Source organism: Pollicipes pollicipes, unplaced genomic scaffold, assembly GCF_011947565.3.
Source record: "Pollicipes pollicipes isolate AB1234 unplaced genomic scaffold, Ppol_2.1 Scaffold_4881;HRSCAF=5763_pilon_pilon_pilon, whole genome shotgun sequence".
NCBI lineage: Eukaryota > Metazoa > Arthropoda > Thecostraca > Pollicipedomorpha > Pollicipedidae > Pollicipes > Pollicipes pollicipes.
This window is the reverse complement of record NW_023596576.1, coordinates 53,430,158-53,501,559: the sequence shown is the minus strand read 5'-3', so window position 1 is coordinate 53,501,559 and position 71,402 is coordinate 53,430,158. Positions and strand designations below refer to the sequence as shown.

Genomic DNA, 71,402 nt, shown 5'->3' with positions numbered 1-71,402 from the left:
TCGATTCGTTGCGTTGTTGTGGGTCGAGCTGTGTTGTGCAATCTTAGTGTTTTGTATGGGTACATTCGCTTACATCGCACGGCGGGCTTCCCATGCTCATTTTCTCTGGTCGTCAATATCTGCTAGTCAGGCCTGCGTATGTCCTATACATAGATCAGCAATGCAACCATCCCATACCTATATGCAAGGAGTCGTCCAGTAGTAACTTCAGGGATTGGAGGGCGCTCCCCGATTTGAAGAGCATGTTCGATACGTGTGGAGTTCGTGGAAGTGCACTTTGCGGCTGTACATATATATATATATATATATATATATATATATATATATATATATATATATATATATATATATATATATATATGGTATGGGTATGGTATGACCTGTGGCCACTGGCAGCGGTCGTGCTGAGGATCAGGCGACGTCAGAGAGCAGAACTGATAGTGACAGGTATTATGGCACAATAAACTGCCGCCATAAACTTTCTGCCGTTTACCTGAAACTGTCCGATCGGATGGCGGGGCTCAGGGCTCACACTAGAAGCCATGCTTAGAGCTTTTGTTCCAAAATTCATCCAACCAAAAAGTCCGGAGAGAATTTTTCAATGATGCACGAATCTTCCTTTTCACCGTGTACGACCTACATCTATCTGTTTATCTATCTATCTGTCCACCTGTATATTTGCATGTATATATATATATATATATATATATATATATATATATATATATATACATGCGTGCATGCGTAAGTGAGTGCGTGTGTGCGTGCGTGCATGCGCGTGTGCATGCGCGTGTGCGTGTGTCTCAGTAACAAAGAGAGATCTTGAAGGGAATGGTTGATATTCACGTCGTTTACGTCTTATTTCGTATTTAGAATGCGATCAAACTTGAAAGATGGTAGACGCTTTGGTGTTCTGAAGAGGACATTTTTTATAACCTGGCTGAGTCAAGCAACCGGGCGCCCAGTTTGCGGCAAATTGCACCCTTAAGCCTCGGTAAGAAGTGTGAGGAGGACAAAATTATTACACATATATCAAAAATACGAGCTTAAACACTAACATTCACGTTATACATCACCGGATTGGTTATCGCTGAATATGGCAGCATTCTGATTAGTATCAACGGTGACTCAAATAAAACAGTAGTTCGCTTTTCGCGTCGATTTATGCGTCAAACCAGATGCAAGTCGCCTATTAACAACCTTGTCTTCTTACGACTAGTATCCCTCGTACCTGATTCCATTGCGACGAAATGTTACAGGCTATTTTGAGCTGTTTCTGTTCTGTGGGTGATTTCCTGCACAAGAAAATTGCGGATCTACTCTTGTTGCGACAGACTAAAGCCTCTAGACAGTGGGCAGGACAAACAGCTGCATCGCTAGAATTCAATGCCTCTTCTCAGAAGCAGTCGTTTAAAATATAGATATTTACATCAGCAAGTGTTTTGTGGAGGTCTAAGAAACAGCGTGCCGGCAGAAGTGCGAATCGTTTGTCCCAAAGCTACTGGCCATAGCCACTTATTTATTATTCTCATAGGCTGGCACGACAACTGTCTGTTATTTAATAAAACCAACAAGAAAACTTAGTTAAAAACGCGCCATGCGCTACAGGTGAAACTTCCACCGACAGAGGAAAAATACAGCCAGTGAAGTTTGTTAAAAGATAAGGCGTGTGACAATCGTTTCATAAAAAATGTTTCAAATATGAATGCGTCATAGACGAAATAAAACCCAGGCCCCCAAACGGCGCCTTGCTTTTAGGAACCTTGAACTGCAGCAACTTTGAGTGGGAATATCGATTTGTCAATTATCAATCAATAACTTTGAGTACATGAATCAAAGTTTGCTGACAACTGGTTTCAATACAGCGCTACAACATAGCCACTTTATAAGTGCGAGTGTGATCAGGAAGAGATCTAAATGTTGGAAAGTGCCAATGAAGAAGGAAATTCAGAATGGTCTTGCACATTGAAGTTCATATGAAAATCACGTTTTGAAATTCGGTTTGCTATCTCTGACAGCCGTCACATACAGGGCGGACGACAGAACGGTGGCTAGCCCGGGCTGCATCAGGGGGGGGGGGGGGCGGGAAGATTTCAAGATGAGCAGGTCGGAGCAGAGCCTGTGCTCTCGTCGTCCGGGAGGGCGGGGCTCTATCTAGGATGCCATGAATGCCATCGCCTCGGGGGCCGCGTGGGCGGCGGGGTCACGGCCTCATCGCCCAGCGGTGTGGCCAGAGCAGCGTACAGAGCGAGATATGCAGCTGGCGTCGCCGGCCGAAGAGCGCTGATCACAGCAGACAAGCGTGAGCGGGCATCCCAGCAGCCACCATCAGCTGATCACAGCAGACAAGCGTGAGCGGGCATCCCAGCAGCCACCATCAGCTGATCACAGTAGACAAACGTGAGCGGCCATCCCAGCAGCCACCATCAGCTGATCACAGCAGACAAGCGTGAGCGGGCATCCCAGCAGCCACCATCAGCCTTGCCGTCCAGCAGGGAGCACACCGCCATTCAAAAGCATTACCGTCGACAAATCCAGCCCCTCTGTACAATGGATACCTGACGCTGATGAAGCATCCATTGACATCACCATTCACTCTGATGGTGCCTTAAAAGGTTGCCTGATCTGTGACGGTGCAAAGGTACGTGTGATGAACTTCAGACTGAGGCGATTCAATGGATGTAACGACTGCAACGCCAAAACAAGACATCACATCATGATCTGCGACTGGTATGAGACTACAACTACAACTGGTGGCAACCACACTTGTTGATGAATTTAGGCAAATATGTTGCTGACTGAGGGCTGTGAAATACGGTAGGCACGTTTGTATGTCTATAGCGTTTTCCAAAGACCATTATGTTTTGTTTGATCAGCTAAATTAATCGGGGAGCACAAGTAATCCGATCACAAATGACGTAGTGGCACACTTTGCGTGCAGGGTAGAGTTCTAATGTATCAATGTATTCGGGTGAGCTAACAAGGTTATTTCACTTCTGCGCTGTCAAGTTGCAGAGCTTAAAGTAACACGTATACATATGCGTCAATTGGTATATACATATGGACATATCGATGCATTGCATCACAATCAGTGTGTCATTAGATGCCTTGCGCAGCTGATCTGACGTCTCAAACTCCGTGGTTGTAATTTAGGTATCATGCTTGACGGCAGATAACCACACCGCGACCAGTCTCTAAGATATATAAGTTACACCGTAAGGAACCAGAAGTTGCATGATGGTTCTTACCGGTGAGCCGAATCCTAAATGACGTCAGAACGGCAAATACCATGTACAAAAGTGATGCAAACTATTGAGTGAGCGCTAGGTATACCCATAAAGGCTAATGCTATCCTCAGAAAAACAGCTAGTGATCGAAGCGACCAGAAACAACTGCTTTCTTAACACGCGTGTGGATGGCCAGTTAAATACCCTTCGCTCCGGTGGGGGTTAAATTTGACCCCTGATATCTCAGAAACTAAGATAGCTGAAAACACAAAAGTTATAGTGTGTATTGACCTGTACGTGAACTTACTCGTGTCCCAATTTAAGGTTCCTAGGTCATAGCCCTGGGGTCAGTTAATGTCAAACAAGGTCAAACTCCAGATTAGTGTCCCAGTGTCCCAGACCTCCTTATGCGACCGCCGTGAAGCTAGATGCCTGTTTTGAGAAAAATGTAAATGTCTTCATTAGGGTCGAAGACCTTGTCTGACCTTGACAAGGTCAAGGTAACCAAATGCCTTCGAGATTATTCTTGTTTTGCTATTCGAATAAGAGTCGGGGATTACGCCAGGGGGCATATTCCTCAAAACAAAATTTGACCCGATTCATTTTAGGTGAGTGACGTATTATGGCCTGTAATAGTCCATGAAGAATGCCCGTTGCGGTTCCTGCCATTAAAAAACAATGAAAAGAGCACCAGCAACTACCCTGTAAACAAAGCTCTCGAGTGAGAAAGCAGGTTAGTTTTGACTTCGGTATGGCCTACATACCAGACCCTGGGTCCATATAATTAGTTGTAACTCTAAATTCAATTGGTCTGTTGCCTAAGAAATTATCTTTGATATGTATGGCTTCGTCTAACACTCCATTATTACATTACATTAAGCGATTCCCTAGAAATACCCTTCGCTGACAACCATGATCTGAGTGTGACCTGCCATAATGTAATGACTCATGTGACTTGCCACCACCTGAGTGTAACTGATATAGGTCAGCGACCTTACAAAGTACGTCTAATTTTTACGTCAAGCGATCCGCTATTCAGTTCTCTACAGTTAAGCAAAGTTCAGCACGGTTACGCCGTGCCGTTCGGGGACTATTGTGGTAAACCTTTGGAGGGGATCAGTTTGACCCGAGCGCACCTAAGTAACGCAATGTACATATTACATTCCACGGGCATTTTTAAAAAATGATTTACATTGTGAAGGCCTGATATATATATATATATATATATATATATATATATATATATATATATGACACTGTTAAATTTTGCAACTTTTGATTCCGTTGAGAAACGGGGTGCATAATGTGAATTGTAAGCGTTTATAGAAATAACGGTACCCACGCGTGTTAAGATTCGTTTTTGTCAGAGTTTCAGAAGATTTAGGCTGTGGCGCAATAGCGACACATCTGGAATACATGTAAGTCTGTCCTGCCAAGCTGCACAAACTTTGCTGCTAGCTTGCCCACGCGTGACATCAAAGGGAATAAACGTGTTAGCGGCGCTAGTCATCAAAATGGGTTGTATATTCTCACAGTGTTGGGCTTGAGTAAACATAATCTCACGCCAGCCTGTAAAAACGTAGTGAAACGATGCCACACACGCCTCCCACGCAGCGCAAGCAATTACGGATTGTTGACATGTTCAAACACGTCAACCATGTGTAGCTTGATTTGATATTCCAAGGCTGATATGAACAAGACAGAACAATATTGTTCATTATTCCAATGCCGGTAAGACCGAGACGTAATACAACATCCCGTCAGGTAGCGAGCGCAGCTTCAATCTCAGAGCACACTCACTCACGACCGGCCCGACCCGCTGTACCTGTTGTGAGATTCTGGTGCGACGCTGCTGCTCGCTGGCGCCCGTCCCACCAGAGGAGTACCCTCGTCAAGAGCTCCGCGCCGTGCCGCCGGCCGCCGTCCAGCGGCCGCCGACCGCCGACCACCGCCGCCGCCGACGGCAGAGTAGTCGACGGCGGTCTCTACGAGCCGGGAGGACGCTGGGGACGCACGCGCCGTCCTCCCCCTCCTCCCCCCTGCCCGCCCCGCCCCACTTCAGAGGGTCGCGCGGCCGATCGACGCCAGGTGGGGGAGGAGGAGCGCACCTGGACGCCAATGTACCGGCTGGCGCGCCTTGCAAGAGGGCAATCAGTCCTCGCGGGTTAGCCGCCGGCGGCCGGACGTGTTCAGACATAATTTAACCCCGCCGGCGAGGCCGCGGTACAGCGGCAGGCGGGAGCATGGACGCCGGACCCGTCACCAGGCCGCGCCACGTGACACCACGTGACGCGCCTCCGACCCATCGCCGCTGCAGACGGCAGCCATCGAAATGGTCAGACCACTTCCCAACAGTACTTTTATGGCGGGATATGAGATTTTCCGGTCCTGAAATGATGGGTTTCAAACAGTTGCAGGCTGAAAAGAAGCGTCCCATGAGCGTGACTTGAGCAATCTCATCCAGTGACAACTGAGAGGGCGGCACTGGTTTTCGTCGCCTGCATCCGCTTACGCCATCCCGGTGCCACCCCACTCCAATTCGATCAATCCCGCTGGTATTCCAGATGGAGCGGTATCATGTAGGACACCCTCAGACCCTAAATGTGTTGGGTAGACGTCTACTGGTTGCGAACTCTCATTTGGTATACCAAAGTGCACAGCCCCCATATTAACTGCACAAATGGGAAACAAAATATGCGGGCAAAAGAGCTTTAGTAAGCTCGGGTGTTGAGAGAATTTAAACATGTTGCATAACAGGATGGGCAAATGCATGAATGCAGATACATGCCATGGCCATACTCAGTGTACGATCCCGTTTGCGATCTGTTTATGCACGTAGTATGTACGTAATCCGTTGTTTGTGACCGTGACTGCATGAACAGGTGGTTAAGGGCTGGGGTATTTCAGTGTCTTATTTGAATTGTTTTGTTCCCCATGGTAATATGCAAGAGAACCCTTATTTCTTGGCATCATAACATTTCGTGCTGAAAATAGCTAGCCTTCACTACACTAGGAGAAGTTGGCTAAGCGAAGATCATCAAGCGATCACTGTCACATACCTATGTCAGAAAGACAGAGTTTGTAGAAACAAATGGCTCGCGAGACTCATGGCCATGGACACTGTCTTTAAACTTCTAGTTTTCTGATCATGTACAGGAGAAAATGCTGAATATCGTCACACACAGCAACATCGCTTATTTTGCAGAAGCTGACGTAATGCAAAGTTCACATGTCCAGCACAATTCTCAACAGTTTTGTAACAATTGGTCGTAACCTATGACCCATTTGTGAAGGCCGTGTCAGTTAATTTTATCACCGAAATCGACAATACTTTTCATATGTTGACAATAGGATGTGCTAGTTGTTTCTTTTATACATGCGATCGATTTCTATGTCAGTGGTGTCAGCCTTGATTGTGCATGAGGGTGAGATGTCATGTCATAATATATCAAATAAGGTCAAACATGTTCATTGTTCTTGTACGCAGATTAGTGGCACCTGCGCTTGGCATCACGTTTTGCTTCTGTCTCGCATACTACCACATCATTTAGTGTTGAAAAACATGATATCATTTGCGGTGAAATTTTAGGGCAAAGGTCACACTGGGTGAGAAAAGGGTAAAACGGGGAAGGTGCACTAAGTTGCTTTCACGGTGGTTCTTACAGAGGTTATTTATTACTGATTATTTGTTTTCCAACTAGCAATGTCAATACCTTCTCGTTTGCAAACGAAATGCATCTTTACGGACAAACAAGGTCATGACCTCGACCTGACGGAGCATTTTTGGTGAGTGGAACAAAGCTAAAAAAATCTCAGGAAACGGCATTAAGCGCACCGAAGTGCCCACAATTGATTGCTCATCGTAAAGAACAACGAATCCTCGCGACTTCTCGGTTGTATTACCCCCGCACTACGTGTCATTTGTCGACAATGCTGCCACCATACTTACCGCGTCACGAGTGGGCACCTGAATACGATGCACTCGGGTAACGATGGCGAGGGGGGGGGGTGACAGGTAGACCCACTGAGAGCTCAAAATCTAATAAAGGAACTAGAGACACCGATTGCAAAGAGCGGATTGACCTGCATGTAAATCCAATTATGTCAACATTTAAGGTTCCTAGACCAAAGCATCTTTGGATCAAATGCGGTCAAACCAGGTCAAAATTTCAAGCTTGTGTCTCAATTGCCCCAAAACCTCCTCATGCAACACGAACCTAGATGCCTGCTTTAAGAAAAAGCGCACTGGTATTAGTTCAGATCAGTGACATTTGATCTTCAATAGGCCATATTGACTAAAAACCTGAAAGATAATTCAAACTTTTTAATTCGAACAAGTGGCATGGATTACGCTTGGTGTTATATTCCTATATAGGGACTGGTCTGGCTCATTTTAGGTCAATGACCTCTTCTGACTTTTAAAAAGTCCCAGGAAGATGTGTTTTGACGTCACTGTTGTCAAGAAGTTGGAAATAAGCATCAGAAACGACCCCAGAAAATAAGCTTTCTAGAAAAAAGCAGGGTATGTGTTAGCATAGGTAGGACGTTCATAGCTGACCCAGGGTCAATACAGTTTGTCGCAATCCTATTTTTTATTCAATTATCTGATTACCTGAGAAACTGCCAACAAAAATATATGGTCTCGTCTGACACTTCTTTGCAGCATCAGATTGAACGATTTCCGAGGAGCTGCCTGCGCTGATGGTCACGACCTGACTTTGACCTGGCATAGGTCAGTGACCTTACAAGGTATCTCTAATTGTTTAGTTCAAAAGATCTTGCCATTTGCTTGTTTATTGCTATGCAAAGTTTGGTTGGAAAGTTTTGGTTACACCGTACCGTTGGAAAGTTATTTTCGAAAAGCCTTCGGGAGGTGGGGCACATTCCCCCCCCCCCCTATCGATTGCGTGTTGCAGGTAACAAAGCGAATTACATCACTAATTCAAAGTTATCACTTGGGTTTATGATTCCGAGCCAACCACGCATCTAGTTTAACTAAAAGCCGTACTCACCATCACTCAACAGTTTTGAATTTCATACCCGAAGTGGAGATTAACAAACGGCGAGATGAGATGCCTTGAAGCCGTTCATGATGAATCAATTAAATCTACTGGCCATATCAATTACATTTACAACGATGTTGCCGGAAATATCGGGGTAGTAGGTGGTAGTTAAGTATTTTATTGTTGGATATGTAGTCTACCTCTTGGAAAGTAAATTGCTTTTACCTGACCTCAAGTACTACTGTTTTAGATGGAACGGGATTTATGTCATCAACATAATGGATCGTTGATTTTGTAAAACAGAGCAGCGCAACTTCCTGAACACATTTGTAATCCAAATAGATTCAGATTTATCTTCAGTAGCTCAAGGTTATTATAATATGAAGATCTTTCAACATCTCAGATGCTTGTTAGCATGCCTACATCTCCTATTGTTCAGAATTTCGATTCTAAGTGGCCGCTGCAACAGGAAAATCTCATTGGGCCCCTTGGTCACCACTTTGAATGTGCCGCCTTTGATTTGGCCTGTTTTTTTCTCAGCTTGTGTGTTCTATGTTTGCAATACACTAATTCGTCAAAAAGGCTTGTGTAATGAATGCTACGAAAGCTTGCAAAACTTTGCTTAAGGAAAATGTGCGCAAGCTTCAGGTTGTCATCATGCAAGTTCAACGAAACGCTTTGCTTTGGCTTTGATGTCCTCTTTACGCTCCCCTGCCGTGACGTTTAGCACGGCGGCTGGTTATGTTTTCATGGTGGCGCGGTGGCTGGTCATTTTTCGCGATTATTGTCACAACAATGAACTAGTTCATACCTGACCCCTCATTGCACTTGAGCTGCTATAAGCATTCTGTTGCTGAGGCGTATGAAATAAACATGTTTTAGAAGGGTCAATACAAAGGCCCCTTTTCCTTCCCTCGACGGGCCTAGAGTCACCTCAGAGTGGGAGAAATCACTTCCGGTTTAAAGCCAGGCAAGGATTACATTAAAACGGCTCATGCTTTTGGACGCAAAGCAAGGGAGAGTGCATTTTGACAACACTTTACGTTAAGCTGCTTAATTTTTCGTCCAGAGAAATCACAGCGAGCAAAGAAAATCACAGCAAAAGATAAGTTCATGTCACCACGACGCAGCACGAATTCCATACGCTTGCGCAAGTGAGCCTTCTCACCGGCACTTTCGTCAGACTCTTCGGGTGCAGTTAGTCCTGTGTGGAATGCAATCTGTCTTTGAAGTTTGTTTGCTGTCTAAACGCCAGCCGTCCTGATAAGACAGTCCACACAGCACGCCTGATGTGACGGCATCGCATGGCTCCACGCAGAGCTCTGACGTTGAGACTTCAGAACCAGACTGCAGCCAGCCACGCACATACACGCACACTGCATGCACACACACACACACACACACACATATATATATATATATATATATATATATATATATATATATATATATATGTATATATATGTGTGTGTGTGTGTGTGTGTGTGTGTGTGTGTGTGTGTGTGTGTGTGTGTGTGTGTGTGTGTGTGTTTGTGAGTGAGACATATGGCTCGCGAGCCATAAAGCAATTCACCAGAACTTAATTGGATTATGGATTTTGCAAGCTGCGTTAGTCATGGGCCAACTGATTCAACGCCAGCGAAGATTCTGATGAACTGAGCTGAATAAAAACAATTAAAACGGCTTTGAGTCATGAGCTGTATTGGATCCAAAGATGTGTGAGCCGTTCCTGAGCCGGCTCAAACAATGTGCGTCGAACGCAAGTCTGCCAACAATAGGGTGAGCGTGCTATGTTGTCTGAGCTGCAGGCCATGTTGAGTGCCACAAACTGCTAGTGTTTTTACTGCGTCTTCCCACACGCTCACTCCGCATCAATATGCAAATGATGCACGGGGGCTTTGGACAGCGCTGTCGCAGTGGGATGCCTAGCTTTGCCGCAAAAGCGTCGCTCAGAGCGGTCGCACGCGCCTGACACTCGGCCACGTCATGGCCAGCATCGTCGCACGGCAAGTGAGGCCCATGGCTTCCTAGTAGCATTTAGCTAACTACTAGTGCCGTCTCTGGCTAGTTGTAAAATCATCAGTTGGGTTCGCAGATGCTGAACGTTGCATCCGAACGACCCGCGCCGTTTGGGAATCCCCTGCTCCTCTGCAGGTCACGTTGCTGCGCGTAGGCTGCGGAGCTGCGGACACTGCAGAGCACAAAAAAGGAGGAACAAGATTCAACGACCAATTTAGATCTTGTCTCATTTCGGTAAGAGTGGCCCTGTTTGCAGCAACAGGGCCGGTCGCATGCGACGACACACTCCCAATCAGCCGGAGTGACGTCAACCGACCGGCGGAGAGCCGCCCGCGAACCTCCCACTCATGTGAAATGGACTCGTCCACGCGATCTTGACGTCAGCGGTCGACACCAGCAGCCAATAAGCGAGCTCGTGCTGCTTCCTAATGCTGCGAGAAATACTGACGCTGGCGGCATGCACGTGTATGGTTATATTGGACAGGACATTGTTACGCCCCTTGCACTTGGGGCACAATAATTAAACGGTGATGCATGGGACTCTGCTATTTGGATAATGGTGTTCGTCGCCTGTCAGTTGCCATTCTTGGCACTGGGAAATATCCCCCGGTATCACCAAACATGTGTTTAATGAAACCAGTTTTGCAGCGTTATCACTTCTTGGGAGTGCCCATAGACATCGCAACACTTTAGTTAGTAATGTTTGTATTTTTGCCGGGTGCTGTGTGCCACAGTGAACATGGCTGGACACTGGTGATAACCTGTTCGTGGGTGACGGGTCATCATGAAAATACAATATATGATGTTTTCAGAAATGTATGTGTTTTGACGTCGGAGGACCCAACTGACAGCCCTTGGGACTCAGCCATGCATTGAGAAAAGCCCATTGGTGGGTGCTGTCTGTGACGTGTGAAATGTGGTTGCACGGGCGAGGCCTTGTGTGATTAGACCCGAACCCACTGTCTCGATAACTTTTCATGGCTTGTTCTCGAAGTGAACTATGCTAAATAGTTCCCGGCAAACGGCCTCGGACACCGTTTTATGACATGAAGTATGTTCAACCAGGCTGCTACCTCCTGAAGTTAGCGAGGCGCTCTGTGTGATTGAATAGATGGCGGCTCACATCGTAGAGGACCAGCCTGTGCATGTTTGGCCTAATTCAATGTTGGCCGGATCTGTGCTCTGTGTGATTGAATAGATGGCGGCTCACATCGCAGAGGACCAGTCTGTGCATGTTTGGCCCTAGTTCAATGTTGGCCGGAGCTGTGCTCTGCGTGAGATCGGCCCCTTTCTCGACATGAAAATTATCACATCTTTATTGCGAGAGCGTGGTAACGCGCGCTGTTAACGAGGATCCGACAGGGGCAGCATTCAACATTGACATGATAACAATCGGAGATGGCTCGACTAGAATAACACTTCGCCGCAGTGTTGCGCCCTGTGCCAGTTGCCACAGTGTTGCGCCCCACGTCAGCTGCCACAGCGCTGCGCCCTGCGTCGGCTGCCACAGCGTTGCGCCCTGCGCCAGCTGCCACAGCGTTGCGCCCCGCGTCAGCTGCCACAGCGTTGCGCTCCGCTTCGGCTGCCGCGGTGTCAAAAAGAACAGACCGCTCGCGACTGAGTCGATACCACTAGCTCGAGGGAAGCGACCGCCAGCAAGCCAAACGTCCCAGCGCTAAGCTCGAGGCCTTGTTCGTTTTGGCTCGACTGCCATTGCCTTGTGCGAAGGCTCGCAGCCCGCTGCAGGTGCTGCCACTGGGCGACAGCGGCGTCAACAGCTTCCGCTCTCTCGCAAAAGATGGCGCTGCAAACGTGCGTGCCTACGAATAGCTTGGAGCCGGCAGCGAATACGAAGGGGGCGAATAAGAGGGGGCCGGATATGCAGGGGGCGAGTAGGAGGGAGGCGAGTACCCCTTGTCATCTCCCTTGCCATAGCCTCCGTCGTCTGACTTGCCGTACCCCTTGTCTTGGCCCTTTCCATGGCCCTTCCCCTGGCCCTTTCCATAGCCCTTCGGTGCGTGATTGTATTCCCAGTAGTGCTCGCCGGATCCGCCCTTCGTATCCGCCCACTTCACCTGTAACGGAGCACGCAATGAATGCACGTGAACACAACTGTACAGACAAACATGGTCACAGGCGCCAAGGGAAGAAAGATCGTTCCCAGCTAGTGCAGTGAACCACTTTTTCAAGCTGTCGTCTTTCAGCGCATTACTGGATGGAAACTACCGAGCCATCAGCACATCACCCAACACCAATATCGTTATGTGAGCACTGCCTCAGCTAAGAGCGCAGTTTATCAATATATATTGTGGCCAAGCCGTGAAAGATTATGAAATCGGCCCCAAAATACGCGAAAAAGTTTTCCCCAGATTTGGCCTGCTTTTTTAACAAAGCTGGAGACTGAAGCTCCCCCTCCCTCAACTGAATTGCAAACTTCACCCCTGGCCTTATCTGTTCAGCTCCTAGTACGTAGCATCATACTATGATATACCCAGATTGGCAACCTGACCATGTAAAGACGGTGGCCAATATATATGGCGAGTATATCCTCGTTTAATAGCCCATTTCTTGCGGCGAAAATGCTTGGACCATGTCATGATAATACGACAGTCGCGTGCAATATCGTGGACGCGTTACACACTCAACCGTTACTTTTAAGAAGAGACCAATCTTGGGCAACGTGAGGACCGACTCAGAGCCCCGGCGAGGCTTCCGGCGGGCCGGCGGGGTGCCATTGACTCAGAGCACAGGCCCGGCGAGACTTCCGGCGGGCCGGCGGGGTGCCACCGACTCAGAGCACAGGCCTCGGCGAGGCTTCCGGCGGGCCGGCGGGGTGCCATTGACTCAGAGCACAGGCCTCGGCGAGGCTTCCGGCGGGCCGGCGGGGTGCCATTGACTCAGAGCACAGGCCCAGCGAGACTTCCGACGGGCCGGCGGGGTGCCACTGACGTCACAACATACCCGGGTACGGAACCGGTGGTCCTTGGCCTGCTCGTAGCGGCTGATGTAGTGGTGCGGGTTGCCACGGTTCCAGCCGAACTCGTATTCCTTGTGACCGGGCACGTTGACGTACTGGAAGTAGCCGTCGGGCTGTTTGCCGTAGCCGCCGTCGCCTGCACCGCGTCCGCCCTGGGCCGAGACGACAGCCACCAGGGCCAAGAGAGCCACCACCGCCAGCTGGAGAAACACGACACAGCTTCCTGAACTGCCTTGCTGTGAGACCAGCACGCCAGACGGATTTACGACCACGGGCTGATGCAAATGCCAGAGGGTGGTCTCTACTGGCACCGAATGATCGGTGGACTTCCGACCAGCAGGTGAAACAAACGACAAAAAAACTACCAGCTATGGTACAAACGTGAGCTTGGTCTAAAAACTACCAGCTTGGTCTATGGTACAAACGTGACAATGACCGGACCTATCACGGTGCTGCAAGACACGAACTGGCATGGCCTGGCGTTGATCCGCGGCTGGATCTGTTCTTCCACCACTAACCACGAGATCGGCCGCCTCTCACAGGCACACTGACAGCTCGAGCAGCGGCGCGGGCCGGCGGCCGGACCTACCGTGCTGCGGTGGGCCATGTTGAGCGTCTGATGCCGTTGCTGGCAGCTCGCGGCGTTAAATAGCATGCATTTCCCGGTGAGCGCGGTTTCACCAATAAATCAGAGAATCAGGCTGGCTCGCGCCAGTGAGCGCCGCGCCAAGGGAACCGGGTCGGCCGCGACAGTGAGGCAGCAGTGGGGAACAGACAGCCGGCACAGTCGCCCAGCCTGTCACGCCACCACCCGAGCCGCACACGGCGCGGAGAGTTCGCGCCCTGCAGCCGGCGTCAACCTTTGGCTAATTTCACACATGTCTCATTCGTTGAAGAGATTGGCTGTGACCAGTTTCGCAAAGCTAAATTACAACTGATGAACTGTCTTGCGCGGCGTGATGACTAGCCCATGTTATGTGTCTTCAATATATATATATATATATATATATATATATATATATATATATATGTACGTACATACATAACAGTGAGTATGAAAAACCCCGGTTATTCGCTCAAGGCCCTTGCGGAAACCTTAGGTAGTTTGCAAACTAACTAGATAGCTTGCGAAATCCCTCGGGCATGTAAAAAAAAGATTAGTTTAATTTCACTTGCTACTGAAATGACACTAAACAATGACGCATTCAACGAGGAGGGGGGGGGGGGGGGGGGCACAAGCGGCACCTGCTTCCTATGATTCAAGTGTTCTACTTGGTAGCCTGGAACCTTTTGAGCATTATGTCAGCCCAGCATTTCGGAAAACGTTCAGAGTGATAACAATACATATTTTGTGGCTGACCAACATCACCATCGTCCACGCATGAAAGAACATTGAAAGTCAAGGGCATAGAGGTAAGAGATAATTTTGAGATGGACTGAAATGGCATTATGCTGCTCCTTGGAACTAAAGGTTGGCCCGCTCTCACTTATACCAATTGAGGTCCGCCGGATCGTGACAGTGTTTATGTATAACAATGGTAGCGTGACTGCGTTCGAACCAATCCGACGGTTCAGTCATGCATTACAATTATCCCATTGCAACAGTTGCAGAAGAGTAGGGTTTATAGATCATGCTTGCTAAAGCCAAACTTGTAGGCACAGATAACCGACGACTTTGGCTGCGGAGTGGGCACACTTATGATAAGTCCATATGCGCAGGGACTTAGCTGCCGTTCGGTAGACATTGAGGCACATGAGCTCACCATCCGGCTGATGCTCGTCGTGCTGTTTGCTGCTGCACAAATGCAGAGATTCCGCTCTCCGTTAGAAGGAAGGCTTCAGAGGATTCCTGAGTCCGATGTTTACCCCAGTGACGGGACCATCCTAAACCTCGATAGATGACCGAGCAATCAAGAGTGCCCACCGGTGTCGTAGCGACCGGCAGAACACTACGTCAACACCAAACGAATCAGCAAATTGCGAGGCTTCTTCCCGCAGGATTAAAAGAAAAATCATGCATACAAAAACACAAAAGAAAAGTCTAGGTTTATCTGCCTTGACTATTTAGCTATAGTAAAAGGCTTCTGCTATTGTTTGGATAAAGGCATGTTGCAGAAATATCAACCCAACTATATCTCCGTTCTCCTGGTTTTTCTCCAAGGAATAAGGCGATTACTACTGTCTTACTAATGTATGACTTCTTACATTATGTAACACAAAACGTATATTTACAATTAATCCGTCCCTCCTATCCTCTATCTTGCTTTATCCTGCATCCTCGCGACACCCCACTTGTCCGAGGCAGGTTGTATGTGCCAACCACGAGTGGAGCGAGAGCCCCGTGGGAAGGGGAACCCCGACTGGGTACTCAGCGCACATGCGTGGGTTAAAGCTCAGGGGTTGGCCCCCCAGGTGCATGCACGCCTGACCCACCGTCAACCATTTTCCTTCATCTCACAGCCCTGAAATGTTCATTTCTGGTCGAAAGAGCTCTAATCCGAACAATCAAACAACCAAACCGTAAAACTCAAAACGCATAACTCATAACATCTCTCACTTAGCGTTTCATGACCTCACTGCCGGCTCATAAATGCCCCACTAAGAGGCGCCCGGGCGGCCCATTGAACACGACACACTAGGGTGGGGCTGAGGGTTTTAATGAGATCTAAAAAAAACTAGGAGAGATGGGCGCATGACATTCACGGGCTGGGCTGGCCTACATGTAAAACATCTGTCTCAAAACTTTAGACTCCTGGGTTAAGGCCTTCGGGTCAAATAAGTCAAATAAGGTCAAACTCCAGATTGCTGTCCAGATTGCACCATGCCTCCTCATGCAACCGCCTTGAGCCCAGACACATGTTCTAAACAAAACGTCACTGTTGTCCATTTTAAGTCAGTGACCTTGTTTAACCTTGAAGGGCTCGTGGTAACCAAAATGTACGAGATTGCTTTTATTTTGCAATTTCAGTAGCGTCAAGAATTGCGCCAGGCAGTACGTTCCTAAAAAAGGTTGATCTGGGTCAAGTTAGGTTAGTGACCTTCTCTGACCTCTAACAATCTATGGAAGCTGTCTGTTGCGATTCCTGCTTTTAATGCATCTAAAGTAAGCTCCGGAAGCCACCCTTTCAGCAACCTCTCGAGTACGATGGTTTTGGTTTGGTTTGTTGGTTGGTTGGAGACAAAACAGATGGTTTTGACTCCGGTCCGGCCTTTATTCCTGGCCCCAGGTCAATGGACTTTGTTGGAATCCTTCACTGAATTGTTTCATTTCCTCATACACTATCTCAGAGATGTCTGGCTTTGTGTAACGCTCCGTTATCGCATCAGATGTAACGATTCCAAAAAGACTGCCTTCGCCGACAGCCATGGCCTGAGTTTGGTCTGGCATAGGTCAGCGACCTTATAAGGCACATCTAATTTGTTAACCCAGGCTACTCCGTGCTACTCGGGAATTGTTCTAGAAAAACCTCTCGGAGAGGGAAGGAATCAACTCCCACCTGAGGGCGTGGTAAAGACCAGGGAGTTGCCAAAACCACCTTTCCGAAACCAGCATCACCTAACTTTAGCCTATACTGGGAGACATTCGTTATGTATTAGCCTATGAAATATGAGAAATATGGCCTAAAAGAAACGAACTTATTTTATCTTCAATTAAATGAAATTTATAAATGAAAATGGAATGAAACCTCTTAATAAAATTGCCTAGTTTAATATGACCAGTATCCAAATAATAGGAATGTTGTGGTTTTTCATATCTTCTCCATGGTCTCAAAAAATGCAAACTCCCCTGCATCAAGTCACGCCATCAACCAAAGCTTTTATGACATGGGAGGCACGCCAAAGTCGCTACTTCACCCATATAGGCACGGGAGAGTAGAGCGAGCTGTATCAGGTCGTATGCCGGGCTACCTCATACCATATCCGCTTAGAATGGAACTGAGATGTTTACATCGGTAGGCATCTATAACCTTCACGAACATCTGTAGCGGTAAATTCTTGGAAAACACGTACTTGATGTTTTGGATGAACCCCTTTCTAATGATGCAATCTACTCTACCTTGGGGTAAGTTATGCCACATGATGTGAAAGTTGTAATTATGTTTTCTTTTTGCGTGGAATGAGTTGTGTCGCAAGCAAGTTGAACGAGTGACGATGCTTAGAAAAACGCCATGATATTTACTCCTTTAAATCTTTTTGCTTTTGGCGACTACCTTTTGCCACCTCGGTTTCGGTTGCCCAGGTAAGAATTATGGTTATGCGTAGGCATTGTAAGTGTCGAACTATTATCGCGCTGATGAGAAATGATATCGACCATGTAAGTCAAGCATTCACAGTCAGTCAATGAGAGCGTCTGTTTGTCGTATCACGGATCAAACATCTTATCCACAGCGGACAGAAAATAAGCCACCCGTTATTTTGGAAGACGTTCGCGTGACTGAAATGTTTGGGTAGCAGTCACAAAAAGTGTTCTGGCATATAGGGCACGTGTGCTTTTCAACCACTCAGATTCATGTTTCTATAGCATTCAGATTTGTCTGGTTACACCGTGAGATCTTTACAGACATTTTCATCCATCGCGAGAGCTTACAGCGGTATGAAAAAATGTCCCCCCCCCCCCACAAGACCCGTGCGCGTTCGTAGCTGAAGGTGCGCTGAATGACATGGGATGTTGCCGTGCATCAGCTGAGCGAAATGCCAAGGCCCTTAATTACATGCATCAGAGAAAACTGCGCTGATACCACTTGGATATGCCAAGACTACGCCAAACACTACCACATAGTGCGCAAGCGATAAACATAAGTGCACATCCGCCTGACAAGCCCATTGAAGTGGGATGCTCCGATGCATTGATACTTCTATTCATGTGGGCTCCCAAAGGCGGCAGGCTGCTCGCGCTTATGTTTGGATGGAATCTGCATGATGATAATTTCACATGTTATCATATTGCTCGTTTCACGCCGCAATAGACGTTTTATTGGCTGGCAATATTTTAGTGAACACGCATTTTCTGGCACCATTAGGAGGCTGATCGGCGTAAACTGTGCAAAAGCTATCAGAAAACCGGTGGCTCTTGACATACAACCTTAACGGTACACATAACTGCACATAGGGCTTTGATTCGTCGTCATCATAAGTTAAGAATTCTGCGCGATATGTACAGCTGTATCGGCCATGTGCCTAGGTAAGAAGGGCATGCCTTCTGTTTTTAATCTCATCTAAATGTGATGCGGCATGTGATGCATTCGCGTGTAAGAATTTACAGAATAGGACGAATATGTGGAAGAAACAGTGAACCGTCGAGTCATATCCACCGGTGTACTCATGCTTAGCTCGCGCCGGTCTTCAGACAACAGTGTGACAAGCTCGCTGCTTCTCACACTTTTTTAAAAGGGTTAGTCAACATTTGTGATTTGGTGGGCTTCTGGGATCCTAGCCCACGCTAAGCAGCGCCTCTTGCGTGAGCTCTGATCCCATCATTCCATGGTGGGATTATTATCATCACACCCGGCCCGCACCCACCCCGTCACGGGTGGGTGCGGGCCGGGTGCGGGCACTAAAAACGAATAGAGCTACCGAACACATGTGCACTGCCGCCACCCGACAAATCACTCAGGTACAGACGCTCAGGGGCTTCTGGATCTGTATTACATCTATTGTGCAACTGATTTGCTGTTCATTCAGATACAGTACCAACTTAATCGCTAGGGCGGTAACTATCGCCTGGCTTCGTTATCATCATCGCCTCCACCAGCATCATGTCTTTATTACGAATCCCTCTACACAGGCTGATGAATGTTAAATTCAAGCCAATTGGATACATGAAACACGACAAAACAAAACAGTGACAACGGCGGAAACGCGTAAAGAACGACATAAATACGCGCCAAGACAACCACTATCATCTTTGTCGCATTGGTCAAGTCTGAACATTAACAAAGCACTGCTCCAGGACTTAACGAATGTAAGGAAGCCATTGTGCTTACAAACATAGGTCAATACTCTATGCTGTGCTCACGTTGCGCGAGCAAGGCGACCGCAGCTGTATAATTAAAGAGATAGTGGTGGAGCTAATGACGACATTCACCAATTTCTCCTCACCAGCGTCACGCCACCACCAGAGCGGAGCGGACCAGCATCACATTCACTCGTGCAGTTTTCCGCCGGATGACCAGAACTTTTCCGCTCTCAGAGCTCCTTGGCCGCACATCGTCAGTCATACCTTTAGCGGATCTCTTCATCTGTGACGGAGCACAGTCTGTCGGCGTCTTAACTTTCCCTCCTTCTGCCCGCGCGCGTGACCACCTTCCGTGGCGCGGCGTCGGGCCGGCAGTTGCGCCCGCTGACCTCGGTCCTGACCCTGGCGGCCGTGCATCTGAGCGCCAGAGGCCCATTGGCTGGTGGCGGGCCGGCCGTCGCGCCCGCTGACCTCGGTCCTGACCCTGGCGGCCGCGCGTCTGAGCGCCAGGGGCCCATTGGCTGGTGGCGGGCCGGCCCGCCCGGCGCTCCCTCTGCCAGGCAGCGCGCGGCCGATTTCACCTGCGGCGCCGGCCGGCGGGAGTTTCTCCGGCGGCTGCAGTGACGAGCAGTCTCCAGACAGGCGAGGCCCCAGCTTCGGCGCCGACCTGGTACTGGTGAGGCAGGGAGTCTCGGAGCCAGGCGAAGCCCCAGCGTCGGCACCGGCCTGGGAGTTTCTTCGGCGGCTGCAGTGACGAGCAGTCTCGGAGCCAGGCGAGGCCCCAGCGTCGGCGCCGGCCGGGGACTGGTGAGGCGCGGAGTATCGGAGCCAGGCGAGGCCCCAGCGTCGGCGCCGGCCTGGGAGTTTCTCCGGCGGCTGCAGTGACGAGCAGCCTCGGAGCCAGGCGAGGCCCCAGCGTCGGCGCCGGCCTGGGACTGGGAGGCCCCAACGTCGGCGCCGGCCTGGGACTGGTGAGGCAGGGAGTCTCGGAGCCAGGCGAGGCCTAGCGTCGGCACCTGCCTGGGAGTTTCTTCGGCGGCTGCAGTGACGAGCAGTCTCGGAGCCAGGCGAGGCCCCAGCGTCGGCGCCGGCCGGGGACTGGTGAGGTACGGAGTCTCGGAGCCAGGCGAGCCCCCAGCGTCGGCGCTGGTCTGGGAGTTTCTTCGGCGGCTGCAGTGACGAGCAGCCTCGGAGCCAGGCGAGGCCTAGCGTCGGCGCCGGCCTGGGACTGGGAGGCTCCAGCGTCGGCGCCGGCCTGGGACTGGTGGGGCACGGAAGCGAACGGGGTTATTTCCCTGCTCCGGTGCGGGGATGAACTAACCAGGGTATCATTCCCACTGGATCTCGTGGTGATAAACCGAAGGGGAAGAGCAAGGAAAATTTAAAAGACGATTAATTCTGGTTTGACCTAATGTGTGACGTTTTTATCAGTGATGCCACATCAGGGTATAGTTATGGAATATAATCCACGTCTTCTGTCCCGTTTAGTATTGATTAAGCCAAATCGATATGAAACAAACATTGATTTTGCATCGCTGTTGATATGTCACTCTTCTCTTTCCATCACTGTCCGTCTGTTTGTATCTCCTCACGATTGCACCGTTCACAGTACCGCTCATTTCGGGAACAAACACCCCGCGCGGAATGGCTCAAACGCTGTTGCCCTCCGCTACAGGCGCAGCTTCGGCGTCACAGCCGGTGTGGCCACCACAGATGCAGCTTCGGCGTCACAGCCGGTGTGGCCACCACAGACGCAGCTTCGACGTCACAGCCGGTGTGGCCACCACAGATGCAGCTTCGGCGTCACAGCCGGTGTGGCCGCCACAGACGCAGCTTCGACGTCACAGCCGGTGTGGCCACCACAGATGCAGCTTCGGCGTCACAGCCGGTGTGGCCACCACAGATGCAGCTTCGGCGTCACAGCCGGTGTGGCCACCACAGACGCAGCTTCGGCGTCACAGCCGGTGTGGCCGCCACAGACGCAGCTTCGACGTCACAGCCGGTGTGGCCACCACAGATGCAGCTTCGGCGTCACAGCCGGTGTGGCCACCACAGATGCAGCTTCGGCGTCACAGCCGGTGTGGCCACCACAGACGCAGCTTCAGCGTCACAGCCGGTGTGGCCGCCACAGACGCAGCTTCAGCGTCACAGCCGGTGTGGCCGCCACAGACGCAGCTTCGGCGTCACAGCCGGTGTGGCCACCACAGATGCAGCTTCGGCGTCACAGCCGTGTGGCCACCACAGACTGCAGCTTCGGCGTCACAGCCGGTGTGGCCACCACAGAATGCAGCTTCGGCGTCACAGCCGGTGTGGCCACCACAGATGCAGCTTCGGCGTCACAGCCGGTGTGGCCGCCACAGACGCAGCTTCGGCGTCACAGCCGGTGTGGCCACCACAGATGCAGCTTCGGCGTCACAGCCGGTGTGGCCACCACAGATGCAGCTTCGGCGTCACAGCCGGTGTGGCCACCACAGATGCAGCTTCGACGTCACAGCCGGTGTGGCCGCCACAGACGCAGCTTCAGCGTCACAGCCGGTGTGGCCGTCGTGACTGCTGTCAGTCGGTCGTCAGGGCGCAGCCAGTTCTTGAAAACGGTGTCACATGCATTACCTGCGCCTCGAGACCGAATCAAGTCTATATCGCGCATGGAATGAGATCCCACAAGCAGTGCCTTCGTGGCATTACGTAGCTGTGAATCAGGGCGAGGAGAATGCAAGGATCCATATACAACCGTGCAAATGAACCCTGAAAATCACCTTGCTCGGATAAATCAGAGGTAAATTGCTGCTGTTGCCAGGGCTTGGAGCTGCATCATTCTGTTAATATATTAGCAATGAAATTTTTAGATATGTTACCTGAATATGAGGACCTATCGTGAGAACAAGCTGTTTTCGAATCAGCAGTGATGGCGGAGTCCTAGAAAAAGAACACAAAATAGTGTTAGCCAAGGCGATCGCTTTTCTTTCTCACTGCTTCCTATCGCAATAGATGACCCCCGTATTTGCCTCCATTCCAGCTAGAAAAGACACGAAGCCAAATATTGTTTGAGGCTCTTGTTCAGGCTCAGCGTTGCATTTTGATATGACTGTTGCTCTGTGAGGTCCTGCTCCTCATTTATCTTGGGTGCCTGCCAGTCAGGACTGTAACTTTCCGACTCATAATGCCAGCAATAGGATGGGTCTGTGGAGGCACATTGCACATACCCGCGACAGAAAGGGGGCTGAACTCTCCACTACGGGTCAATTTAAGTTTGAAATGATCTGGACAACTACGCAGTGAGCAGTCTGAATCCAGCGCAGCAAAAGCAGAGACAGAATACTTCACAAACATGCATGGCATCCAACGCAATGTCGCTGGGTCTGCGAGCCAGTTGGCCCCCCATCCCGCGACTGTTTTGCATCCCATGACGTCACCTTACTCGGAGCGGCACGAGGCACAGGCGTGTTCGCCATCGAGGTACCGTTTTCGCTTTCGTTGGTTATTGAATTTTAAGGGCGCGTCAACCGTATTGGTTATTTGCGCTCATTTCCGCTTTCCGTTACCGATCAAGGCGCAGGTCACCAGACCGTTCTCCGACCGTTTGTAATCTGCCCTTCCAGCCTCCAAAAGCCTGCAAAGGGCGTTACATGGTTCACTTGCATCGATGTTCCGCTGGCGGACCCTTGGGAGTGCCACACCACACCAGCATCCTCTGCGTCTCAGATGTCGCCACAGAGCTGCGTTGCGTTGCGACGGTAGTAACGCATTTTATCTACACGCGTCACAATTTGAGCAAATCCATTGTCACAAGGACTTCCACCAGCCAATCGCTACTGAAAGGTCTGACCAGTGCCCGGACGTCTGAGACTGGCAGCATTACTTACCCGATGCGCGCACATGCCGGAGTTGCACGCCAGGTGGCTGAAACGCAGCGAACAGTCGGAACCGCACACGCAGGGCTGTCCCTCTTCAACACTTGGCGGCACTCGGAGTTGGTGCGGTTCGAGAAGCGGTCGGGACAGGCGCACACGCCGCCGCTGCAGACGGCGTGCTCGCTCGGTCGGCGCCCCAGGCGGTCGGTTTCGGCGTTGCGCACCCCCGAAAGGCGCGAATAGGGTCTGAACGTGGAACCCTGTCGTGACTGACAGCCAAACGCCAGATGGGGATCTGAAGGGCTGACCGGAGGGTGTACCAAGGAACACCGGCCCGCGGGGCTTGGCCCTGAAATGTCAGTCTGAAGGGCTGACCAGGGGGTGTACCAAGGAACACCGGCCCGCGGGGCTTGGCCCTGAAATGTCAGTCTGAAGGGCTGACCGGAGGGTGTACCAAGGAACACCGGCCCGCCGGGCTTGGGGCTGAAATGTCAGTCTGAAGGTCTCATGCATCGATCGGCGTCCCTTGGGCAGTGCAAGCCTCTACGTCAGCCAGAGACCACCAACACCGAACCGTCGGCTTGGCGTCTGCCTGGGCCCTAGGGGCCATTGCCCAAGCAGGAACAGGGCCCGGGTCGCGATTTACATTGATCGGATTTCCTGAAATAGTGAGAGGTCCCTGTGCTGGTCAGGGGCCCGCCGTACCCAACAAAGGGTTTGTACTGACAAGGGGTGCTTAGTCAGTCAGAGGCACGTTTACTCAACAGGGACAGAGACGGGACCCCAAATGTGCGAGAACTCTTGCTTTGGACGGGCCCATCTGCCAATGAAATGATATATGAGGACTTACGATGAAAGAGTCTACTGTGAAACAATAGAAGGGCCCTGTACCGGTTGGAGTCCAGTGCCGCATTGGGCCATGTGCTCCATCGCACCCAGGGGTTTCATAAGGCTAACTGCACTCCCTGTGCTAATTACTGGGCCACCGGCGCCGGCATGGAATGGTTTTGCGTTATTGAGGACGCTTGCCTTAGTGCCGTCTCATATTATTGGAAGATGGAGCAAGTGTGGTCACCAGGGCTTTTAGGCTGAGGAAGACACATTTAGCTAAGGTCAGCAAGGAGACAAATTTTAATCAAGTTGACAAACAGCGTGGGCAAAAAGGAGGGAACAAACTGCCTCAATGCATATAAGGAGGGACGTCTGTAAAGAAAGCGCATTGAAGAGGATCATAATGGTCGCAGCTGTAAAACTCAGGTTGGATTTGTGCCATGCTCTGGCCACCTGTAGGAGGGGGCCTCTATTCTGGTAACGTAAAGCACTGGTAAAATGACCGTTGGAGTAAACAGGATATAAATCTGGAAATGGAGGAATATGGAAGGACCAGGCCAAGGATTCCCGGCTGCCAAATGTGTCCACCTTATAGACCAATGAAACTTGCTTGGCCTTGACCACCTCGCTTTGAGATTCTCTTTAATCTTCACATCCTCGGGGCCAATTTTGATGTCCCGATGGCGCGACTTAACCAAACTCTGGAATTTCAGGCATTCTGCGGGCACCTTACGCGCGGCACCTTACGCCTTACGCTGCTAAAGCGTACTCGGGCACCGGTGCCATGAGATCTCGCAGCCTCTTGGAGGGCCGTGTAGTCTCCAGCAGAGGCCCAGGTGGCCTCCACGGTAGTTCCCCTCACGGCCCCCTTTGTGCATGCCAATGATGTCGTCTATGCCGTCAAAAACAATGCTTATCTAACGGCATGCGGCCATGAACGATGAGAACAGGGCTCCCAAATGTAGAGCAGATCTCGCATACAAACTGGGGTCCTTATGACCTACAACAGGTGTCCTGTTCTCCATCGATGAGATTTGGCCACATACTGAGCGAAATTTAGCTGCACGAAGGGAATAACGCAACTTACGGAACACTTGGACTCTTGGGTATCCTAGCTCTAAAAGGTGTCATCTGAAGTTTACCTATACAAATGTTTCAAATCGTCATTATGACAACAACATGTTCAGCATAATGGTATATGGATAAGGTGGCTTTGGTAGGGTTCCTGCACCTGTGCCCAATTACAAAATGGCCAAAGTTGCCAGCTGAAGTTTACCTATACAATTGTTTCAAATCGTCATAATAAATACAAGATGTCCAGCATAGTAATGTATGGACAAGATGGCTTTGGTGACGTTCCTGCACCTGTTCCCAGTGACAAAATGGCAAAAGCTTCAGCTTGAAGTTTTAAGACGACTTCCAAGCCCACCTAGGACCATTGCCAATTTCGGGGTTTTGGAACCTCTAGGATTCTCTGCCGTGCCGCTGGTGTGGACGGGCGTGTGTAATGGCGTAGGGCTGGTCGGACTAACGGATTACGCAGCAGAGCTGGTCAGGCTGACGGTTAACGCAGCAGAGCTGGTCAGACTGACGGGTAACCCAGCAGAGCTGGTCAGACTGACGGGTAACGCAGCAGAGCTGGTCAGACTGACGGGTAACGCAACAGAGCCGGTAAGGCTGGCGGGTAACGCAGCAGAGCTGGTAAGGCTGGCGGGTAACGCACAGTTGCCGAATTTCAGCATATTTGATACGGGCATGAACGGCGCTTTGTATGAGGAAGGAAGTTGGTGTAAAAAATATACACCGAACACTAGATGCACCTGCTATACATCATGAACGAAATTATCTGCACTTCTCTCGCCACAAATAATTTCAAAACGTTCAACAGGACATAAATGCCAAGACCGTGAAAGCATTATTAATGCATTTTTCTCATCAGGTCTATTGCCTGCTTCCGATCTACCAGAAGAAAACCAGGTCGCAGCCCCACTGAAAAAGCCCAATGATTGTAGGTACCGCAACCTGCATAACACGTCACATTACATATGCCCGTTCTCAATGCAGATATCTATTTTTAGTTGAAATCTGCAAAGAATGCCAGTTGGAATAAGCAACGCCATCTAGAGCTTCTAGTTGTGCATCTAGAGCTTGCTGGGACTTAGGTACCATGGGATCAGATTTTCTAGACCAACGCCTTGGGTCTGCTACCACTCGAAACCAACCTAGAAAACTTCCTTCATGCATCGATTCGGATCAGCTTTTTCTATTCCAAGCAGGAGGCAGCCAATGGCATTTTCATTGGCAGCCCAGACGCCGTCCGTTCTGTCCATTCCGATTCGCCACCGGTTACCGACAGCGTTGTAACGAAGCTGAAGCATGTGTTATTCAATGTCCCACCTACTTTGACCCGGAACCTTGTTATAAATCGTACCGTATGTCGCACACCTTTTGGACAGCGCCACCTACCCGCTTCAGGATCAGCTGGTGCCGGCGGGCATGCCAACGCCATCTATCGTCGGAAGACCGAAGGACGCGAGAACACGTCGGCGCGGCTGGTGGCGCCAACCGGCGGGCAGGTGTGGAATCACGAAGGTCAAGTAGCACGGAGCATGGCCGGCGGCAGCGCCGCAAACGGGACCAGAAGACGCGGCGCACGGGCGCCTCCGCTGCAGCCGAGTCTAAAACCAGCGGAATTCGTGGCACGTGGCGCTCAAAGAACCAACTCTTGCCTGACAGGTGGTGCGTCTACACCAACGGCGTGCGAATCTGCTTCGATGGCAGTGTGGCGATCGTGCGGTCAGTGAAGAGGTGTTTGTGAAAGTCAGCCAGTGCTGGTCGGGGCGACGGCTCGGCGCCGCAGCGATGGCCTTCCTTTGCCCAGTGCGCATCCGACGAAACAAGAAAAAGAAATGTAAGTATCGCTGGCTCCATTGCTCAAAGATAACGCGGGCTGGGCCGTGGGAAATTCAGATGTCAGCTGGGAGATCCGGGGGAGAGGGAGCCCACCGGCCGAACAGCGCAGCTAATGAGCGGGTGGGCACCTCCGTCATAGTGTTCAACATTTAAGGGCATGCCATGAGTCAGCAGGTCATACTTTCAAACTCCGCAGCGACGGATGGCAGTGAAGATTTATCAACACTGTTGAGTGGGGTAGTGTACGCCAATACATCTGGTGCTACTGTCTTGTTCTGGCTATTCACCTGTTCATCAGTGCAGTCTCCAGTTCTTTCACGCTTGAGAACAAAATGCAGTGATGAAAGTGAAGCACATTTAAGCTAAAATGTGAGCTGTTTACGTGGCGGGAAATGGAAGGCAACGTCTAAAGCTGTTTTCGAACTGGTCTGTGGTTTTAACTATTTTGGCGGGTAGCCAGCTGGTTACTTGGCTACCTTGGATGAGCCAGATGTCATTCCCATTCATTGTTTTGCGATCTATGCATCACGGGATAACGGCACTGTATCATTATACTTTTCCACGTCCCTTAGCCCCGATAAAGCAGGTTAGAATATGTAGTCAGCGTCACTGGTGAGAAAACACTGTTTTCAATGGCTGAGAAGTCGGACGTGTTATCAGCAGCTTGATAGATCTCATAAACAGACAAGTATTTCCGGTAAGAATATACGAGTCTGCTGCAACAATGCATGCAAATTACATGGTTCGTGATTAGTTGCTAAGCAATCGCAAACAACATAGCTCATCGGATTATAATCGCACTGTCGTGACCGCTTGCCATGGGACCAAGTGGTCCCGACATTCATAAGCGAACTTGCAATCCTTGCATGTGCCCAGCTGGTGTTGGATGGCAAACCTATGGAGTCCCACGGAATTTAGTCGAATCAGCGGTATAGTCTCATCTAATACGTGACACCCAGCCGACTATGAGGGATCGCTTCGTCCCAGCAAGGCCTGTGACTCGGCATATGTTGTCTACGAACCGCGGCGGCATGTGAGAGTGTAACCTGTGACCTTCTCCAGCCAGTGCTGTCACGGTGCCAGAGCGATTATGACCTCCGACCTCCGACTGTGACCTCCGCACTTAGTTCACGATGGCGCAGTGAGGGAGCGCGATAGTTGGTACCTCTGGGGCTCACTTGTGACTCCTGCACTTGCTTAACGATATTACGGAATTAATGCAATTAGAAATTTTATTTCCGCGGTTTCATGCATGTCGCAATGTCAGTCACCTGTTGCCACGTCATGGTGTCCATGCCACGTCATGGTCAGTCGCCTCACAGGTCTCCCATCAGCCAGCACTGACACTAGTGGCGATGAACCACATGTGTGAATCGCGTGCGTCATCTGTACGCACCCGTTCTTAACACTCACCCTGTTTCACCATTTTTCATAACGCAAACGGATGGGGGGCTCTGTACGATCTCTCACCCACGCCATTCCTAAACCAAAAATGATGGGGCCTCGTGGAAAAAGTTGTAGATATGTCATAGCAAGTTTTAGCCTTTAATTATAAGTTTTGTGTCACTGGTCAATAACTGCCCCTCACACTCCGCTAAGTGACAGGTGATTGTTACCGAAAGTTGGTTTTTAAGCATTACACGCAGGACATGTCTACAAACCCAACCAACCATACAAGCAGCCAGTCATGTAACGCAACAATATTACTTACAAATTTGGTGTTTTCTGTTGTTTTATTTAAAGGACGTGTGCATCGGTGTGTTTTATGTAAATATTGATGATGCATGTTTTTTTTTCAAATCTAACCGTGTCGTCCCGGCCGCCCGCGGTAGGCAGATGCTTCGGTTGCCGCCGACCGCCCACCTTGGCTGTAAGTTGCCGTGCAACGTTCATAACGCGTTGCCCCCCCCCCCCTCAGCTGAGGGCTGAGGACGGCTCGGTGTCGGCTTCATCTGCCGCCTGTGGCTGGCTGTCTGAGTAACTCGGCTCCTCCGCGCCCCAGCCAACGATGACCCGCCGCCTGTGACTGGCTGTCTGAGTAACCCGGCTCCTCGGCGCCCCAGCCAACGATGACCTGCCGCCTGTGACTGGCTGTCTGAGTAACCCGGCTCCTCCGCACCCCAGCCAACGATGACACGGCGTCGGTGCGGTCGCCCGGCATGGGCCGCATCACGGGCTCCTCCAGCATCGAGACACTGGTGCGTGTCGGCATTGAGAAGGAGAACGGCCTCTCACCCGACAGCAAGATGGTGGTGCTGCACGACTTCACGCCCTGCGTGGACGACGAGCTGGAGGTCAAGCGAGGCACAGTGAGTGGCGCCGGCGGAACGGCTCGGGCAGCCGCGGCGGTCGAGGTCGGCTTGGGCGCCGCCGGACGGGCGGACCCCGGGCAGCAGGGGGGGGGGGGGGAGGTGGCTGCCCTGCCTGGCTGCCCTGCCTGTCCTGCGCCGGCCTGGTGACCAGCGCGCCGCCGCCGGCGCGTAACAGGCGCGCTTGGCCCGGCTGCAGCGCGGAGAGCTCCCATCTGTTCGACAGACCGCTGCCAGCTGGGGAGGGTAGGTGGGCCAGCGGTGGGGTGACCCCACTTTACGTTGACACCGGGAAAAACTTGATTCATTTGTTCTGCTGGGCTGAAATAGCAGGAATATTTTCGTTTGTTTGATAGAGATTGTGCTATTCGTGTGGTTGACTTCAAGCAGTGATGTGCGCCATAAACAGCTTTACGCGTCCTTTGAGCCGCCCTTTAATAAATTTTTGCAGAGCCTTATAAACATTTCCTTAAAGGAACCGGCACTAGCCGTACAATGAGGGTTGAAGGGCCCGAGCGTTGGGCAATTTTACAAAACTTCATGCCGCCGTTCTTATGGGCTGAAGCGGTGGAGGAATCACATTTATATTGTAGAGAGTGCGTCAAAAGTAAGGTTGAACCTGAGAAATCGTGTATGCAAGAAAACGCTCTCTGCGTCCATTGAGCATCCTTTTGAAAATGCTCACAGTACATTTTAAACATACCGACATACTTTCAAAAGATAAAGTGCTGGCCAACAATATCATTGAATGAGTCTTTGCCTCGTGAGTTCGTAACTGGAATGCCATTCGCTAACCTCTTTTGCATACCGCATTCCAGTGCTTCTCAATGAGAAGCTGTAGGTGGTGTGGGGATGCGTGCTCACATGTTTTGCACCAGGACATGCTTTCACATTCCGGTTCAAACCAGACATGCTAGAATGCCACTTAGCATCATAATCTTTCACGCTGACCATCGCGGAGATGGAAAACTCACGGCTGTATCCAGAGTCGAACCCACGTCGTCTGGCACACTGTCGTCGGCAAGCAACTGAGCTGAACCGTCCAGTGGTGGCATCTCAGTCGCCTGTATCAATCCTGGCCTGGAGTCCTGAGGAAAGCGCGACAAATTTTCACGCACGGTGCAAGGAGAGCAGTGCACATGCAGTGACAAAGACCTGCTAGGTGTTCAGAGACCCGTGCGTCATCTGAAAACGGCTTTCTGCTTAACCAAACCATACTTGTCAAAGACTCTACCCTAGCATGTCCAGATTTTCCGCAGCGAATCCATTTATCTCATTCGTACGTTGTCTGCGTTTTGCATTAGCCATCTGTTGCTTGTATTAAATCTGTTTTATAGAGAGAGAGGAAGAAGGGGATACATTACGCATGGTACAGTACGCAATATAACATTTGGAGTCTGCCAAGTTATCGTCTCGCCATGAGGCTTTAAACGTCCGTAATAATAAAGGATAGTATCGAATTCCAACGCATTCCTTGGCACTGATAAGAGCGTCTGAATTTGGTTGCTGCCATGTTTGGTAAATAGGTCGCGTTTGCGTATCCTGCTATCTGAAACTTTGGTGGACACTCAAACAGGTCACGAGCAGCCATTGCCTCAGAGTCGTTGCTTCAGATGTTTAATGAAGGACAGTATTGTGCACAAAACCTCAGCTTTTCTCCCAAGTGGATAGTTCAGAGTGAACTACAGAAAATTTGAATCCTAGTAATTATATTTGTGGGGAGGGCTGTTACGCAGAACAAATGTACATGATACGGTGGGAGGCGATGAGGGGTCTGCTCGTTGTAACAGCTGTCGAACCATATGATGCACGGTAATTTCTTCACAACATCAGACACGTCGGCGGTGTGCCTGAGCCAGCGAAGCCAGCTGGGGCGTGAACCGGCGATCTTGTGATCTCATTACCACGGCCCCAATCACAATGCCACTCTATCGCTGGAGGATGAGGTCGTAAAGGATATGCCTGCCTTGCGCTGGAAGCCGTGGCAGCCTGTTGCAGAAACATACAAGCCAACTAACGTGCTCATGGATTAAGAAAGCAGATCAAACCTTCCTGACTTGAGCCAATACATGCGGTGTTGAAGCGTGGCCCGTCAGTTCAGTCTTCAGTGCTGGACTTTTGACGTGGAAGTCCTGCCATTTGGCGCAAGTGTAGCGCCTGGAGGGCACAGCTGGGTGGCACAGTATGCCCTAGATTGCCTTAATCTGACGTGCTCACACTGGAGGGCCCAGCTGGATGGCACAGCGTGCCCGAGATTGCCTGTAATCTGACGTGCTCACACTGAAGGGCCCAGCTGGATGGCACAGCGTGCCCGAGATTGCCTGTAATCTGACGTGCTCACACTGGAGGGCCCACCTGGATGGCACAGCGTGCCCGAGATTGCCTGTAATCTGACACCGGTCCGCTCACACCGTTTTGACGCCTGACGTTTAACTTAGCTTGATTAAAATGTAGTACTGTATTATCGATAAACTTGCACCTTGTAGACCTGATGTTGCATTGAAGACTGCGGTGACTTGACTTGAGTTGTAGACTTGATGGCGTTTCTTCGAAAATAACGCTATTTTAGAAGCTTTGCTGGTGTGAGAGGTGTTTGCTATTCACCAGCGAAACAGCGAGGTGAAATATTCCCTTTTGGACGATGATGTTTGAAATAACGTCGGTTTTCAAACGGCTGTTTCGGGCATTCATAGGATAAATGTTGCGTGTTGAGGTTTTGTTACTTAATGCCATTCTCTGGCAGTGGGCTACGGTGGGACTTGCGCAAACATAGTGTATCAGCGCGCCTGGTTGGACAAATAACCACTCGAGTACAGAAACTGGGACGGCATCTGATTTGTATGGGAGCGTACACGCTAATGAAGATAATACATGAGAATGGAAAGGAGGACATAATCGGAAACGCCCAGATGTGGGTCGTGATTAGTTGTGGTGACGACCACTGTTGTAAACTGTGGTCAGCTGCGATGACGGCCACTGTTATGGACCACTATCCGTTGGTCTGACATTCGCAGTGCTGTGGACAGTCGTAACTGCCGAATTTGGAGGCCCTGATCAGCTAGGTGGTCACAGCCTTATCGTGAACGGCTGCTGTCCTGTGCTGGTGTCTCGCCTGCCGACAGTTGGCGGATCTTTTTGTCTGCTCGGCGCTCGCCGCTCAGCCTTTTTCGAGTGGCTAACGATGCAGCCTGCGGTAGGGCACCCGGCCACTCCTAACAGCCTCCCAGCTCGGCGCTGCGGCACCCGGCTACCCCTCACAGCCCTCTCAGGCCTGCGCTAGGGTACCCGGCCACTCCTAACAGCCTATCAGGCCGACGCTAGGGCACCCGGCTACCCCTCACAGCTCGCTCAGGCCTTCGGTAGGGTACCCGGCTCCCCTCACAGCTCGCTCAGGCCTGCGGTAGGGTACCCGGCTACCCTCACAGCTCGCTCAGGCCGGCGCTGGGGCACCCGGCTGCCCCTCACAGCTCTCTCAGGCCGGCGCTGGGGCACCCGGCTACCCCTCACAGCTCGCTCAGGCCTGCGGTAGGGTACCCGGCCACTCCTAACAACCTCTCAGGCCGGCGCTGGGGCACCCGGCTACCCCTCACAGCTCTCTCAGGCCTGTGGTAAGGTATCCGGCCACTCCTAACAGCCTCTCAGGCCGGCGCTGGGGCACCGGGCTACCCCTCACAGCTCTCCCAGGCCCGCGGTAGGGCACCCGGCTACCCCTCACAGCTCGCTCAGGCCTGTGGTATGGCACCCGGCTACCCCTCACAGCTCGCTCAGGCCTGCGGTATGGTACCAGGGCCTCAGGCCGGCGCTAGGGCACACGGCTACCCCTCACAGCTCGCTCAGACTAGCATCAGGGCACTGGGCTACCCTTCACAGCTCTCTCAGATCAGCATCAGGGCACCCCGCCACCCTCACAACTTTCTCAGGCCAGTGTTAGGACATCCGGCCGTTCCTCACAGCTCTCTCAGGCCAGCACCAGGACACCCGGCCACCCTCACAGCTCTCTCAGGCCAGCACCAGGACACCCAGCCGCTCATCACAGCTCTCTCAGACATCCCCCGACCGATGTCGCGTCTGTTCAAGTGGCGACGAGCTCCTCCCGCGACCTGGCGGCCGCCGCCGGCGCCGGCGCGCGCCACCGGCGACCGCCTGCCGCGGGTGTGGTTGGCTGAGCCATTTCCGGCGCCGCCCGGCTGTCTTGCGACGTTCCCGCAGCGCACACTGAGCGCTGCCTCGCCGCTGGACAGCGAGACTGGTCGCGCCGCGGGACGTCGTCCATCCCGAGCGGCTCTCTCCCTCTCTCCGGGACGGCCGCGTCTGCTCGGCGCGCGCCAGCAACTCTGCCGCACTCGGGCGGAGCGCCGCGACCGCGCTTGCTCTCCAGGCGACGCTAGACCGGACGCTAGAAACCTCGCCACTCGCCGTCTTTGTGCGTCGGCTTGTTTTATTTGTCAAATCACCGTTCGCCACTGTGACATATTGTCCATCCCACCGCTGCGCTCGTCCCGTCGCTTCTCGGTCCCTCATCCATCTAACTAACACGAGTTAACGGTAGAGATCAAGCAGCCGACAAGAGCGGACTCTGTCGTCCATATGTTGTCCGGTTGCCCGGGCATGGTCCCCGGCGCCGCCGCGCTGGTCCGGCGCTGGCCCGACCGGCGGCCGCCCGCCAGCTCCTGTACCGCACGTCCGATGCGACGGTGGTGGGGCACGTGACGTCACACGCCTCCGGGGCTGACCCAACCTGGCCATGTTACGCCAATCGGCCCCACGCCGGACGTCACGTGCAAAAAACGGCTCGACTTCCCGCTGATCCGTCCCAGCCTGTCCTCGGCGGAACGTTTGAGCCGCGGCGCCTGTGACAGCTACAATCAATGAATGATATTCGGAGTCATGGCTGCGGCCATTACCTGCCCGTACGGCATAATGAGATGTTTCTCAAAGTGATTTGGATGGATTGGTGGTTGGAGCGGGCGAGATTTGCACACCCGCCGGCGGCCGCGGCAGACCGCCCTGATCACTCAGCGGCCGAAACAGCGGATACTTTTGGTAGGATGGGAAAAACTTTGGACCTTGGCATAGCCCTCCTCCTCCCCCTTAAAAACTGCCGGACTTTACCCACATCACTTTTACCTACTTCCGTTTTGGCATTCAAAACGTGTTTGCTGACTTTTGGGGGGCTCCGGCTGGCTGGCTGGCTGGCTGTTTGCTGGTTGGTATGGGGCTCCGGGAACCAATATCCCTGGGCTTCCGGATCTCCTTGGATCTATCCCAGGATAGCGTGGGCGTTAACCGTACAGTGAGAACAGCATCGGTATCCTTTTGTAAGATGCTTTCGTTGCCACATAGTTCCTTGCTACGTTTTCCGGCACGGGGCCACGACAAAGCACCTTTGACGCATAAACAGTGTAGATTAATAACTTCACCACTTGTCATTAAGAGAAAAATGTACCATTACATAAGTTGTAGGACATTGGATGTGCAGCGCAAGAAAACATTACAATTAAATTCAATAGTGAAAAGTGAAACTTTACAATCGACGTCACCCCAGTAAAAGTCATCGTTTTCGGCGCAGCACTACAAAGTGCTGAGGTGAAGTTTGACGTAGTAACTGCTGCCCGTGCTGTTCACTTGTCCCATGTTTATATGTCGTGAGGAAAAACAAACTAAGGTTGGCTTTATTCGTCAGATAATTATGTCTCTTTCCTGTTCCAAAAAGTAAAATTATTTCACGTTTTTTCCTGTAAATTTTATATTTTCAATCGGGAGCCGCCGGGTGTTTTACACGCGCGAAATGATGGGGCTGCCCTGAAAATACGCCGGAGAAAATCATTATTCTTCTCAGGATCCACATATCTTGTGCGGTTATCTTCCCCATTGTCCGTAATGAAGGATACGCCCTTGCCAACGGCTACTCTGATCAGGGTCAGAAATGGTAACGTGAAATCGCCTTTTCTCTCAAGTATGGTACACTGGCTGTGTTTGGCTCATATACTAGGCAACAGTTTAGCCTACCTCCGCTGTGACAAACTGGATAGCAATCGGCGCCCCATCTGGTAACCATTCTCTTCAGCCGAGAGCGGTGTCGCCTCGTAGACTCTTTCAACAAGTACGTTCACGACGTCCATGCGCCTAAAGTCCGAGCCCGGCCCCATCCCGGTGTGGTGATCTCCGGCGTTCACGAGGCGTTCACGTCACAACGCCAGCGGCGCGTCCCGCCTCTCAGCGTCGACACGTCGACCTCGACACCGTGGCAGCCGCTCTCCAGCGGCGCGGCGGCGGCGGCGACGGCCGGCGCCCTCTTTCCACAAGCACCGCGCTCCGGCGGCCTGCGACAAACGCGCCGCTCGACAATCCTGTCAGGCGATGGCCGGGGCCGCGCGCTGAGCCGCCATCTCCAGCGCCTGAGGGCCGGCAGTAACACGGATTTCCCGTTTCTCCCGCCGCTTCACTCTCCATTGTCCGGCGGTTGAGACGGCATTCGTTCACCAATGTCGGCTCGGCGGCGCACCGTTAGAGGCGACCGGCCATCTGCGGCTCCCGTGCGCTCTGGACCTGGCCGCTGTGCCAGAGATGCATGGCGGCGACCGGCCATCTGCGGCTCCCGTGCGCTCTGGACCTGGCTGCTGTGCCGGAGATCCATGGCGTCGACCGGCCATCTGCGGCTCCCGTGCGCTCTGGACCTGGCCGCTGTGCCAGGGATGCATGGCGGCGACCGGCCATCTGCGGCTCCCGTGCGCTCTGGACCTGGCCGCTGTGCCAGAGATGCATGGCGTCGACCGGCCATCTGCGGCTCCCGTGCGCTCTGGACCTGGCTGCTGTGCCAGAGATGCATGGCGTCGACCGGCCATCTGCGGCTCCCGTGCGCTCTGGACCTGGCTGCTGTGCCAGAGACGCATGGCGAGTGTCAGCCGCCTAAAGTGCTTAGGGATCCTTCGTTCGCTTGCACCTGTGAAACCTACATCTCACTGCTAGTTTTCCCGTAAGGCAGGGAGGGTTTTTCAATTCTCGTAAGGCAAGAAGGGGTTTTCAACGAAATATTTTTAAGAAAGTCGGCATAATGTTCATTATCGCAGTTCCATCTGTGATAGGTTCCGACGAAGGTATTGGAAAACCGTATATTTGGTGTGACCGTGCCATCTTTCTTTCGGTGGTCCCGAGATGCTCGAATTGGCCTGTTGTTTGATTTAGCACTGCAGCCAAACGATGCGGTACTGGAGTTCAACGCTTTTCCACCGAAATGAGTGCTTCATACCCTACAACTTGCACAACATTGGACGTTGCCCGGGGCAGGTGATTGTGCAACCCCCGCCCTCGATGTTTTTGGGCTATTTCCTGAATCTGTCTCGGAGTACCATGATGAAATATGGACTGGTTGAATCTAAGGCATTGTAAATTTGACGCGTCGCTTTCAGCTCCTAACTTGGCGATTCACTGACTTACATCATATGATGACTTTGATGAGTACGATGCTCATTGACCTGGATGAAAACCTCCAAGACCAACCAAGAGTCTGCACGACGGAAATAGAGGCGTTGTATAGGATATATAATAGAGGAAATAGACTTGCAGACCACACAAGGTAAATTCCAAGTTGATCGACCTGGTTAGTCTACCCATATAATTACATTAGAAATAGCAGCCGATGGCTGAAATACTTCAGCTATGACATAAGAGTTATTTAATGTCAACTTCCTGTCAGATAAATTTTGTTAACTTACCAAAGTAATGCTCGCATGCCTTGTATTGTGTACTGGCACCATTGTCGTACAGGGAGAATTTGTGTTATTTTTCCGAACTCAAGGCAAGGTAGGGTCATATTAACACCTCTCGCACTCTTAGATAACACATTGCAAGTAAATCTGCTTAGACTTGAACTAGCCTTGCACGTGAACAAACAAAAGGTAAAAGCATAACAAAATAGTGATCTGACTTTTTGAACGCAAATTGATGGATCAACCATGAGATGCAACGCGTTATGACTTTGGAAAAGTGCGGGATTCGTACGGGATTACAATTACCTTTTAAGACTTCCCAGGGGGCTGGGAAGAGCAGCCTAGCCGCCGGGATATGCTGTCATAATCCAGACCCATTACTTCATTGATCAATTAAGTATGCAAGCAATCACTGTGAGTCAAATGCAACAGCCAAGCGCATCGGAATTCTTTTTGTCTGCCGCCTTCTGCCAATTATTTTTGTCTGCCGCCTTCTGCCAATTATATTTGTCTGCCGCCTTCTGCCAATTATTTTTTACGGCGAGCATAGCGGAGATATGATCATGGGAAATCTATTCAGGAAGAGAAAGTCGTGACTGCTTTAGTCACCCGAACACTGCGCTGTGCCAATATGATCACATCACTTAAAGACTCCGGTACAACCAGAGGTCACGAACTTATCACTCATTACCAAACATGTCAAACCAGGGGAGCGCTGGCTGCGTTGCCCCGGAGACAAATGCTCCAAAGCCAAAGCTACTCCCCGTCAATCAGTATGAACATGTCTGGGCTTCAGGCTGAAACACGTTTGTTTCTGGGGTCCAAGTGGAGGATGACGGTTCAGAACCACCACGTCCAGCGTATTGACAAGAGGAGGTATCCGACGAAAGCTCGAGTTGATGGCGCTGTCAGAGAGCGATCGGAGCGTACTTAAGAGCATGACCCCGGAGCCAGGACGCTGACCCACAGACACTGCGCATGCTCCGGCGGCGCCGGGTTCAGCGCCGGCCTCCCTAAGGTGCTCGCACTGGGAGCGGCCGGCTATCTGGCCATTGCACTCGGCACTAAAATTCAGTCGGCCTAGGCCGCCCGTATTGCACCTGCATGCACGAGTCGCCCCAGGCGCGACCGCGCCAGCTCTTGACAGGCATTGCAAAGGCATCTCAGCCGTCTCAAGGGCTCGTCGACGACGTCAGCTTTGGGGCGCGGATCCTCTCGAGGCTGAGCGGGGATATCGCTTTCCCCTGAAAGGCGCTCCGAACCCCTCAGCCGGCCCGGTACGTCCGGTCAGGAGGCGGATCGAGTGGCGAGTCGAGCAGGTCAGCGATGTCGGCCGCCTCGGGCGCTCTGCCTCGAAGGTCGCCTGGCCTTGCCGGACTTCCGCCGTCCGTCGGATGTGGATGCGGCCCGACGTCAGCGGAGTGGCCGCGGGCGCCGCCAGCTGGGCGGCAGGCGGCGCCGGCCGGCCCGCCAGCCGCTCGCCCGCGCGGGCGGCGGCGGTACCGAACCCGGCCGGCCGCCGCGCCGCCCGCCCGACCGCCAGACAACGGGGCCACAGGCGCGGCGGCGGCGGCGGCGGCGGCGGCGGAGCAGTCAGCTGGGCCGGCGCAGCGTGCCGGGCCGGCAGGCGGCGCGCCCGGCGGCGGTCAGCGCCGCGCGTGGCCCGCGCCCGGCCAGACATCGCCGCATACCGCCGCCGGACCGTGGGAACCGGTGCCGGCCACCCGTCCCCATTCCCGGCTCGGCGACGCGCTGCACTGCTGGCCGGAGAAGTTTCTCCGCGCCCGGCGTTTGGGTCTCCGAGCGGGCACCTACCACACGCATGTGCGTCGTCACCTTGTCCTCCGCACCGTTTGCCAGCCGTGGCGTCACACAATCCGAGCGCATGAGTTGCTGAATGTCATGCGGTAGGTGCTTTTTGGTAGGTACAGTTCGCATGTTCCAAGAGGCGAAACAAACAGGCGGCTGTTTACAGGTGGCTTGAAGAACAGCAGCCCTTGGACGTCGTTCGAAATTGATCTGAAAATCATGGCATACATGCTTCACAATATCAGCATTGGCGGCATAACCACCATCGTCATCCTCTAGACAAACCTAAAAAACCTATTCATATCTAGTCTGCTTTAGCGCCCCAGTTCGCAGCGAAGGAGAGCCGCATGCTGGCTGTTCTTACGTCACGATGACATCACTTGTCAAACGCGGGAGTGCATCACGGAAAGAAGCGTCGCCTATTAGAACACTGCGCTCTTATTCAGTCACGGACTCATGCATCACGGTGCTCATAGTACCCGTTCCGAATGGTCCCTAAATACGTTGTTTTCTTCCTTGCGGTGAACGGTACCATCGGGTGGCCGGTCCAGCGCCATTATGACATTACGACAAAAACGATAACCATGCTAGAGGTTGAAGTAGGCGGCCAACGGCACCCAGGCTGCTGGTCATAAAACCAGCCGTGCAGACCACTACTCTCTCTCTCTCTCTCTCTCTCTCTCTCTCTCTCTCTCTCTCTCTCTCTCTCTCTCTCTCTCTCTCTCTCTCTCTCTCTCTCTCTCTCTCTCTCTCTCTCTCTCTCTCTCTCTCTCTCTCTCTCTCTCTCTTCTCTCTCTCTCTCTCTCTCTCTCTCTCTCTCTCTCTCTCTCTCTCTCTCTCTCTCTCTCTCTCTCTCTCTCTCTCTCTCTCTCTCTCTCTCTCTCTCTCTCTCTCTCCTCTCTCTCTCTCTCTCTCTCTCTCTCTCTCTCTCTCTCTCTCTCTCCTCTCTCTCTCTCTCTCTCTCTCTCTCTCTCTCTCTCTCTCTCTCTCTCTCTCTCTCTCTCTCTCTCTCTCTCTCTCTCTCTCTCTCTCTCTCTCTCTCTCTCTCTCTCCTCTCTCTCTCTCTCTCTCTCTCTCTCTCTCTCTCTCTCTCTCTCTCTCTCTCTCTCTCTCTCTCTCTCTCTCCTCTCCTCTCTCTCTCTCTCTCCTCTCTCTCTCTCTCTCTCTCTCTCTCTCTCTCTCTCTCTCTCTCTCTCTCTCTCTCTCTCTCTTCTCTCTCTCCTCTCTCTCTCTCTCTCTCTCCTCTCTCTCTCTCTCTCTCGCTCTCTCTCTCTCTCTCTCTCTCTCTCTCTCTCTCTCTCTCTCTCTCTCTCTCTCTCTCTCTCTCTCTCTCTCCTCTCTCTCTCTCTCTCTCTCTCTCTCTCTCTCTCTCTCTCTCTCTCTCTCTCTCTCTCTCTCTCTCTCTCTCTCTCTCTCTCTCTCTCTCCTCTCTCTCTCTCTCTCTCTCTCTCTCTCTCTCTCTCTCTCTCTCTCTCTCTCTCTCTCTCTCTCTCTCTCTCTCTCTCTCTCTCTCTCTCTCTCTCTCTCTTTCTTTTCTCTTTCTCTCTCTCTTTCTCTCTTTCTCATTCCCTCTCTCGCCCTCTCTCTCGCCCTTTTCTGTCCGATCTCTCGCTGTCCGCGGTCTTTCTCGCTCAATATATATATATATATATATATATATATATATATATATATATATATATATATATATATATATATATATATATACATATATCTATCTATCTATCTATCTATCTATCTATCTATCTATCTATCTATCTGTATATATATATATATATATATATATATATATATCCTGAACAGGCTCCTGGGAGTTTACATGCATCACGCACTACCTAATATCGTCACGGTCCACTTTGACACAGAAGACAACGCTATAGCTAACTTCGCCCGATCATCGGCCAGGTAAAGTTGATGGACCTTTGAACGGCACATGTACCGCGACGCTTCCTGACATGTCTCCTGCGGACCGTTTCTGTAGTCGCCTCTACGTGGTTTAAGGAGCTGAAGGTTTCACAAGTCATGTAAAATTAATCGTTACAAAAGTCATCAAGATCTAGGGCCTGGTCCCAAGACTGAAGAATGGAGCTTTGAGATATTCAGTAGGGACATCCTCATTAAATAGGACCAACATTGCATTTCACTTCCTCATCACTAAAGTTATGTTAGCCACGCGGCGATTTATTTTTGCTGGCTTATTGTCCGTACGGTTCCAGCCTCCTGACAGCTGTGTACCCCGCATTCCAAGACACACCCAGCAGCTGATCCGAGCTGCCTAATCCCACGCCCCCGCATTCCCAGACACACCTAGCAGCTGATCCGAGCTGTCTAACCCCACGCCCCCGCGTTCCCAGACACACCCAGTAGCTGATCCGAGCTGTCTAACCCCGCCCTGAATCGCTAGCCGACGTCCCCGACGCCGTTCAGCGCAGTTCCCGGGGCCTACTGACCCCACGCCTGTTAGTTTGTTAATGGGGCATTGGGGCGTTTCGACTACGCGGTCACGCAGCGCCCGGAGGCAACGCTCCATCGTGTGGCGTCGTCTGCTTCATGGCTGGCGTTAGCCGCCCACTTCCCTGTGGAGCATGCCTCCGGACGAAACCAGCTCCATACACTGTGCGCTCTGTGCCACACCTGTACTGTAGCCGTTTTCAAAATGCGCGGTACTTGTACCCTAAACGTACCCTGCATGTGCTGCACGATCTGAGCTGTACGTGTGCCTGACTTGCCCCGGCTGTGTCCCACCTGTGCCCCACGTGCGCTCTGTCTGTGCTCTCTGTCCACCGGTCTGCGGTAGAGGGTGACTCTCGCTGCGTCTTCGGTTGACGCCCTGCGATCAGTACCTCTGTCTGTGCTCTCTGTCCACCGGTCTGTGGTGGAGGGTGACTCTCGCTGCGTCTTCGGTTGACGCCCTGCGATCAGTACCTCTGTCTGTGCTCTCTGTCCACCGGTCTGTGGTAGAGGGTGACTCTCGCTGCGTCCTCGGCTGACGCCCTGTGATCAGTACCGGTTACATTGCCGTCTCAGCCACCGCAGCGGTCAGAGGTCGGCTCGCTCCCACCACTGTGATTCGGTGACGTCCAGCACTTACACGGACGGGTTGGTTCCTAGTGATGGAAACCCATCTCACGGACCGCAATATTAATGAACATAAATAACGATTATCAGCGAGACATAGGCCTCTTTGATGTATGTGCCTTGTATCGAATGTGCTGAGAGAAACCCGTTTAACGACACAGGTGTGTGATGTTGGCTTTCAGACTTGTGTTCCACTCTAGCGGAATTTTGTCTCATATCGGGATGGCTGCCGTTTGGTCTGAATCAGAGCTGGGGTCTGCTTCAGTCGCTGTTCGGCTGAATTGTATTAGAATTTGTTTTACACAGCTTGCGGTAGAATTACGATTGATGCAATTCCGCTCCGAAATACCCAATTCACCGAATGAATCCATCATAATTCCTTGGGTGTTGCGTGGTCGGCTTGACGCTGCAGGAGGTGAAACACCCGCCTAGAATAGGTCAACATTAAGGGACAAATGCACAGTTGTGAACATCTGCCCAGTGGGTAGGGATGGAGGCCAAGTTCTGGGGATGGAGGCTACAAGTCCCGAGAGGTTTTATCTTGGGGGCAGGATTTTTTTTGCTATTACCCTGGACTAAATGGTGTTCTTAAGTTATGCCGAATATCTTGTCATTCATGCTCCAAGACATTTATTTTTCAATCGCAATACCAAACAGATATGCTGCTGTTGCTCCACGTAAATGCGTGCCCATAGCTCTGTGCTGTTTCATCCATTGTAACCAATAATAAAGCGGTTAGATCGATGAAATGTATTAACACACACACGCACGGTTAGTATAGGGATATGTCAGTATATAGAGAGTATTAAGATACATAAAGATAGGTATTATCATGGGTTTTGTTTCTGCCCGTTCTGCTCTTAACAACGCAAACTTGATTGTGATTTGAAACAAGATCAGGAGGAATAACTACTGAGGCCAGATTCGAGCTTGATTTCATTTTTCAACAGTAGCGTTGAATCGAATTTAGATGTGTTCGCCTTGGTTGCGATTCAGAATCGATTCCACCCAAGCGAAGTGAAGCCTAAGCCTGCTCACTTGCTGTATAGTGAATGACCTCGCAGCGCGCTTCATCCAGGATGCATGTCTCATATAAGCAAGAATGTATGTGACACGTCAATGCAGGAGACGTGTCACACATTTAATTGATTCCGTCGGACCGGGTCCTTAACGTATGCCGGGAGTGGGTGCAGCCCTGCCAGTGCTCAGCTGCTGACGATGTGGTGGCGGAGTCCGGCCGGACTCGGTGGCGGCCCTCCGGCCTCGAGGCCAGCCCTGCCAGTGCTCAGCTGCTGACGATATGGTGGCGGAGTCCGGCCGGACTCGGTGGCGACCCTCCCACCTCGAGGCCAGCCCTGTCGGCTGCGTCTCGGATGGCCTCGGAGCGTGACCGCAGGCGGCGCCGGGCCGCGCGCCGCCCTGCGACACCGGCTCACCGTTGCCGCTCCGTCGACAGGTGGTGAACGTGCTGTACCAGGAGAACGACTGGGTGTACGTGATCTCGGAGACGAGCCAGCAGGAGGGGTTCATCCCGCACTCGTACTGCGCGCCCCATGGCTCCCAGCTCGGCGACCTGACGTTCAGCGTGAAGGTGAGAGCACAGCTTCGACCGCCGCCGGCCCGGCTTGGCGGCGACCGCCAGAGAGCGCACGGGCCCGTGCTCGTTATCAGTCACCCGCGCGTTGTTTTGACGCAGAGCGATGTTTGGCGCGCGCTGTGCTGAACGCCGGTCCTCTTGGCGCGTGCCGTGTTCAACGTCAACTCTCTAGGTGTGTGACACACCGAGTATCAGCGATCTGGTCGTCCGCCCCGTCTGATACCGCGTGTCAGCGGCTTTGAGTGTTCGGCTCCTGTTCACAGAAGAAGCTTCCCCGCGAGCTAGCGGTGCCTGACGGCAGTGGAGCCGGCCCCGGCGGCGGGGAGGCGGATCACAACACGACCATCGGCAACGCCAGTACAGGTACAGCATGAACAACCGGCACGAGCCACAACACGACCATCGGCAACGCCAGTACAGGTACAGCATACACAACCGGCACGAGTCACAACACGACCATCGGCAAAAGCAGCACAGGTTAAATATACGCAGTGATTAGGTGCTCAGCGACATGGCCATTGGCCGTGCCAAACAGCCTTATTACGCGCAGGTGGTGTACCACAATGCGATGATTGAGAACGCCAGTAGAGGTGTGTGGGTTGCCAAAGACCTTGTCAGACTATGACAGGGTCTTGGCAACGTCATCGCAGGCATAATATCACAGCGGAAGTGAGTAACGACGCAACTATCGGCTTTGCTAGCACAGCTATAAGCAATAGCGCCGGGGGATTCATCAGCAGAGGTACACGCGGTAATTCGTCTTTCAACAACCCACTGGGGCCAGACGTAGTCCCAGGTTCATGGCACGATATGTCGTAAAAGCCGTGGCAAAATTCAAGCTCATTGAACAGTCCGCTACTTGCTCGTGGGGACGAAAAGCTCCGAGCGAGGCAAGCATGTGACATGTTGTCATCAGCACAGCTGATGTTACCAACGCACACACTCATAGCGAACTAGGTAACATCATCAGTACCGATATTGATGGGGGCTGCCTCTGACATGGGTATCGAAAATACGGCAACAGGAAACAGCGACTACTGTCGGAGGCTCAGTGATATCATAGGCAACACCAGCACGAAGAGCAGCAAAGCCGGTGATCGTGAGGAGCGTGTCCGCCAGTGCCGAAGGGTGTCGGTAATCGTGACTTCAGCACCACACCGGGATATGCAGATGAACATTTTTATAGTCGCGTTAAGTAGATACCAAAAATGCTGTGCAATGTGTTTTGTGATATTTTGCGTCTTTTTAGTATAAACTGACCTTAAACATTTGAAGTGAAGTATTATCAGACTTATGACATGACACGTATGGTGCCGTATATTGGCAGACGGACACGTATGGTGCCGTATATTTCGGCCTTGCGTTTGGAGCGTTGTTAAGTTCATCAAACCCGCACCAAGCTTGGGATGGAGCCACTTTTCATTTCATTTGCAGCGACTAGAAACTCACGACGTGTCCTCTTTCCCACATATTTCATGTTCTCGCGCTAATAACTTGACAGCCACAGACCCGCACGACAGAGGCGGAGGATTTATGGCCGGTGGGTTTGTCCCCGCGCACATTTGCCGGCCGCGTGAGGCATCACCACCCTGCCGTAATATATACTGTGATACGGTTTCTCAAGCTCCCCAGCTAAGCCTGGCCCGCTTCTCTGTCTCTGTTCGGAGTCTGTACAGTCGATGACGCATTTTATAGTCATCCGGCGCTGTTGTTCGCCGCTGAACCGCGCTGACCTCGTGTGACTGATGCGACCTGCACGAGCCAGCTGCAGGGCCACGTACCCACCGGAGGGGGAGCGTTGGCCGGCCTCGGGAGGCGCGGGCAGCGGCTGACACTGCAGGACAGGCCCACCGCGCTCCAGTTATAGCGCCCCATGTTACCTGCCGCAGATCGCAACGGCGTGGAAACGTCCGACAACGACAGCTTCACGGAGGCCGGCCCGCCGGACCCGCGCTCGGCGCCGGGCGGCCACGGCGCACCTGCGCCCGACGTCCACCCCTTCTTCAAGGTGATGTCACTGGATGCACGCCTGACGGACACTCCTTCAGAGATAGGCCACCGGCGACATACCCGGCGGACACTCCTCCAGGGAGAGGTTACCAGGGTCATACCCGACGGACACTCCTTCAGGGACAGGTTACCGGGGGTATACCCGACGGACACGCCTTCAGGGAGAGGTCACCGGGGCATACCTGACGGACACTCCTTCAGGGAGAGGTCACCGGGGGTATACCAGACGGACACTCCTCCAGGGAGAGGTCACCGGGGCATACCTGACGGACACTCCTTCAGGGAGAGGTTGCCGGGGGCATACCCGACGGACACTCCTTCAGGGAGAGGTCACCAGGTATACCCGACGAACACTACTTCAAGATGGGGTCAATGGGGTCATATACCCGACGCCCATTCCTTCAGGGAGAGGCCACCGGCGACGTACCCGACGGACACTCCTTCTTCAAGGCAAGGTCACCAATTGGTGATGCTCAGTCGCTTTCAGCGTAAAATTATCACAAAACCTGCACCTTGTCTTCAATGAGAGCTCACCAATACGCAGCCTTTGTCTTCCTTCAAAGTCAACAACACCTCACATGTAGCTATTTTGTAATGGAGACATCTTCAGAAGAGGTGGGTACCCGACCTGACGTTTTCTCCTGCCCAACCGTGAGGTCGCACAGTGGTTACGCCACCTGCGGGTCTCTTCCTCAGGAAGCGTTCACAGGGAACCAGGCTTGCCACTATCCTTACTGGCAGCGAAAGGTGCGGGACCTGAGTCTGTGGAACCCGTAAACTACAAGACAGGGCTGTCCAAATATGAAACCGCCTATTTATACGCATCCATGGTATTCTTTTCCTGCGTTGGACAGTAGTGCGCATAGTAAAAGAGATGTGCTGTGGTTGGTAAAATAACCCATTGCACAGCGCGTTTCAGAATCAAACGTTTTAAACAGCCAAACACTTGGGGTTATGCTGTTCCGAAAGTCAGTAACCTTGGTTTGTACCCAGCCTTACTAAACTTCAATGTTCTGACGGATTTACGTGAATGCATTTGGATTTGGGGGTATATCGTGCCGTGCGAGAAAAATAACGAAGTGGTGGAAATACCTGAAAACCACCGGAGAAGCGTGCTGGCTAGCTTACTCTCATGATAAGCGAAACAAAGGCAAGAGGTCTACCTGTTAATGTTTTTCGGTACATTGTGTCCATAGTATGAACCTGAGAATACGACACATCCTAGTTCATACAACATCTCTCTTCCCCGCTGTTACCTGCATCCTGTTTGGAAATTCATCGTCAATAGCAAGAGTGTGTTCACAAACAAACCATCCAAAAGGGCCATCTCAGATGCTAGCCACCTTCCCCAGAATTCCTTCATACCAAAACAATTATTCCTAACGCTCCGCGGACTGGATCTGGTATTTGTCCTCCGCGATCCCCAACAATGCACTGTTGTCCCGCTGACGGAGGTGGCTACCTTTTGCAGGACCCGGCCGGGCGCTACATCGTGCTCTACACGTTCATGCCGCGTGACGAGAACGACGTCTCAGTGGAGCGGGGAGAGTTTGTCACTGTGCTCAACAAGGAGGACCACGAGTGGTGAGTGGGCCTCACATAGCTATATCCAGCGACAGACGTACTTCGGGCGCCATGACAGTGAGGAGGACGACGGGTAACGAAAGCCTGCCGTATGCGATTATCTGCAGGGGCGACCGTTATGGCGTTGTGATTTCATTCGCCACGAAAATTTACCCAGTTTGGGAGATCTTCTCGGCCTGCACCGAAACTTATTGGCTACCTCACATACGCACTTACACGCTTTCAGACACAAGTGGAGAACAAACAAACAGCAAGTACCATTGACAGCGAGTTTTATTTACTCTATCACTGGTGTATGCTTGTAATGGCCTCCAGCGGCACAAGCCCACTCCGCAGCAACATAACGATGCGTAGTAAGGTTTGCGTGACTACACATTGGCAATTAAAGCTTAAAATGTAGACACGCGAGGCTGAACAAGTCAAAAATATGTGATGCTGTTTTACGTCCTGAGATTTTCAGTGTACCTTCTTAAGTTATGCCCCACGCGTTGTGAGTCCCTGCGCACGCCGCTGGACTCTGTTGCGGCTTGCATCCAGCTGTAACTGAAGCTTTGCAGAAGGACCTGTGATACCAGATCCGACCCGGAGTGTGAAGAACTTTGACATGCTGAGCTATGCTAAGTTCGTCTCTATGCCTACTCCTGTGGATGTCGTGCTTAGCCTAGCCACCTCAAAATGGTGAACTAATTTTCAGCGTTTTGAACTGAACGAGGGATTCATGTCCCACCTCAGACTACGTGTTCTGACCGTGAACCGTTACCTTGTACGACGTGTACGACTTTCGCTAACCTCTCTTCAGCTTCGTTTTAAGTGCATCGTGCCCTGTACCGTGTTCTGACGCTATGGTTCCGTTTTATCACTTATTCGGACAAAGTTATGCTCCTTCGTGGAGAAATCAGCGCACGCGCACACCGCTGAGATCGAGAAACGCTGAGAAATAGGACACTGGAATGGACAGGTGATGTTTCCCAATGCAAATCACGGCTCAGCTGCTTACACCTGGACGCCAAGTGCTAATTGCTGGTGACGTTCGCGAGCGGTATGTCAAAGTCTCAGACACCACCCTGTGTGCGCCGGCGGTACGCCACAGTCACAGCCACAGCCCTGTCTGTGCTGGCGGTACGCCACAGTCACAGCCACCACCCTGTGCGCGCCGGCGGTACGCCACAGTCACAGCCACCACCCTGTGTGCGCCGGCGGTATGCCACAGTCACAGCTACCACCCTGTGCGCGCCGGCGGTACGCCACAGTTACAGCTACCACGCATTGTTCGCCCTGTGACGTGCTGCCCGCGGGTGCCCGCTCTGCGGCGGCGCCAGCGGCGCTGTGTGACGCCGCCCGCCCGCGTGCCGACAGGTTCTGGATCGAGCGCTCCGACGGCCAGGAGGGGTTCGTGCCGTCGGCGTTCGTGTACCCAGCCGACGTGCTGCCCGGAGAGGCGTTTTGGTCCCGCACCACAGCCGAGCCGCCCCGCAACAAGCGCAGCGCCACCGGTGAGCGCCGGCCCCTGTCCCAGCTGCGCGCCACCTGTGGCCGGCACACCGGCGGCCTGTTCAGCAACGGGCGCACAGCATCACGCAATACTCAGCAGCGTGAAACACCGCGTGACACTGTACACCGCCTGCTGTACTGCCGCACAGCGCCGCACGACACCGCGTGACACTGTACACGGCCTGCTGTACTGCCGCACAGCGCCGTGCGGCACCGCGTGACACTGTACGATACTGTGCAACAGTGCGCGATAATGTACAACACTGCGCAATAGCGTGCAACACCGTGCGACATTTCATGTTTGTGGACGAGGTTAAAGCGCCTAACAATGCCATGCCATGTTGTGCAACAGCGGACAGCCCTGCACACTGCCATGAGCACCGCACAGTGCTTTAAAGCACCGTACCATAACATGAGCACCGCACAGTGCTTTACAGCACCGTACCACACCATGAGCACCGCACAGTGCTTTAAAGCACCGCACCACACCATGACCACTGCACAGTGCTTTACAGCACCGTACCACACCATGAGCACCGCACAGTGCTTTAAAGCACCGCACCACACCATGACCACTGCACAGTGCTTTACAGCACCGAACCACACCATGAGCACCGCACAGTGATGTACAGCACCGTATCACACTGTTAGCACCGCACAGTGGTGTACAACACCGTACCACAGCGTGCAACACTGCGCTGCCATCGAACGTCACAAAGCACTGCAATCCAATGCAATACCTAATTGAATGTATTGCTGGAGGCACGTGCTCCATTGCGGTACTATTGGAGGTACCTGCGCTACGTTATGCAGCATGCCAAGTTCGCGTGATACCAGTGCCATCTGTACGCTCGGCATTCGTTCGGTGACACCAGCATCACTGCGGCGCTCTGTGACGACGCCAGCTCGGTGACGGTGCCGAGTCCCGCTGTGCTCCGAGACCGTGCGACATGGGCGGTGACCGGTCGGTGCCCGGCCCCGCAGGAGAGCTGGGTTCGGGCGGCAGTCCCCCGGGTCACCAGCAGTTCCCGTCGTCGCCGGGCGGCCACGGCGGCCACCACCTGAGTCCGCCCGGCCAGGACGACCCCCGCTTCCACGGCACGGAGCTGGTCATGCTCTACGACTACAAGGTAGGCGGGTCTCGTCCGCGCTGCCAGGCCGTCAGACGGCCTCGGACCAGTCCACGCTGCCAGGCCGTAAGACGGCCCCGGACCACCCGGTGATGGCGGTCTCAGCGTCAGGCGAGGGGAGATTTGGTGCAGTCAGATGGCTGGTATGCAGCGATTGGGTTCTGTGCCTTCCGATACACCCTTAAGGTCGTAACAAAGGGCACGAAGGCGTGGCCATGTGATGATGATTATCAATGTTAGCCCCTGCCTGATGTTTCTCTGCCCCACTTTAATGTTTGCTGTGACCATCAGGGTTGTTATAACTACTCCAAATTTGTTAATGGGATTTGAATGCAGTAACTACAACTAGCAATTTTCTGTTGTGAAAACACCTCGGCTGGAGACAGGCATCAGGTAGTCTCCTAGTGGGTGTTTTCCGTCCCCGGCTGAGCTTGATATAAATCCCATGGGACGTAACGTGCGGTACAATGAGGCCACTATCTGCACTTGTACGACGAATGCTTTGTTTTAACCGTTCATTTTACGCACGCAATGGCCTGCACGGGTGTAAGCTGTCCACGACCACAACAGCCAGAACCGACGACCAGTTGTTTTGGGTCGCTACGCTTAATGCCCCACTGTTCCGAGTCGCTGTGTACGACGCCCGGCTGTCCTGAGTCGCTGTGTACGACGCCCGACTGTCCCGAGTCCCCGCATCTAACGCCCAGCTGTCTTGAATCCCTGCGTCTGACGCCCGGCTGTCCCGAGTCACTGTGTCCGACGCCCGGCTGTCCCGAGTCGCTGTGTTTGACGCCCGGCTGTCCCAAGTCCTCGCATCTGACGCCCGGCTGTCTTGAGTCCCTGCGTCTGACGCCCGGCTGTCGCGAGTCACTGTGCCCGACGCCCGGCTGTCCCGAGTCGTTGTGTCTGACGCCCGGCTGTCCCAAGTCCCTGCGTCTGACGCCTGGCCGTCCGAGTCCATGCGTCTGACGCCCGGCTGTCTTGAGTCCCTGTGTCTGACGCCCGGCTGTTCGGGGTTCCTGCGTCTGACGCTGTCCTGAGTACTTGCGTCTGACGCCCGGCAGTTCGGGGTTCCTGCTTCTGACGTCTGTCTGTCTCAAGTCTCTGTGTCTGATACCCGGCTGTCCTGAGTCCCTGTGTCTGACGCCCGGCTATCCGGGGTCCCTGCCTCTGACGCCCAGCTGTCCGTAGGCGCAGGCGCCGGACGACCTCTCGGTGCGGCGCGGCGACTGGATCTACGCCGACCTCAACAACCAGACGGTGGATGGCTGGCTCTGGGCCTACTCGCCCAAGTCCAGGAAGCACGGCTTCATCCCGAAGGCATACGCCCGGCCGCCGGCCATGACCTCGCTATGACGTCATTTGGCCACCAGCCGGGCGGCGCCGGGGCGGCGCTTCCGGATCGTCGGTGGACGCGGCTGCGAGAGCGCGGAGGACACCGCCTGGTGACGGCGCCACTGAGCAGGCTCGCGCCCGCCGGCACCCTGGGCTGGGAGGCGCGCGCTCGGACGGCGCCACACCGCACCCGGCACGGCGCTGCACTCAAGCCCGTGCGCCGCTGTTCGTTGTTTTTTTTTCGGGGCTCAACTAGCCAACTGCTGTGTGCCAATGTAGCCAGTTTCAAGTCAGTGACATGGGGCCTGCGCCACGAGCTGTGGCCAGGAGCTGGCGCGGTGTGTCGCTGCTCCCGCCCAGCGGCACGGACCCTCTCCAGGCGGTGTCAACGACGAGACGCCGTGGCCAGAGGTGTAGCCTCAGGACGGATGTGTGACGCGTGCGTGCACTGCGCGCGTCCCCGCCGCACTCAGACCAGGACAGCAGGTGCCAACATGACATGATCGGACCAGAAACAATGAACACATCCACTGACCGATGGCGGGGTTGATATTTTAGCGCCATTGTTCGCCGACAGTGAGCGTTTGTGGCGGGGCAGCAGTGCTTATTTAATGTGTGCGTGAGGCGTAAAGGGGCTAACGAGAGCTGGCGCCGTGTGACCTGTGCTCTGCGCCGCACGTGTGCTGAGTGCTGCTCTCTGGTAGGGACGTTAGCAACTGAGAAATGCTTGCTGCAGCCACAATCTGGCGTCATCACCGCGCGTGACCGACGTCAGGCTTACCGCATTCCGCGGGAATGAGTGTGGCATATAGCTTACTTTGGAGCTGGCGTGACCGTTTCACACAGCTGACGTGCGGCATGCAATGCTAAGTGTGACTGGTTTATAGCGCTCACCGCGCTGTGTACGGCTGCCGTTCGGGGCGGTTTCCGTCCGCCCAGCGCCCAGTGTCTGCTCTCATGGTGCTTTGAGTTGTGTCCTGCCTGAGTCACTGGCTTGATGTGAGGCTGACGCTGTGCGTGAGCTGTGTGACGTCACTGCGCGTGACGCATGTGACGTCACCGTACTGCTGTCCAGCGGACGCCGTGGGCCGCCGGCGCAGATACTGGTCGGCATGTCGTAGCCTCGGCCGTTCTCTGTCTGCCGGCCGGCGTAGCCGTGCCTCTCGCTAATCAGAATATGTAATAAACTCCCTGCGGATGTGACATAACCCGATGCTCTCTGTAGAAATCAACACGATGGCTGGTGCTGGGGAGACAACGTTCTCTGTTAGTGACAGCCGTAGATTTCTCTGCGCCCGACGATGATGAAATGTTCCGTGGGATAGACGTACTACGCTTCAACCGCTTACCCGCGGCCAGTTCGTATAGTTTATTCTGTTGATTGAAAGCGGATGGAAAATAATCGAGACACGTGATTGCTAGGTGTAATGTGTGTGTGCCAGTCGTAGTGATATAGATATGCGTTTTTCATTTGCGACTTCACGCCCTGTCTCAAGCCGCACATCTAACTGATTAATAGTCTGTAGCTGTAGCACTCGTCGGGGCTCCAGAATGGCAACTCCTGTTAAAATGTCAAATATTTGACCCTCAATGTTCCAAGAGCCCAAAGAAGGTGTGTGGCTGCTAATTGCGAATCAACCTGTTCTTATCCATGGTGCCTTATTCTAGCCAACAGTCCACCGCTCAGCCCATATTTTGCATGAACATTGCTCCAAAAGTTCCCCAAGCGGGAGATGTACAGCCACCTGCAACCTCCATAAAGTAGTGTAGTGCGCTGAAGATTACGCCCCCTTTCAAAACTCTGTGTCAACTCAGCATAACAAAACATCTCATTTTTTTAAACCGTCGTCGTTGTCATGAAGACGGAACACGTGAACATGCTGAGCAGGACTTTTATCTCATAACCCAGCCCCCAAATCCCTCATGGCACCTATACTTTTAGGCGACAGCGTTCAGTTTTCGATAACCTTCGCCACGATCCCCGGGTGCGGTATAGCGTCACTCCTCAGCACATAAGCCATCGCGATTAGGCCGAGCATACCGCTTTCCGCGGACAGGCACCTACTGAACACACATTACTGAGCACACACTACTGAGCACACACTACTGAGCACACACTACTGAACGCACACTACTGAACTCATAGTACTGAACACACAGTACTGAACGCACACTACTGAACACGCACTATTAAACACACACCACTGAACTCACACTACTGAACACATACTACTGAACACACACTACTGAACACACACTATTAAACACACACTACTGAACTCACACTACTGAACTCACACTACTGAACTCACACTACTGAACTCACACTACTGAACACACACTGCTGAACACGACGAACACCAGAGCCCAGGCCAGGAGGGCATCGCGACAACCAAGACCTCTTGAACGACTTCCTGCCCGTCCAAGTACAGAGCCCTTCTACCAGCACCCATGTCGTTCTGAACTATTTAGGGAAGACTCTGAGGTCGTAAATCGTCGATTATGACGACTGAAACCTCACACTTGGTGAATCCGTGCGTTAAGGAGTTGGAGGAATTTTCTTAATTTAGAGGTGTGCGGACTTGCGTGTGAACTTGTTTTGAAATGACCCGTTTCCAGGCCGAGAATGTTGGCTACAATCTATCGCAGTGCATCATCTCCATTGTGAGTCTCTGCGTTTTTCACAATTGGCCTTCAGCATACCAGAGGTACCGGTTAAGTAACCTTATCAAGTAAGCATCGGTAGGCCTGAAACCATCAAGCAAGGATTTGCACTCGCGACCGTGAGCGCCGTTGTAAAACGTCGGGTTTTTATAGTATATGCTATTGTAGGCTTAGTAACGACGTTTAACAAGTACGTTCTGGAAGGTCCGTCATTTCAACAGGAGAAGCTGTGATATATCATTTCACAATATAAACGCAACTTAGAAGGCAATCGGAAACTGATGAATGGCTTCCACAAGCTGCGTATTATTGCCCACCTTCGGTTGATATATGTTAAACGTATGGCTGTGTGCTATGTTTTGGGAGCTTGTATAAACTGTATTGTCCCTAAAAAAAATTTGCACTTAGCTTAGCTGACGATCTCGATGGAACGTGTGCAACGAACTCATACAGATACAAACACAATGCCTACAACACAAGTCAGAACAGTTTTCAAATGTGTAACCTCGAGTGACACTCAAATGGTTGCTTTCTAGCATAAATTACTTTGGTACCCGAGTTTCGGCGAGCATCCCATTCAGCATAGACGAAACTGCAACAGGTAGCACACTAAAGCCAAAGCGCCGTAGCGTGGTAAGACCATCCCAGACCATCCAGATCATCCCACACGCATGCTTAAAGTATGCATGCGGGATGGTCTGGAACAAAGTCGCGAGCGCGTAAAATGTAGGCGAGATGCAAAATATTCTTGAAAATTTTCTATGTGGCAGAAGACTTCAATGACGCATTTGAAATGCATTATTTCCGTGTGATCTAGGATCGCATCTGCTCCTTGTTTGTTCATTTCTGAGACAGCGTTAAAGTAAGCTAACTAAACCAGACATTAGCTGTCAGGTATTTAAAAAACGAGGCACATCAGCATCGAGTCTTGGCAGTCGCATATCTGCCTTCCGAGCTTGCAGAGCTCCACGGTATCTCAAACTTGCCAGATAGTTTCCGTCACCATAACAAGCAAACAAGATGACCGAGATCCTATATCGTTGGTTGGATGAGGAGTTGCGCATTCCTGTAGCCCGAGACACCGACACTTTTCTGCGCCAATTCGGCAATGGTGAGTTCAAGTTACAGGCTTACCGCTCTGAGCAAACTTGCGCATCATTCCAACTCAACGATCAAGTCACAACGATCGATCGCACAGAGCATGGTGTAGATTTCGATTCCAACTCCAAGATTGTTCATGACTCCACTTTGATTCCAAATGAAGGAGAAAGACACAATCCCGAAGTCGAATCCGAAGTTGTAACCCGTGGCGACGGTTTAGGATATGAACCGTTCTACAGGTATCATATCTACCAACGTCTTGTATGTATCTTAAAACGACACCTACACGTGATTGCGTTTATACGATTCACACACGTTGTTCTAATCGGTTCGCCGATACTTCGAGCAACACAATCCCCGCTTACAACGCCAACTTAAAGAACTTTTATTTTCTCTGATTCAGAGAAAACATCGTCGATCTCTGTGCCGGACCGGACTCCGCCCGGGATAAAACTCATGCCTGGCCTCACATTGCGCAATTGGAGGTCAAGCATTACGCATCGCAATCAGCCAGTAGATGAATAATTAGCAACCATTAACCTCGCATTGACCTTTACAACGATTGTCTATTAGACGCTATAAATGCGCTCTCATACCATGCTACGTTTGTAACGATAGGCATTGAGCACGCATTCTTTGACCCATGTGGCGCATCGCATGACTCTCCTTTTGTCGTTCTTGACCGCATCACGAGAGATCATGTGCTTGCTCGCGCAGAAACAAATAGCATGCAGAAGAACTGGTGGGTTACCAAAATGTCGTGATGCCTTAACATGCGTGCCAGATTAAAAAAAAACACCTCGAACGATGCCCAACTTTTCAGGACAACTTCTTGGAAAAATTCTTCATGTTGAGGGTGTTCTGCCGGACAAAAAATTTGACCAACTGAGAAGCAATGATCTATATGAAGACAGGTACGTAACCCATGCCTTCAGGGTCGATGTCTGCCACAAATGTTTGCACTCGTCTGAGCTGAGGAAATAAAAGAATAACGGCAGTAAACCGTATAGAACAGTGCAATAAATTACATCCATACCAGTGCTGCCCCCACCCCCGCTGCTACCCACCGCCCCCCCCCCCCCCCCTGCCACCCCCACCCCCACTGCCACCCACCGCCCCATCGCCCTCAGAGACGCGCACGTCATCTTTCGAACAGCCCCAACTGAGAACAGGGCCAATCTGTGCTTGTATGTGCCTTTCGGAAGGCCTTTGGTGAGGTGGTGTTGCGCTAAGCCCTTTTCAGGTTACACAATTTTCTGGTCATCGGCCCGTACATGAAGACGTTGGGGGTAAACCTGTCTGTCCGCCAAGCCCGAGAAATTCTCTCTGACAAGCCTGGCAGCCTGACATACCTCATATACCAGGTAAAACCGAAAATGCTCCGCACCCTTATTGCTGCATTAACTAGTGGCCATTTCCCTACCAAATCCACTGTTCAACTAGGTTTGGCTACCACACCATTGCTGGGAAAACACAATGACCGGCCTTGCAACTGACCCCTACCAGTGCGCTCACCTGCCTGCTGTAAATTTAGTAACAGCTGTCAGCTGACCAGTTTTGGCCGAAGGAGGGTGGGTGAGCGCTCTAAGAGCCCCACAACGGGATTATCTGAGGGTTATCACATCCTGTTGCTGGCTCCAGGGATTAAAAATGACCACCATGGCGTGCAGACAGTGACCATGTTCAACAGGATTGAGCAAAGTCCCGGTCCTCATTCCATATTTCTAGGAGATGAGGCAAGCTTATGCTAAGAAGGCATTATTATATCAGAAGGCAAGCTTATGGATGGCGGCTTAATTTACACCGTGTGGTTTTAGTGCGCATTAATTACATTGGTATTTTACGCTGTGCTTTACACACTGCTACGGCAAAGCAGCGCGCCCATCGCTTGCGGGGTGTGGGCTTTGGAGCCGCTGTAGAGTTTGGCAGTACAGAACGGAAGCATTGACTATAGAATGAAAGCATTGACTGCAGAATGGAAGGGTAAACTACAGAACGAAAGCATTGACAAGTCACAACGTCGAAATTAGGGAGATCTGGAATTTGCGGTAGTAGTAAGTGCGTTTTCTTGGAGATTTCAGAGGGCGTAACAGCACTCCATCCGCGGTGGAAATCTTGAGAGCAATATTTGAAAGTGGGACAATTGCTGATTTGACCTTAGTGAGTAAATAGTGGTCTAGTTACAGAAATTGTCTCGAATGATACTTCCGTATCATACACTGTATTGTTTTGATGTAACTCATCAGCTTGTACGTATGACGATATGGCACGAAAGCGGTAACAATCATGACAGCATTTGTCTCAATTTTTAATTAATGCTACCCCCATTGTTGTGCGATTGATTCTTGACACAGATAACATAGAATTATGCAAGCAATGATGACAATAACCTCCCAGCACGTATGCACATATAATGAAGAAGGAGGAGAGGCGTGCAGCCACCGACCGCTTTAGTGCTACAAGCGATTCACCACATGTTGCCCCACGAAATACTCGTTCACAGATGCGACTTGTTTCCCATGGCCCACATACGTCTCTGGTATCCAGCACATCACCACCTGATTCCCATCAGGTACCCAGTGAGCCCGAGGTTGGGTCAGCCAGGAAATTATATGAATGATGTTGAGTGCATTCTGAAATAACGGAAAAAGAACACGTCCATAGAGCGCCACGAATCTTTTCATGCGTTTTTCAAAGCGTCGCTTCCATCGCATAGCAAAGCTAGCCCGTGAGCATTTATGTTGCATTATTTAGTGAAATATCGCTAATATGTCAAGAACTAGTGTTTTACTTTAGTGAGTGAAGCTGTCAGCATGCTGCTAATTTGTCAAGCCTTTATGGGTGAGGGCTTAGCTCAGCCCCACAGTTTGGTGTGCCGTCTCGCTGGAGGCGATGCGGCTGTCCCGTAGCCGCTCGCACACCGCCACGTCGTCAGGTGTACCTGGCCCTGCACAAGCCGCGGGACCACCTCCGACTTCAGTCGCCTGAGCCGCTGCCGGAGGCATACAAGGAGCGCCTGAGGCAGTCGGCCCGACCTGACCTCGGCGACGCCGGCCTCTTCAGTCTGGCTCTGACATGCCAGTGCTACGGGCAAGACGTGGCCAAGGTACGGTTCATCAGCCTGTCCTTAACCTGAGCGTGCTAAGGGCAAGACGTGGCCAAGGTACGGTTCATCAGCCTGTCCTTAACCTGAGCGTGCTACGGGCAAGACGTGGCCAAGGTACGGTTCATCAGCCTGTGCATGACCTGAGCGTACCGCGGACAGGACGTGGCCAAGGTACGGTTCATCAGCCTGTCCATGACCTGAGCGTGCCACCTACAGGACGTGGCCAAGGTACGGTTCGTCAGCCTGTCCATGACCTGAGCGTGCCACCGACATGACGGGGCCAATGCAACCCCTTTAGCCCACCGGTCTGGCTATGACCCGCCAGCATCACGGACAGGACGGGACCCGGGTGGGGCTCAGGTCTTGCCCTGACCTGCCAGTGCCACGGACAGGACGGGACCCGGGTGGGGCTCAGGTCTTGCCCTGACCCGCCAGTGCCACGGACAGGACGGGACCCGGGTGGGGCTCAGGTCTTGCCCTGACCTGCCAGTGTCACGGACAGGACGGGACCCGGGTGGGGCTCAGGTCTTGCCCTGACCCGCCAGTGCCACGGACAGGACGGGACCCGGGTGGGGCTCAGGTCTTGCCCTGACCTGCCAGTGCCACGGACGTGATGTGGGACAGGACAGGATGATGTCGTTGAAGGACATCGGAGTCACGTTCAGATCTAATCATGAACCACGGGCGCCAGGACCCTGAGCGATGGCATCTGGATCATGCTGGAATGCAGGACCCGCTCGAGCCGGGGCTCGCAAAACGCTACAGGCCATGTGGTCACTGCTGGGTGTTTTTGATACTGTTACATATTTTCCGCGATACACTATTTTTGATTCAGTATTCAGCCGTGTCTTGCAGCCACTATTCGTATTTCTCTGCAGCAGTGCGTATGGGGGCGCGTTAATCTCATGGACCGCTGCCGTCACCTTTAAAAAGATTATTATATCCCCAGACGAGAGTAGCAGAAGCCCACTTCGTCAAAGAATGCCAACAGAGGATTACCAAGGAAGGCAAGATGAAAAAAGAACTTGCGAAGAACATTCAGCAAGAAATGACAGAGGAATACATGAAAGGTTAAATGTCCACCTATCTATATCGAGATGGATGTCCTAAAAAAATATGTCCTTAAATTGTCCCGATTACTAGCACCTAATTTGTGTTGTAAACACCACGTGACGTGCCTTCCAATGCACCACGTGATATGCCTTCCAATGGCTCACGTGACGTGCCTTCTCACGCGTCACGTGACGTGCCTTCCAATGCATCATGTGACGTGCCTTCCAATGCCTCACGTGACGTGCCTTCTCACGCGTCACGTGACGCGCCTTCCAATGCATCATGTGACGTGCCTTCCAATGCCTCACGTGACGTGCCTTCTCGTGCGTCATGCGACGTGCCTTCTAATGCATCATGTGACGTGCCTTCCAATGCATCATGTGACGTGCCTCCCAACGCAGCATGTGGAGTGCCTTCCATTACATGATGCCAGTGGAAAGCACATTGGCTGTTGACACACATTGCCATTAGGTGTTGGTTTCAACAACAGATCTCGACACCCACTGACGTTGGGTGCGGTCTCAATAATAGGTGCTGACACAGAGAGCATTTACAATGTTTAAATCAGCATTTACCTAGTGGTAGGACTGCCGGTGCATACATATGCTGAACGTGCGTTGTGTTATAATAGCAAATAATAAGAAGACTGAACAACATTCTTTCGCCATTATTGCTGTACGTTAGAAACCTTTATAATAACCCAATTTTTGTCGCCTTAGCCTCACAGCCCATAACTATCGCAGCATAAGACGTCAACATCAGTAAGTATGCCCTCGACGAGAACCGAACCCGAGCCATCGCCAAACACCACGCTCCCGACGCTGCTGCCGGGCCGCGCAGCCGGCCGACACGCCTCTCGCTCCGGCAGGGGACTCGGCCCAGCTGTGGGGCCGCGACTTCCGCGGCCCAGTGACCCCGGCCGCGCAGCGCGAGCAAGAGCGGCGCCGCACTGAGGCCGCCGCCGTTCGCCAACAAATCGAGCACTTCGATGCCACCGCCGAGCTGCGGCGCGCCAAGTACGAGGACGTGCGGAACGCCGAGTTCCTACAGGTGGGGTGACGAGCGGCGCCGCCCTCCAGCCGGGCTGGACGCGCTGTCGGTGCGGTCTAGGGCCGAGTTCCTGCAGGTGGGGCGACAAGCGGCGCCGCACTCCAGCCGGGCTGGACGCGCTGTCGGTGTGGTCTAGTGCCGAGTTCCTGCAGGTGGGGCGACAAGCGGCGCCGCCCTCCAGCCGGGCTGGACGCGCTGCCGGTACGGTCTAGAGCCGCGACGCGTCGCCAAGCACTGTGACCCTGCGGCGAGTGGCGACGATTGCTAGATATCCTCACACTTTCAACGATTGCTAAATACCCGCATACCTCCGACGGTTTTTACTGCGTCTATCGGCATTCGCGATCGATTTATACTTTCTACACATCTGATGCGCGCTACACGAGATCACGTGTGTGGAGTGTGGCTGAATGTCAGCACTCACGTCTGCTCAGCCTCGTACCAATCTGCCGATCTACCACCAGTTGACCCACCACGATGTGCTGGCGGAGACCAGGAGCAGGTCGAGAGCTGTGTGCGCCGCCGCCTCTGTGCCGCAGACTACGGTGAGGCCGGACATGATCCCAGACGAGCTGCTCAATGCCGAGGCCAACCAGCAGTTCGTGCACAAGCTGCGCTGCCAGCTGGACCGGGACACCAAGGCGCGCTTCGACCGTGAGAAGAAGCGGAAACAGATGTACCTGGCGCTGCGGGACGACCAGCGGCAGCAGGAGGAGGAGCGCAGGGAGATGGACATGGTGCACCGGCTGCTGCGTCAGGGGGACTATGAGCTGCGTCTGGCCGCCCATCTGACCGACATCAAGCGCCAGAAGCAGATCATTGTCAGAAATCGACTGGAGAAGGACCGCCAGATGCAGGTGAGTGGCGGCGGCGCCGCAGCGAGGATGAGCTGCCGCGTGGCTTCATTGACGGCTGGAGACGGCCGCAGGGCGCGATTCAGCCGGGCGGTGTCCGAGACAGGACATGGATCAGCCAGGCAGCCTGAGTGGCGGCAGGACTCGGTTCAGCCGGGCGGCGTCCGAGATAGGACGTAAATCAGCCAGGCAGTCTGAGTGGTGACAGGGCGCGGTTCAGCCGGGCGGTGTCCGAGACAGGACATGGATCAGCCAGGCAGCCTGAGTGGCGGCAGGACTCGGTTCAGCCGGGCGGTGTCCGAGACAGGACGTAAATCAGCCAGGCAGTCTGAGTGGTGACAGGGCGCGGTTCAGCCGGGCGGTATCCGGGACAGAACGCAAGTCAGTCAGGCGGCGTGAGGGGTGGCAGGGCTCGGCGCGTGGAAGTGAACATACAAACACCAGAGTGTGGGTGGGTCGACAAGCTCAGGACTAGGCCGGCGTATCCTGAGGGCGTGCATGAGGAGCGAAAGAGAAGCCTCGTGACTAGGCGACTCGGCCAGGTAATCTTCCGCTAGCGTCTAGTCTGTGCGCTACACGTTATTGGTTCAGATATCACTCAATACCATGAATGCACTCTGCTATCATAACGCAGATGGTGGTGCCTCGGACGCGCAATCCAGAGGCCCAGGGTCTCGACTCCACGGCGTGAATCACACTGATCTCTGCTCGTCATGTGGGAAATGCCATGCCATTGGCATACACGGCAACACAATGATGTCCGACATGGCTGGAGAAAGGAGCAGCAATATCACATGCATACAAATTGTTCGGAAAGTGGCTGTGCGTGTGGTTTTTTCCATTTCATTTCGTGCGGCTTAAGTTAAATTTTCAACTCCCTTTCGAGTGAAATGCATCCATCTAAAAACGGAAAGGGTTTAAACCACTGGAGCTCACTGAAGCAGTTTGTTAAGTGGCATGTCCGGTGGGGGTGGTTGCTACCTGGCCTTGGACGTTTTTTTTTGCTGGTTATCATAACATTCATAAACCACGCGCTTTGCTTTTGTTTGACCATGCATTGGCTACGACTTTTAGCCAACCATAAATTTGTGAGAGTTAAAGCTTTCGTTTCTCTCCATATATATTTCGTGGTTGAGGGTACAATCATTGGTTCTGGATAGCAAGAGCATGCAAATGGTTTCGTGATCTTAACGCCACATGTGCGACCATAGGCACGGAAAAGTGTACATATTCTAACGCATTTGCGATCATTGGCTAATTGTGTTTACACAGCTAGTTTCAGGATCAACATTTTTGCACGTGCTGGTAAGGTCCCCGGATGGTTTGCACAGTTCAGCTCCATTCAAAGTGCTAGCCCTAGGTTCCTGCGGCCCAAGACTGGGGAGGGATCAGACCGGTCCGTGAACCACCATACGGAGAGGGATCAGACCGGTCCGTGAAACAACATACGACATTATGCATTTTTTGGCAGCGGAACAACGACCGCAATGTCAAAATCTTTACTATTCTAAACTGGAAATAAAGTGGTTAGATGCGATTGCTCAAAGAATAACACCTGGCGAGGTGGGCTGGTGTCGTAGCGTTACATGACACGGAAAAATCTTCCGAATTTCCGCTTGGCAGAAGCCAGATGCAAACGTAATCTAATAATGGTAGCCGTATCACTCATATCATATATACTTGTCAAAATCAATGTAGATATCCATGTTACGTTTTTCATTTAAATATTTTCATGTGTCGTGATAGCAGCCTGTACCATGTATTCACCATTCATACAATTACAACACTTAAATGTCGCAACGATTTTTTTTTTGTACGAAACTTGGCTTTAAGGTATTCACATACGATACACATGCCACTTGCGGCCACTCGCGAAGCATCTTTATCCTCGACGATCTCTACACCGGACAATTTTTATTCTACACGACCTTTTATGTGCAATATTTTCCTACGATCTCTTGCGATACAATGCCATTCAGGACAGCCTTCTCATGATGCCGTTTATCCTCCGCGGTATTTCCTCACGACCGTTTCCGTGCCTTCCTTGGCGTACGAACTTTTGCCACCCTATGTTCCATGCTATATGCTTTTTTCGTGAGGCGTTATGTTCGCGGTTTTTTCATATGATCTTCTACCGCATCACCTTTTAGCCTACAGTCACTGTGAACTGGGTCACACATGGACCTGTGGCACACGCAACAAGCTCCGCTTAGGAAGTGGTCTATACCCGGTCACCCATACCAACCTATCGACCCAAAAATCTTCTCATCAATGATATTTGTACGACTTCAACGGCGCAGACGCATTTTAAGCCATTACTGACCCATCTTGGCTGAAGGACGATGCACCATCATGATGAGCTGTTTGATTCGCACACGACACACTTTTAGGCCATCTCACTTGTGTCGCACGGCCCCTTCTCCACGTCCCGCTGAAAGGCCTCCTCTAGCTGGCGCCGGTGCTGGTCGTCGACGGCGACGTGCTTCATGTTCTCCAGGATGACCTGACGCTCCTCAGGGAAATCATGGAGCCCGCGAAGGTAGAAGCGCACCAGCTCGCGCCGCACCTCCGGCCAGGGCGTCGGCACGAACCCCAGCTCCCGCACCGCACGCTGAATACAGATGGGCCCGCGCGCCACAGACGGCAGCTCGTACTGAACGTTGGGGAGGAAGAGGGGCTGCTGCGAGCCTTGCGTCAGCTCCCACGGCTGGCCGTCCACGCCCAGCTCTGCCGCCAGCTCGGCCAGCAGCTCCGGCAGCGTGAAGTCGCGCCCCAGCGACAGGTTATACTCCCGCCGCGCGACGCAGGCGCTTCCCGAGAGCGCCATCACCCGGCGCACGGCGCGCGCCACGTCCACCACGTACACGTAGCTGGTGGTGCGGCCCGCCACGTCGGCGGGAACGGGCAACAGCCGGCCCACGAGCGGCGCGTACTGCAGCCAGGCCAGGTACACCCAGAGGCGGCGCGTGCTGTCGCGCGGCCCCAGCACGTCCGGCAGCCGCACAGCCGTGTACGTCGTGCCCGGCGACCGCTGCAGCACCTCCTCCACCGCCAGCTTGCCGTCGCCGTACGGGTCAGCGGCGGCCAGGCGGGCGCGCTCGGCCACGTCCGCCGGCCGCTGGGCGTCCTCCTCGCGAGTGGCGCCGCCCGCGCCCGGCTCGCTCACCTCGTACACAGAGTCCGAGCTGATATAGATGTAGTGGCCCAGCTTGTCGCCCAGCGCGGCCAGCAGCCGCTCGGCGGAGATGGCGTCGTACGCGCTGAAGTCGATGACGAAGTGCCACCGGTCCAGCTGCGCCGTCAGCGCGGCCAGCTCTGTCAGCGGCCCGTGACGGTCGCACGTGATGCGACGCACGTGGGGAAACACGCGCGTCGCCGCGTCGAAGTAGGCGGTGCCGCGGTTCAGCACGGTGATATCGTACGAGCCGTCGGCGATCAGCTGGGCGGCCGTCTCCGATCCCATCAGGCCGTTGCCGCCCAGTATAAGCACGTTCTGCCGCGCCATGTTATCACGTCGGCTGGTTCAGTCAACCTGCAGAGAATGCCTGTCTGGACGGACGGTGAGAGCGCCGGCCGGCTCTCTGTAATAAGGAGAAAGGTATAACTCTATCGGGCCAGATTTGCCTGGGAGTCGAGCGACCCCAGTTGGTAATCATGGGTAGCAAGATAGCTTATCAGGTTCATTCTTAGATCCGAAAGCTGTGTCTTCTCAACCTCTATGTGAGCTTTCCTGGTGTGAAATTTTTCTGTTTCGACTAAAAAAGAATCTATGGCTACCTTGCGTGCATCGCAACTAGACTTGTTGGGCTATGCCACCAGACTTGCTTATAGAAAAATAGAGCGCAGGATTTGTTTGCCAGGTTTTCCGGCACAACGGCACATGTCACACTGGCTCATCCATATCTTATGGTAGCATGTGCTTTTAAAAAAGAACTTATTTTGCGCTGGTAGTTAAGTGGCCAACATAAGTTGATACACAAAATACATGCCTGCATTTATTATTTTACTCGCTCGGGCTACTACAAATGAGATGCAACAGCCCAATCCGGTATTCTTACGCGACAGCCACATGTTAGTTTACGTCATATGTGCGTTAAAGCTTATCTAATTCACTCAACGTAAATGATGCACTCATTTTAGTGCAAATGTTTACCGTCTCTACCGTCTTTCACCCCACGGCCACATTCGTTCATCTGTCAGTTTGATTGCACCACTGGCGCACATTTAAATGCCATTGTGTCCACACCTTGGCCAATGAGCACCGGAGTTTGGTAATTACACGCTTTTCCAGTTTTATGAAAGTGGTCTGCCAAGAACAGGTAGCACATTTCCGAAGCATAGTTCGTCTGTCATAATGAAGTTGCTTTTTTGTGTCGCAAGAAACGCAAACCTCGTTTCCGGCTCACATGGGTGACTCACAAATCGCGGTCATGCTTAACAAGCGCTCGGGTGGACGAGGATCAAATAAATTCACTCCAAAATTTTTCTAGAATGATTTCCGAACGGCGAGGCGTAGCCGCACCAAGCTTGCATAGCTGTACAGAATCGAGGAGCAGATCTTTTGAAGTAACCAACAGCTGTTTCTTGTAAGGTCGCTGACCCATGGCGGGTCAAAGTCAGGCCATGGCCGTCAGTGAAGGCCATCTCTAGGGAATCGTTCAATATGATGCAACAACGGAGTGTTCGACGAAGTCATGCATATGTGAGATAGTTTCTTAGCCCATAAAACAATCGAATTTAGAGTTACAATCACTTCCATTGGCCTGGCCTCAGGTATGAAGGTTAGAGTCAGGTAAAAAATAACCTGCTTTTTACTCGGAAGCTCGGTTCTGTGGAGTAGTTTTTAGCTTATTTCGAATTCATTAATGACAGAGAACGCAACATATATGTTCCATGGACTTTTTGAATGTCAGCGTAGGCCACTGACCTAAAGTGACCCACGTCATTCTTTGCTTTTAGGAGTATCACCTAACGCAATCCCTGACGCTTATTCGCATGCAAAGTTAGTGTGATCTCGTATATATTTGGTCACCTTGACCTTATGAGAGTCAAAAAAGTCACTGACCTCATTAACCTTTTGCTCAGAACAGGTATTTGGCTTCACGGCGGCCTCACGAGGAGCCCTGGCGGCACTCGAGACACCAATCTGGAGTTTTCACCTCGTTGGACCTCAGTTGACCTCAAGGTCATTTCTTATGAACCTCAAGTACTGACACAAGTTTATTCAGATACAAATTAATCTACCCTATGAATTTTGTGTCCCTAACTATCCCAAATGTCGACATTTCAGGGGGATGGAATTGAACCCGCCCACCCGAGCGAAGAGTATTCAGCTGGTCACCCGGGCGCGTGTTCAAAGGGGCAGGATTACGATTCTACCAATATCACCGAAAGGTCTTTAAGATGGCCTTTTCAGTTCAAAAGCCCATATAAATTTGGAACACTCTCTTTAACCAGTATTAGCTCCGCATTGTCCCCGCAATTTGCGATTTCAATCGCTAGCGGACCCAGCGCACAAGACGCTGCCTTACCAGCTATAGCCCCGACCACGTGACTTCGGTACGAGCCTGGAGGCAATGCCGCTGCTTAGTCACCGCTGTCACTGTTATACAGATTGTGTCCAGTACGGCGCCGGTCCTACCCGCCCGCAACCGGGTCCAGCTCTCAAGTAGCCGCAGCACCCAGCTCTGGCCCCTCTGCGCCGAGCCAGGACCGCGCCCTGTTGGCAAGGGCGTCACCAGGGTGAGGGTATGAGGGAGACGAATTTGTTTCTGCAGGGAAACGTTTTACGTCAAATCAAATAAGTCATGCGCAGAAGGAAGCTGCTCTCAAGGAAAGACGAATGTGGTGAATAAAACGCACTCCGACCTTGAATGCACCGCCCCTGTTCTCCAGTTGCTACGCGGCTATGGAATTCTGCTGCCTGACAGCAACAGCTGCCCCGACCGTCGAGTTGCCAATCAGCAGCGCAGCACCCATGCGTTGGTGGGAGCATCAGCTTGGCTTCACAGTATATAGTTGAAGACATAATGATAGGTAATATTTTGTTATAAAGAACCTATCCTGCGTCAGCCGGATAGTGTCATTCGTTTAACATTGGCGAGGATCCTGCCATCTAGCGGCCAGAAGAAAATGCAGCTGAAGGATGTGATGCGGTTGGTTCTACGGCATAGGTTTGTACAAGTAGATCTATCTCGTCGGGCTGATCACAAGCATGCATTACATGTCAGGTTCTACTACGAAATCAAGAAGGACTGATTCGTGCCACCAGATGCCGGCAGGCAAGAGATTATGATACTGCGTGTATCGGTCGGCGCAAGCTGAGCTTTGACTATTTCGACGAAATATTTTAAAACGTTCGACAGCATACTATTCTGCGCCCAATAATTACCGGCTTACCATATTATGCAAATATCAACACACCATGGTGGTCACTTTGCCCGCGCAGCTTTTTTTCAAAATAGCTTGCGAACGGAGCTGCGCAGCCGCGCCCAACTTTGTTTAAGCAGAAGGCTTTTGAAATGCGGTCCACTTACATCACAAACTAGATGCTCGTTATGAGGCGGTGACCTATGAAGCATCAAGATCAGGTCATGGCTGTCAGCGAAGGCAATGTCTTAGGAATCGTTTGATGTGATGCAACAACGGAGCGTTTGACGAAATCAACTTGCAAGGCAGTAAGACTATAATGAGACTAATAAGACGATAAGACTAGGCAAACCGTCCCCCATCTTTTGAGGAGGGGGGGAAAGCATCGTTTTGCCCCCCCCCATAATTTCAGGTGGCCCGGAAGGGGCCCTTGGGTAGGGAGTAGTACTTGTTCATCGTAGTGCTCAAGCAGGAGTAGAGGACCCATGTCTGGTCCGGAAAGACCCCATCTTAAGCTCAGAAGGGAATCGCTTCGTGTACGTGAAAGGCCAATCTTAGGCTGGAACTAGCCCATTTCAAGACTGGAAGACACTCGTGTCGGTTCCAGGCATGGTAGGGGCCCCTTTCTGGTCTGGAAAGGGCTCATCGTAAAATCTAAAAGGTCCAGTCTTAGGTGAGGAAAAAGGCTCATCGTAGGCTCGGAGAAGACCCTCTAGAGTCTGGAAATGGTCCATCATATACTAAGAAACGACTTGGCTCAAGTCAGGTAGAGATCCGGTATAGGCTGAGAATTGGAGAACTCAGGGAACTTTAGACTCAGAAAAGGCCTATCTCACCCTTTCGGCCTGGGAAGGGCCATATCTGGTCTGGAATGGACCCATCGTAGGCTTATAAAGCCAGTGGCGATGTATTCGTGGGGCAAACTTCCCCCACGTAGATAAGGGCCAAAACTACGCAAACTTCAGGTGATTTTTTTAAACCGATATAGCTGAGAAGCTTTGTCAGGATGTTAATATGGCCCGCACAGGGATATGGCAGGAAGTGTTTCACACTTGAAAATGTTGAAGCAAGCATAACATGTGATAAAGCAAGCGCACTTGTAACTATTGACACATTTTAAAGTAGAAATGACTGCTCTATACAACGCAGTTGCTCTTTTAAGTCAACATGCTCCTCGATGCGTCGTTGCTTGATTACTTCATCGGACTTTGCGCAAGACTGATTGGGAGCCAACTGACAGTCGTAATATCTGGAAATCGTGTTCACGGACGCCAGCTAAGAACGACTCGAAACCGATGTTTTTCTTGGCCTCGTTTGCCGGATGGCTAATGGAATGCCGAGATCCGACTAACGCTATTATGGCGTCATGGACGGTACGGTGACCTTGAAATACTCTTCTCGAAATCATCTGCACATCTTCGGTGGCGTGTAGCGCAGAAAGTAGAGGGGCTCAGGTCTTAAGAAGGGCTGGGATGTAAGCGGCTCGGAATGATCTTCAGGATTGCTTTTTCAGTTAAAAACACCATACAAATGTGGAGCACTCCTCTTATTCTCTCCAGAGGATAGCCTCAAAGTTGTAAGAAGATGTGCCCAGTCTCGTCTCTGACTGGAGCAAATTAAGTTTCAAAAGACATTCGCGAACCATTATGTTACGACGATTGTTCTCAAGCGCGCGACGCCGCCGCGTGGTGTTATTTGCAGCGGCCAACGCCGTTGGATTTTACGGAAACTGCAACCAGGTCATCCCTGTCCTTGCTCCCGAAATTGCGGGCGCGAAAGCTGAAAATTTTAATGTAATTTGCCTCCCTAGTCGATTCTGCAGGAGAATAAATGTTCGCAGGCAAACATGGGGTGGCCTTGTCCGTTTTTCAGCTCATTTGGACCCACTCTATTCAACACTAATTAGATTCATTATTTCTTTCAGGCGAAAGGGGCTCTCTTGAGTTTAACGTTGGGGGCACATCATTATTCTCGGTCAAGCACTGAAGGGCCATTTCGTCCCACCACGGGATGTCTTCAGGCTGCCATCCTGGCGACGCGAGGCGGGATCCCCTGGCTGATCCGGAGGACCTTAGAGAGATACGCCACGTCACATTGTTCCCCTCCCTGACGCGTGAGGCCAGTTGACGTGCGCAGTGGACCGCGAATCGACGCAGGAACCCTCACTGACGCAATAACATCCTTGATCATTGTGGAGGGTTTAATAATTGGCACGTAGACTCCAGTTCTGCTTAACGGGCCCATGTTGGAACTGTGTTGAAGGACCCTGGCACAGGACCCTACTATTGCCTCATTGCGGACAATCGTCATAAGTCCTCATGTTTCCTTCATTGTCAGAGGCCTCCGACCAACGCAAGAGGTCCTTTGTCCTTTGGGGTCCTGTCCCTGCCCCAGCTGAGCAAATCTTTTCCTGACTGGCTCGAGATCCCTTATTAACGCAGAATGCCCTGTTAGGCACTGTGGCCCCTGACCGATACAGCGGCCCAACCACTGTTTCAGGGACCCAGACCAACGCACATCAGGGCCTTCCGGCCTTGCTCCTGTTTGGAAAATAGGCCCCCAGGGTTCAGACTGACAGGGAGCAACTGTTCGGTTTTCGTGGTCCCTGGCCGACTTAGACACCCATATTGTCTCAGGGGATCCTCAAACGGTGTAAAAGGACGTCTGAATGATATTTCAGGTAACGACCCCATCGGCCCCAATTCTCTATGTGACCTGTAGCCAGTCCTTCGTGTCCCTATGCCCTCCGACCGGGCCTTTGATCGTCGGTTGTCTCCGGGCCTCATCAAACACTGCCCTTGGTCGGCTTGGGGCCCTTTGTACACACAGGACACTCTGTTAGGCGCTGTGGGCTTCTGACAGGTACCGGGCTCTAACCAGTGTAGATCACTGGCCCCGGCTTCGTTGCTGATTGCGAAGTGGGTCCTCAGGCCCATTCCGACACCGAGCCGACTGTGCAGTACTGGTGGTGCCTTACCGATTTATGGGCCCATATGGACTCGGGGTCCGCGATTGGCGCAAAGGTCCCTCGGACTGTGATTTGGGGGCCCGTCCCCGTATGCTGGGGCCCCTGAAATAGACTCTGACCACCCCTTTATGCCCTTAGACTCTCCAATCGGGCCCTTGATCTTCGGCTCCGGTGGGCTCTCCAGGCTCTTCGGGCCTCCTCGGGCATTCCCTTTGGCCAACTTGGGGCCCCTTGCCAACACTGGGCCCGCGTAAGGTGCTGTAGGGCCCTGGCATACGCTAAGGTCCCGACCAATGTAAATCGCTCATTCCGGCTTTGTCGCTGCTTGGGAAATGGGCGCTCAGGCCCATACCGCCACAGAGCCGACTGTGCGTTATTGGTGGTTTCTGGCCGACATAAAGGCCCCTATAGATCAGCACACTGGGCCTACTACCTGGCATTGGAGTGTCCGGCCCTGCGGCCCGAGGCCCATGAATACGACCTCCGACCGGCCTCTCGGGCCCTTCATCGTAGGTCCCGAAAAGATGGAGTGCACCCAAAAACACCCAAAGATGGAGTGTACCCGAGCAGGCTATCAGATGGCCAGCGACAGGAGCGTGAGACCCTACACTCAAATCCCAAACCCCAATGTGCAGGGTCCCCGAACAATCCAGTGTGCCCGAGGAGGTGGACAGGTGGGGCCTCCGACAAGTGTGAAGGCCCTCCATTCAAATAAGAAGTACCCATGACACAATGTGGAGGGACACCGAACGATCGAGTGTGCCCGAGCAAGTTAACAGATGGGGCCTCCGACAAGAGCATGAGGTTTCCATTCAAACAGGGAGTACCAAAGATCCAATGCAGACGGTCCCGACCGACCAAGCGTGTCGTAGCCGGTTAGGCGGATAAGGCCCCCAACAAGAGCGTAGGACACTCCATTAAAACAAGAAGTACCCAAGACCCAGCGTGGAGGGCCTCCGAAAGATTGAGCGTACCCGAGTAGGCTCTCAGATGGCTCCTGACAAGAGCGTAAGAACTTACATTTAAATACCAAAACCCACTGTGCGGCGACATTGATCAGTTCTGTGTGCCCGAACAGGTTAACAGATGGAGGCCGACAATTGCGCAGGGCCCTCCATTCAAATAGGAAGTAGCCAAGACCCAATTTTGGAGGGTCCTGAGCGACCGGGTGTGCCCAAGCAGGTTAACACTCAAGCCCGACAAGGGCGTAGGGCCCTAAGAAAAGGACAGATAATTGGAAGCTCCCTAGGCCAATGTAGAGGGTCCATGAGACTATCGCAAATGTGTCGGTAGATTTACCGACGCCAACGTGAAGGGCCTCAGAACAACCGAGAATACCCCGGCAGGTTAACACATAGGTCCCCCGACTGCAGCGTATAGAACCTTTCGGGTGAATGAAAAAAATCCG

The 71,402-nt window shown here is 52.4% G+C and overlaps 3 protein-coding genes across 4 annotated transcripts in view; 1 reads left to right on the top strand and 2 right to left on the bottom strand.

Moving 5' to 3' along the window:
- Positions 1-5,165, bottom strand: part of LOC119100598 (5-hydroxytryptamine receptor 1D) — a 17,844-nt gene extending 12,679 nt beyond the window's left edge. Inside the window, exon 1 of the mRNA XM_037223678.1 lies at positions 5,053-5,165. The gene's annotated coding sequence lies outside the window, so the exon portion shown is untranslated. The remainder of the gene's footprint in view (positions 1-5,052) is intronic.
- A 6,554-nt stretch (positions 5,166-11,719) lies between these two features.
- On the bottom strand, positions 11,720-13,833 carry LOC119100597 (heterogeneous nuclear ribonucleoproteins A1 homolog). The gene is made up of 4 exons (XM_037223676.1): positions 13,816-13,833; positions 13,211-13,378; positions 12,161-12,324; positions 11,720-11,777 (listed from the first exon to the last, which is right to left on the bottom strand). The coding sequence occupies exons 1-4, from the start codon at positions 13,831-13,833 to the stop codon at positions 11,720-11,722; spliced, it is 408 nt and encodes a 135-aa protein (XP_037079571.1).
- A 12,645-nt stretch (positions 13,834-26,478) lies between these two features.
- Positions 26,479-52,037, top strand: Dlish (Dachs ligand with SH3s). 2 transcript variants are annotated; one of them, XM_037224837.1, is made up of 9 exons: positions 26,479-26,775; positions 28,902-29,086; positions 43,139-43,273; positions 43,546-43,642; positions 45,169-45,287; positions 46,761-46,873; positions 48,230-48,366; positions 49,349-49,494; positions 50,686-52,037. In XM_037224837.1, the coding sequence occupies exons 1-9, from the start codon at positions 26,727-26,729 to the stop codon at positions 50,848-50,850; spliced, it is 1,146 nt and encodes a 381-aa protein (XP_037080732.1). In that variant the 5' UTR covers positions 26,479-26,726; the 3' UTR covers positions 50,851-52,037. The 2 variants fall into 2 exon arrangements, with proteins under 2 accessions (XP_037080732.1, XP_037080731.1); XM_037224836.1 differs by having other exon boundaries at positions 43,543-43,642.
- The last annotated feature ends 19,365 nt before the right edge of the window (positions 52,038-71,402 follow it).

Bases quoted from the DNA above. Each gene is read 5' to 3' on its own strand.
- Dlish (XM_037224836.1), top strand. From the start codon at position 26,727: ATGGCCTTCCTTTGCCCAGTGCGCATCCGACGAAACAAGAAAAAGAAA. The intron at 43,643-45,168 runs GTACAGCATGAA...TACCTGCCGCAG, and splicing joins CATCGGCAACGCCAGTACAG to ATCGCAACGGCGTGGAAACG. The intron at 46,874-48,229 runs GTGAGTGGGCCT...GCGTGCCGACAG, and splicing joins AACAAGGAGGACCACGAGTG to GTTCTGGATCGAGCGCTCCG.
- LOC119100597 (XM_037223676.1), bottom strand. The intron at 12,325-13,210 runs GTATGTTGTGAC...GCTCCGTTACAG, and splicing joins ACCACCGGTTCCGTACCCGG to GTGAAGTGGGCGGATACGAA. The intron at 11,778-12,160 runs GTACTCGCCTCC...ACGCTGTGGCAG, and splicing joins GGCAAGGGAGATGACAAGGG to CTGGCGCAGGGCGCAACGCT.